The sequence below is a fragment of the Girardinichthys multiradiatus genome, chromosome 1 (assembly GCF_021462225.1).
Source record: "Girardinichthys multiradiatus isolate DD_20200921_A chromosome 1, DD_fGirMul_XY1, whole genome shotgun sequence".
In the NCBI taxonomy this organism is placed as follows: Eukaryota; Metazoa; Chordata; class Actinopteri; order Cyprinodontiformes; family Goodeidae; genus Girardinichthys; species Girardinichthys multiradiatus.
In genome coordinates this window covers 33,670,481-33,742,569 of record NC_061794.1, presented here as the reverse complement: position 1 = coordinate 33,742,569, position 72,089 = coordinate 33,670,481, and the positions used below count along the sequence as shown (strand labels likewise).

Genomic DNA, 72,089 nt, shown 5'->3' with positions numbered 1-72,089 from the left:
TATGATCCAGCAGCACAAAATGCGAATACTGGGAACTTATTTTCTACCATGCTTCATGTAAATAAGACTGATATCAATTTCAAAGACAGACTTATCCAAACATTCAACATGTAAGAGGCAGGGTACAATCTGCATTTCACCAGTCTCTATAGCACAATATGTATTTTCAAATCCACATTGAACAAGACATTTGAAAGCAAGGTGTTCAGTGCACTGTTGGTATGACCAGAAGAACGGTACCTTTTCCACATACAGTAGACCATCGTTTGTATCAGGATCAGTAACAATTCTGAAGTTGTTGCTTTTATCTCCTTGGATTTTATATTTTGCTTTCCAGGCCTTTGTACCTTTGGTGTCTTTGTCTATAACATGCAGACGTGAAATGAGAACGTCTTCCTGTCCTTCTTTCACACTTGCTTGGCTCTGTGGAGTTAAAAAAGTTATATATTGCATATTAAATGGTTTTAAATGTCACAGCTAAATTTATGTATCAAATTTGTACATCCTTACTTTTTCATTTGTGAACACTGGAAGGTGTCTGTTTCCGTCTTCTATATTGATTATCACAGTGGTGGAACTTGAAAGGGGTCTTGGTTGACCATGGTCTGTGGCTTTCACAATGAGGGTGTATTTCTGTGCTTTCTAAGGGTTGAACAGAACATTCAGTTTAAAGTACATCTGTGAAGATCATATGCTGATGCTTTAGGTTTATTTTCCTTCTAGCTTCATAAATTAGCTTTTATGTAAAAAAAAAAAAATTGCTCTTTACCTGAGCGTTGCGGGTGTTTGCCTTTTACTATTATTATATTTAAGGAAAACAGTTTCTACTGTACTGTATTGATTTTTAAATAAATAAATTTTTTTTTATTCACATTTCATTATGTGTTTGAGTTTATAGGCTGATTTGCCATCACCCTAATGTTTACCTCCCTCTATAAATTCTCTGCCAGGGCTAAACTCTTATTAATAAATATTAGTTGTCTTGGACACAAGTTGATTCGGTTGTACAAACTGATTCAAATCTGTTTGGAAACATTCTTTAGCCCAAATGCTCTGGTACGATTTTTTTTTATTTAAGAGCGGTGGGTTTAAAAAGGAAACTTATGAAAAAAACATTGAAGATTTTACTGTAAAAAAGAAATGTATTTATTTTGTATCGTTGTAACAGTCTGCTAACAATTTGCTTAAAGATCCATTTTAAATTTGTGTCCGTACAAATTGACTTTTGTGCATTATTTCCTGCTCAACCCTTTCTGTTTATCCCAGTCCAAAAATATTCTTTAAAAAGTGGTCAGGCAGAGAACAGCAAGTTAGTAGAAAAGCAGCCACAGTCACAAATATGATCAAATAACTTTAGCCCTAAAATGTGAAGCATTTATAATTAGCCACCAGCAAATCTTGTTGTATATCTGAGTGAAAGATTTGTTAGATTCATTTTTGTTACTAAGTCTAAGCCTAATGTTTTTAAGGAATACATTTTAATTTCGTTCTTGTCAGTGGTCAGACTTGGTTATTTGCTTTCATTTCTGAGGATAACCAAATCTCTACAATGTGCCAAAAACTACAGCAACTGTACATAATAATCAACTATCATCTGAACCAAAGATTAAGTGTTGTATTTTGAAATAAATTGATCAAATTATGATTGCTCTCACCTCATGGTCCAGACATCCTTTAAATGAGATGGTCCCCTTTCCAGAATCAGGCTCCTTATTTATAAATAATTGAAAGTTCTGTGGAGTCGGAGTGACTGACTCTATACTGAAGCTAAATTTGCTGTTCTCCTCAGTGCTGTCATGATCTATTGCTGTAACATTAATCAAAGCGGTACCTGCCAGATATCATAAAGTGAGATCTGTTATACTTTCACTTTTGGTAACTATGAAATAAATGTAATTTCTTTTCAGTAGCATAATAAAGTCCACAAACAGTAAATTGTTCCAAATTAGAATCTTACCTTGTAATGGTGTACTTTCTATGGTAACCTCATATGTCTGATTGCCAAATTTTGGTTCGTTGTCATTTGTGTCATCAATGACAATGACAATTGTCAATCGTGTATTTAATAGAACCTTTTCTTTATTATATGCCTGAAATATCAGCTGAAACACAAAATACAATAAATCATCAGATGTTGTTCTATAACCTAAGCACACAAAAACACACAAAAATATGCAGTTAAACTTTTAACAAGACATTGCTCCAATGTGTTGTTTTCTTCATCACCTTTAAAATGTTATATTCCTCACGGTCCACAGGGTACATGATCCACATCTTTGCTTTGTTGTCAATTTTGAATAAGTTCAGAGGTTCCTTGTCAACACCTGGACCATGTATTTCAAAAAGACTTATGTTTGGGTCGATGTTAATCTAGATTGCAAGAAACACCATTAGCAGTTTTCTTTCACAGTGATCCTCCTTTATCCTGACATAGATTTTTATCTCTAGCATTACTCACACTTCCCACATAATGTGGAAAAGGTCCATCAAAGCCTTCATCAATAGTAAAGGTTTCTATGATCCAGGCTCTTTTTTGCCGCCGCGATATATCTGATGTTAACCTCTGGATTCCAAGACACTGCGCATATTGCATAAGCTTATGTGACTTTTGTAAAACATTGCAATAACTTTCATACAAGTTAACAGAACCACAAAATACATTGAGAGAATTATATTACAGGAAAGCTAACTTAGAAATGAAGTAGATTTATATTAAATGTACTATTATGTTCAAATATTCATGAAATCTATCTTAGTTAGAAAAAGATAGCAATTATTAGCTCTTACCAAGGTAATGAGGAAGCAGAAGGTTTTTATATCCATATTAGAGCCAACCAATACATTGTCAGTCCTGCACACACCTGACTGTTCTTCAAATGTGTTTACTGAAAGTTCAGCTGCGTCCTAATGTGTGCTTTTATAGTGAGACACGTCGGGTGGGTGGATGTTGGATCATGACATTCTCACATAACAACAGGGATGAGTAGGAATTGCAAAAGAAAACTTTAAAACTGGGTGTGTTAGTTTGTTGATGTGAGTAATCTGATTAGAGATATAAACCTATGTTCCTTGGAAGATATGACACTAACTGTTTTAATGTGTGTAATGTATTTGATGTGTTGAAATGGAGGCAAACCCATCTTGAGTACACTTAGAATAAATTACTGTTGTGAAAATTATGACCCCAAGATGCTACTCTTTTGTACTGGTCTCTCATAGTGAACCTTGGGGATTTTCTAATCTCCTTTAGGTCATTAAGTCGTTTAACCCTCCTATTACCTTTGAGGGTCAATTTGACTTCATTCAATGTTTAACGTCTCTAAATAAATATTTGACATTATTTTGTTGGCATCACATTTAGAGACTTTTCCTAATTAAATGAGGACATGTATGGGTAAACATAAAATAAACAACACAATAATTTTTCAGTGCCCTGTACAAATGCTGTATGGATAAATGTTTTTGTCAATTTGACCCCGGGCTGTTTTGGATGTAGAAAACATAAGAAATGGTATTTTACACATAAATGTTTTTGATGATATTGAAATTTTCTAATCTTCAAAATCTTGAGGGCCCTAACCCTATGTAACCATAACTAAAGCAGTGCAAGAACCACAGATAGTTCACACGACAATGTATGATAAATGTTCGATTTTTCCCATTCTGTGGTGGCAGTAAAGTACAGTTTCTGTGATTTAGTCATACTTTACCCAACTTAAGGGTGGATCAAAGATATAAAAGCTTGCACAGCAGTGTTCTTCATTTCTGCTCAACTGAAAATGACTTCTAAGAAAAGGTTTTCTGTAACTGAGGTGTTGTCAAACTCTTTGACTATGAAGGTGACATAGAGGAGAACGAGTCTGAGACGAGTCTGAGGATAACACTAAGGAGGAGACTACTGCAAATTCCCTATAGAAGAGCAGGGGAGAGTCACAGGGGAACCACCCAGCAGCCATAGTGCAGAAACCCTAGGGAGCTGCAGCGATGAGACCATAGGCCCTGCCAGCAGCCATCTACGTTGGAGCAGATCCAGCCATGGACCCCGAGACCCGAGGGCACATCACTCCCCAAGCAGAGGCCCAACAGAGCCAGGGGGCCCAGGCCCCGGCAAGCAGCCACAGGAAGTGAGTCGGCACACACCAAAACAACCAGCTCCGGACACCCGGACACTGAAAACCACCAATAAACCAGCAGGCAGAGACCTCAGCCACTGCCAGGTCAGTGTGACATCAATTCAGCAGTCCAGTTTAGCTCAGGAATGAGGAGTTGACCAAAATAATGAGAATGTTATTGTAAACTATCACGTGGGCCAATCTGATTTTTTCCAGATGTTGGGCTGAAGTTGGATTCCCGGAACTCCAAAAAAGAAGCAATGTTGTTGTTGGAAAAATGTATAAAAATTATCATTGTTTAGTTTAAACAAGGTTTATGTTTAAGTTCTACTCTAGTGAAGATGATTCCTGTCATTGGTGATTTAGTGTGGGTAAAGGGTTTGTGGAAAGTTAAGGAATGTGGTCTGGAGTGGATCAATCCCTGGACATGACATGCTTATACCATATATGGGAATGACCACTCTTCTAAGTTGAAATCTCTGTAAGAATAGGCTGAACCAATTCCCGCTATTTACTTGAAGGAATGTGAGTTGTAAATAAAAGGTTGGTGCAAGGACTTCTCCCTTTGTGAGAAGGAAGTCACAGTTCTGCTGAGGACTGTCTCTCCCTTGCAAGTTAAACTTACTTGGTTCATTTGTGTCTTATTTTACACTGGTCTGTATTTATCAGCTTTCTAACTCTAACATTTCCTCGGCCCTTCGACCCGGAGCGCTAAAAATCTGCCGCCCGGGGCCCAGCGGTGCGTGTGGGGTTCCAGTCTGCGCAGCCTCCAGAACGTCTGGAGAACAAAAATCCTGCACAGTGAATTCTGTGTTGGTAACCGCCAAATCGGCCGAGGGGCACCGGGATGGTGGATCAACACGTTTCGACAGATAGTGTGAACGAACGTACAGGTGAGACAGAACCAACTAAGTATATTAAAAAATAAAAATAAATAGGAGTTTTTGAGTTTAGAGGTACTCGTAATTTCCCCTAAGGAGATTCAAAAGCAACCAACTCCATGTTAAAAAATCCTGAGTGTGTTTGTGCATGTGTGTGTGTGTGTGTGTGTGTGTGTGCAGAATCATACGGCACTCTCAGTGAGACAACCTGAAACCTTGCTGGTGTTAACATAAAGTTGTTGACAGCTGAGATCTGTCGTAAGGAATTCTGATTTGGATATTAGGTGCCATCAAGTCTCAGTCTAAAACCCCTGCACTCTCCGAGAGTAGCACTCAAAGCGGAAAACCGGATCAAACCTAGGTGTTTGATCTAGAAGCCTGTTTTCCGGGAGATGTTGGGGGCCCGTTGAGGAATTCTGTTTTGACAGAAAGACAAACTTAGAAACAAAGTTTGGGACAAATAACTGAAGAGGCACCACCATATTCACCATCAGTTTTTCCGACTTCACAAACTATGAGAGAGGGAGTCCCAAATTTAATAACCAGCTCCTCAGTGGCAAAAAATACTAGGCGGAGAAAACAGGCAATTAAACTGGATGGCCTCAATGACACTGCTGATCTGTTTCCTATGATAGACGTTCCAAATCCCAATGTTGCTGCCGGTGTACCTAGAACTATGTTAGTCTATAGAACCTGGACCCTAGAGGACATTAAAAAGGCAGTGGAGGGTATTCCTCACCAAAAGGGGATCCATAAGGGTTTATTAATGGAATGAAACTGTTGAGAGGAAGTTATCATCTAAATGGGGTGGAGATGCAACAAGTATTAATGACAAAATTAGGCATAGATTGGGGAAGAGTGCAGGGTGTCTGGAATCCGATGGAGGATAATAATCCAGGGCAGCCTCTGGCTCATGACAGCCAACATTTGACAGCACAACTTGCGGTGCTGTGGGAAAATGTCTGACGGGAGTTTAGACAGATTATACCATCATTAACTGGACTAAACAGAAAATACGGGAGCCAATCATTGAGTATAGATTGAGAATGGAAGAAGTGTTTAAAAGGAATTGTGGACTGCAACACGATCATGCTGATGACAGTCCTTTTCAACAGCAGTTCAAAAATGCCCTCCAGGCAAATGCTTTACCTGAGATTCATAACTGGGACATAAAACATAATATTGATCTACCCACCTGCTCGGTTAGCAGTTGGCAGAACTGGGCAATGCATGCTGAAAAGGTGGTCAGTGGAAAGAAAAAACAACACCCTACTGATAACTTCTAAGCTGAAGATGAAACATTTTATGCAGGACCAGTAAGTAGGGGGAGGGGTAGAATGAGAGGTATTTTCAGAGGAAATGGAGGCCTTAGAGGGGATGGACAGAGGCAAGTGAGAGAGAGAGAGATGATGGAAGAAATTATGTATGCTGGGTTTGTGGACAGCATGGTCATTGGGCTAGACACTGTCCAACTGCACAACCCAGTCAACAATGACTGGATAAGGGAGAACAGAATGTTGTTAAAGAAGGAAAAGAGGAAGTTGATGAGAACAAGGAAATGATAGACATTATAGCAGCATACATGGATAAGCTGAGATCTTCTCCAAGTACAAAAGTATATGTCAGTCTACATGAGATACTAATAACTACACCTACTGGAATGTTTAAGGATCTGATTGAATATGTGAAACAACTGACTAACATAATAATGAAGTTTTTCAACAGGTGATGATCATCCAGGAGGAATGCAGTGTTTCTGGGAAATGCAGTTAATTTATTAACAATACATTTTTCTTCAACAGGTGGAAGCTGGAGAAATAACATCACACTGTGTGAACGTTTTTGACTAATCATTGGTTGGATCCATGAGACATTATGTGCACAGGCCAAATTACTAAAAACGACCCAAGACCAAACGACCAAGGTTCTGACTTTTGAACCTTGCTGACAATGATAACCTGACACTTCTCCAGACTGAACGGACCCAAAAGACAACACTTTCAAGGTGGGCCCCACAAACACCACCTTATTGATCCTTGGTGGAAAAAAAAAGAATTGAAGCATTCAAAACAGACCTAGTGGAAACAAAAGGGGTTATGAGAAAACAATTAAAAAATATAAAAAGAAAATTATATGGGAATTTTCGTAAATGAAATTTCTCTGATAGAGAAGTAACTATGTAAATGTATTTGTACAGCACATTGCAGGCAGGGCAATTCAAAGTACTTTACATTATAAAAATACAAAATCCCAAAAATCATCAAGTGGATGTTCATGACAGCCATGGGGGGAAAAGTTGTCAATGTGTGAATGTGTGTGAATGGGAATGACTGATATCATTAAAGAGCTCCTTTGGGGGACCTTAAAAGCGCTAATAAAGGTCTGATGTTCTAATGATTATTGCCAAACTTTTACCTCAATAAGGTTTCCAGAATTTTTCAACAAAATAAAATCATAGAAAGATAGCAAAGGTTCTACCTGTATTGGAATACTAATAAACATAAGAAAGCTAATAGACCTGTCTTCAAGTTTTTTGAAATTCTTTTACAAACAGAGTAATTAAATTGTATGTGGCCAATATCTTTTCTTCTGTTTTTGTGAAATGTTTGTTTTATGTTATGTAAAAATTAGGGTATATGTGCATGATAATAATTAAAGCCTATAAATGCAAGTCTGATCTTCAACAGTACAATAATATTAGGTTAGTTCTTTATGGTAAAACAAAAGGATTTTAACAGATGTTTGGACTTTTTTCCAGTCAAGTTCAGAATGATCAAATTAGATTTAAAATTTAACAGTTGTAGATGCCAAAAAGTTTTACGTAAATGAGTATGATGATTTCAATTGGTCAAGAGGATCCCAATACAGACCAATGCTTTGTATCTGTATAAAAACCGCCCTTTAAGGACTGAAAAACAGGGGATACTTCTGGAATTCTTTGATGAAGATAATTCTGTGCGCTGTGAAAGAATAAAAAAGTTCCCCCCGTGAAGGCTTGGAAGAGAGATATTTCTGAGTTCTGTGTTAATTGTTCTAGCTCAGTGATAAGACTGCCCTCTTCCACAAATTGGTGACCCCGACGTGACTCAATCTACAGGGAGAGGTTTGCGGTCCCCCTCCGGAGAGCGGAGCCTGGGCGGCTGTGGTTCGGGGCCCACAACAACGGGAGGTGAGTTCTTGTCTCTTTTCTTGTTGAAAGAATTTCAGCTGCCCGGACCCTCAACTGGAGGGTGTAGATAGAGACTGCGGTCTCTCTCTTTTTCTCTCTTCTCACAGACTCCACGGTTTCCTGCATGCAGGAAGACTGCCACAAAATAAAAAGTTTAAATTGGCCAGATTTGGCGGTCTTAAAATGAGTATTGTGCACCCACGGCTTTTGTCGTGGTACCAAGACAGGAATAGTCTTATATGATAGAATGCTTGGTGTAATACTGATTTCTCTCTGAGAATTAAGCCCCCTTGCAGAGAGACAGCTATTTCATATATGAAAAAAAGCTGTTAGAAAAGGTACGTAGAGACCTTGAGATTAATTAGCCGGTGGATTTAAGTTGGGGCGAGCGAATGCCTCATTGTGATGCCTGGAGGGCAAAAAGCGCTGGAAAAGGCCACAGCTGTTGAAATTTTACATGTAAATGATTTGGAGGTTACAATGTTTATATGGCTGCAGTGTTTTCCTGTTTTTCGTTTGAGATCTCTATGGTGAGCATTGGTGATTGGTGTTCTGCAGAAGTAATAATTTGATCTTGTTAAAAAGACCAAAGTGAGTTAAGCAAACAATTAACTCATGAGCTTACACATAGTAAGAGAATTGATCAATTGGGACATCAACAGTACTATAAATTAGGTTGGAACTCCCTGGGGAAGAACATCAGTTGTGAGTATGAGAGTGTGAAAGACGTGTGAAGTTGGTGTGGTTTACGAATGGCTTTGATCAGCGCAGTGTGTCGACTGGTATTTTGTGTGTGATACATGTAAAGCATATGAAAATGTGCATGTGTTGGCCATACTGAATGTGTGCATTGCTTTCGGGGTTCCATTGTTCTGTTCAGAATGATAACTATGAGTGTCTAAATTAAGTGTGTCCCTCTTCTTTCGTCGCTCTGTTTGGTGATTTCTAGATGTTTCAGTTGCCAATTGTCCTATGCCGAATTTATGTGTTAACATCAGCCATCAGGACAAGATAAAACCTTTATAAAACAGTGAGACAGCTATCTAAAACAATGTCACGCAATTTTATTTCCTTCCACTTCTCAATAGAATGAAACACATTAACATTTGGAATCAGATCATATTTTGTTCCTCTTATTACTTTGGTTATATGTTGTAACCCTCTAAGCTATAAGCTTACAAAAGCTCTTAAGTTTTTGAGTAGAATTTGGGGGAGAGAGGCTGAGCATTGCGACAGCAGATGAAGAAAGAGAGCGAAAAACAGCAAAAGAACACATCAAAACAATTTTTCACTATTGCAAATTTACTTGATCGTATATTTGCCAATTTTGATTCAGATGGTAATATTTACCCTCTGGTGACGTGCACTCTTGAGGAATCTTTTTGTCAATGAAGAGGAATGCCTTTGAACAGTTGTTCAATATGAGGGGTCAAAGTAACAAAAACTATCTTGAAATGAGTTGAAGGTGTGAAGTACTTAACATGGTAAAATGCTGTAAAAACCAACGCATGATTAATATCACCTCTGTGAAAATTAGAATCCGTGAATTTGGAGGTCATTAAAATGATAACATGGTGAATATTAAAGTTATACATTTTAGGTTCTCAAATTTAACGTTGCCCATTTTCATTCACTGCATTGATTTTAGCGCCTCCCATTTTACCACTTCAGTTGTATCATTCATCGCGTTCACAGTGTAATTTTTGTTACTTCCGGTAGATCGGAATACGGTAGCAGCCCCGGTGCGACAGTGGAGTTTTGTAGTGCGTGACCCACAATTTCCCGTGATTCATTGTGGATCGAAGAGAACTGGTCGAGCTCGGGCAGCAATGGCGGACGATGGTGGCAAAAATTGTGAATAAAAATGTAAATAATACACTTTCTGTGATCCCAAATAAACTTTTAAGATGTCTTTAGACTAGAATGTAGGTTTGTTGAACTCAAATATCTACTCGGTTTATTAAGATTCCACTTAATTCAAAAAAAGAGGTTCTGCGTTTCTCGGCGCCAGCTCGCTTTGACAGCTTTCAGCCGACCGAGCAGTTTTCCCTACCTCTTCCCGAGAAGGCGCCTGATTCCAGTGTTGAATATACAGCTGATTTTAACCACTGGGTTGAACGGTGGAACCCACATTTGTCATTGTCTTTTTCCTTGAAATAAACCTTTGAAAAGTTATACTTTTGTTTGTATATTGACTCTTTTGAATAATAGTCTACTGCCTAATCCACAAACCCATGGTGCACATCAGTTATTATTTGAGTTAAGTCCTTAGTTTGGTTGATTTGTTTCTGTTAGGAATAACCTTTATTAATATGCTCACAGCTGTTTTTCCCATTTATACTATAGTGAAATAAAGTATAAGTTCTAATATTTCCCTTTTGTTACAATAGGATGAGAATGCTCATAAACATACAGTACAAGGATAAATGACCTGAGGCTGGGGCACTGGGGTTGATGGTGGAGCAGCCGGTATAACTGCGTTGATTAGAAAGCCACAGCACACTTAGATTAAGTATGGACACCCGCTACTACACAATCAAACAGATAGACACCACAATGGTGACACATAGTCTACTGATAATCATTGAGGGAGTGCATCCATTGCATTGGAGTGCCAGATATAAAAACTATATGTGACCTTCTATCGGGGCTCTTTGTCATCCTCTAACAGACGGCGACGGTCTGAGACGGGAGCCTCAGCGCTGATCTCTGTAAACATTCCTCTGCCTTAATTTAGATTAAGAGAGCTAAAAGTTAGAAACTGGTTGAGAGTCGTTCCTTTAAGAGTCTTTAGATAGTGTGTGATTGCTTCATGGGGACCAAGTACTGGAGGAGCACCGAGGCGTATGACCGCCAACAGGGTGCGGTAGCTCGGACATTTCCTTTGACAAAGAGTCACCACACATAGCCTGAAATTAATCCTACAGCATCCCACTCGTGTTGGCAATTTCTGAGAGTGCTGTATGCTGAGTTCCAGACCCTAAAGAACTTCTAGCAAGTCACTGCCGTACTATTGAAAATGCATGCGAATGGCTATGGACTACTCTGCTGTCGCACTGGGGCTGCTACCGTATTCCAATCTACTGGAAGTAACAAAAATTATGCTGTGAACGCGATGAATGATAAAACTGAAGTGATAAAAATAGAGGCGCTAAAATCAAGGCAGTGAATGAAAATGGGCAACGTTAAATTTGATTCCAAAAAATACTACCTCAACATCAACAGTAAAAACAAGATAATCAGAAAGTGTGTTTTTACAGTAGTGCAGTTCTTAGCATTGTTGCCTTGGAACAAGAAGGTTCTGGGGCCTGAAAGTTCCGTACTTACTTTTCAAGCAATTGAATCACTGAAGGGACATGTTTAACAAGATATTTATATATTTAATCTCTCCCTATACCGTTTACCACACCTAACAACAGATGAGTCAGTCAGCAGCAGCCCAAACTCTCCATACCAGCCTAACATCACCCTGTCCCAGTGAAGAAGGTGAGCAACACTCTGTTCAATGACCAGTTAGCATCACTGCAGGGAGTCTATGAGGATTTCTCTCTCTCTCTCTCTTGCCTTTTTTACTACACAATAAACCTGAAATATTTATTACTGACACAAATTGAAACAGTCATTATAAAAATAATAAAAACTACCTTCCTGTCTGGACCGGAGGCTGGACGTTCGGAAACGAGTATCCTACCTAATATGTAGCTGCTCAATCCATATTTATTTATTTAATGAATTCATATGTAAAGTTGATCTATTTTTTGGAGAACACTTTGCTTTTCTTAGGGATGACAGCTTGAAAAATCATTATCAAACTAAACATACAGTGAAATACAAGAAGAAATACAAGATTTTTGCTGTTATATAATATGAAGCTTTAGTAGTCAGTATGACAAGCTGCATAGTTGTAATGACTACTGTTCGCAGCAGCCAATAAAACTCATATTTTAAGTTAATTATCCAATATATTTTAAGAATCATTGAGTTTAGCTAATGACCCGAACTTTAATAACAATCATAGTAACTGATGTCACCCTCGTGGAAGAACAATTGCCCATCCCTGTTGTAGATGAAGTTGACAGTCCTCTTAATCCTCTAACCTCATTCTCAAAGATGAAATTCCTGGATGAGTATTTTGAAAGAGAGGGGATCTGGGAGGGATTTCTTTAAGCTGAAAAAACAAACATGAGCTCAGTTTAATAAAACAAGCTTCGTCCATCAGAGAATTTTAACAAAGACAAGGCCTTCCTCAAAATAAGTTTGAGGAAATCATCCATGCATTAATGAAAAGTATTACGTTATGTTAGGTATTATTTAGTCAACTCAGAGGTAAGAACGATACAGAGTCAGTTTTACTTGTGACAAGGGTAGCCCACTTTGCAGTGCAACTACAAAGTTTTGACACCCTATCTCTTTTTTATATGCTGTGGTCCAAACACAGTTCAACAGACAGTTCAGACAGGGTGTGTGTGTGTGAGAGACTGAAAGGAGGCTGATTCTCACGGGCCTCTGGTGTGTGTGTACAAATACAGGTCCTTCTAAAAAAATTAGCATATTGTGATAAAGTTCATTATTTTCCATAATGTCATAAGGAAAATTTAACATTCATATATTTTAGATTCATTGCACACTAACTGAAATATTTCAGGTCTTTTATTGTCTTAATACGGATGATTTTGGCATACAGCTCATGAAAACCCAAAATTCCTATCTCACAAAATTAGCATATCATTAAAAGGGTCTCTAAACAAGCTATGAACCTAATCATCTGAATCAACGAGTTAACTCTAAACACCTGCAAAAGATTCCTGAGGCCTTTAAAACTCCCAGCCTGGTTCATCACTCAAAACCCCAATCATGGGTAAGACTGCCGACCTGACTGCTGTCCAGAAGGCCACTATTGACACCCTCAAGCAAGAGGGTAAGACACAGAAAGAAATTTCTGAACGAATAGGCTGTTCCCAGAGTGCTGTATCAAGGCACCTCAGTGGGAAGTCTGTGGGAAGGAAAAAGTGTGGCAGAAAACGCTGCACAACGAGAAGAGGTGACCGGACCCTGAGGAAGATTTTGGAGAAGGGCTGATTCCAGACCTTGGGGGACCTGCGGAAGCAGTGGACTGAGTCTGGAGTAGAAACATCCAGAGCCACCGTGCACAGGCGTGTGCAGGAAATGGGCTACAGGTGCCGCATTCCCCAGACCTGGGCTACAGAGAAGCAGCACTGGACTGTTGCTCAGTGGTCCAAAGTCCTTTTTTCGGATGAAAGCAAATTCTGCATGTCATTCGGAAATCAAGGTGCCAGAGTCTGGAGGAAGACTGGGGAGAAGGAAATGCTAAAATGCCAGAAGTCCAGTGTCAAGTACCCACAGTCAGTGATGGTCTGGGGTGCCGTGTCAGCTGCTGGTGTTGGTACACTGTGTTTTATCAAGGGCAGGGTCAATGCAGCTAGCTATCAGGAGATTTTGGAGCACTTCATGCTTCCATCTGCTGAAAAGCTTTATGGAGATGAAGATTTCATTTTTCAGCACGACCTGGCACCTGCTCACAGTGCCAAAACCACTGGTAAATGGTTTACTGACCATGGTATCACTGTGCTCAATTGGCCTGCCAACTCTCCTGACCTGAACCCCATAAAGAATCTGTGGGATATTGTGAAGAGAACGTTGAGAGACTCAAGACCCAACACTCTGGATGAGCTAAAGGCCGCTATTGAAGCATCCTGGGCCTCCATAAGACCTCAGCAGTGCCACAGGCTGATTGCCTCCATGCCACGCCGCATTGAAGCAGTCATTTCTGCAAAAGGATTCCCGACCAAGTATTGAGTGCATAACTGTACATGATTATTTGAAGGTTGACGTTTTTTGTATTAAAAACACTTTTCTTTTATTGGTCGGATGAAATATGCTAATTTTGTGAGATAGGAATTTTGGGTTTTCATGAGCTGTATGCCAAAATCATCCGTATTAAGACAATAAAATACCTGAAATATTTCAGTTAGTGTGCAATGAATCGAAAATATATGAATATTAAATTTTAATCATTACATTATAGAAAATAATGAACTTTATCACAATATGCTAATTTTTTGAGAAGGACCTGTAGATAACGGAATCCCACACACCAGGAAGGACAGCACACAGAGAGCTGCATACCAGAGCATGATACAGAGCACAGTGCAGGTGCCTTACAGCACAAAGTTTTTACATGAGTGATAACAAGTCCTCGCACCCATCCAACACTCTACTACAACTATTGCAGTGTTTTGTGCTATGAGTTAAATCCCTTCATATCTGCATATGCTACAAAATGCAGCAGGTCATCTGTAGACAAGAAAGACACAGCTTGAGCAAATCACTCAATCACACGGCAGGCTATCTACACATGCTTCCTGTGATTTTTAGGATCCAATTTAAGTTTTTTTTTAAAAACAGGGAAACATACACATACAAATTATTAGTTACACGTTCATGCTCAGCAATGATGTTACCATATTAGCTTCAACTGGAAGCCCTAGTTTCAGAATTATAAAGTAGGGGTTGATTGAGAATTTTTAGTTACTGGTCCTGAATGCTCTGACTCTTCATATCAGAAGTGATTACATCTAGGTCAACTTTAATCTCTCCTTAAGGCGCACTTCTATGCACTGGCCTTTGAAAACCATAACTATTTTTACAGCTATTTATATTCCTTTTATTTGGACCTTTTATTCTAATTTTTATCCATACTAGCTTTACTTATTTTTGTGTATTTCCTTCATTTCAACTATTGTGTATGTGTATTTTTGCTCCTATGCGCAACATTCACCACAGCAAGAAGTTATTTGTAAATCTAAAAGTACTAAAGAGGAAACTGTGTATTTCTACAAGTAAGAATACATTGAGTAGCTTTGTGTTTTGTTTAAAAAACATTCTTCATATGAATAGCAAAGCTTAAATTAAATCCTGACAAAAAGAGAAAATGATTGGAATTCAATCAACAGATTATTTGCCGCAAAACCAGTTTCCTCTTTGTTTTTCTTTTTTTGATTATAGTTTTCTTAGCTAGGGTGTTGTCACGCGATCGTTTTTATGAGGAATTATTTCATCACAGCTGCTGATAACAGATTACAAAACACCGGAACACAGAGGGTAATGTCCCATGACGGTTGGTATTTTGGCTGTCTGGAGCAGCAACTGCAAGGACAGATGCAGTTAAATCCAAATTTTTACCTTTAACCCTTAATTGTATAAAAAACAAATCCCCTTTCCCAGGTTTAATAAATGCATTATTTACGAAACAAGAAACATAAAAACGTAGTCCTATGATCCTATAGAGATTTCTCAATTTAAAGGTCAAAAGTGTTAAATCGACAACCTATTTACTGAGACATGTATGCTAACTTTTGAACTATGAGGGGTCAAAGTAATAAAAATTAACTTGAAATTAATTGAAGGTGTGAAATACTGAACATGGTAAAATTGAGTACTGTAAAACACAACATGTGATTAACATCGCCTCTGTGAAAATTAGAATCCGTGAATTTGTAGGTCATTAACATAATAACATGGTAATTATTAATGTTATAAATTTTTAGGTTTACAAGCTTCTTGGTTTTAAAGTGTCTTCACTAACTATTGTTGAGGTAATAATAATTCTATCACTGATATCCTTGCAGCCTCAACCTCTCCCAGTCCGGATGTCGTGAGAAAGAACAGATGAAGAGCAGGAAATTAAGATTAACACAAGTTTAATTTGGAAGATAATAAGTCCAATGGTTTCTAATGCAAAATGAATAAATACAGAATAACACAAAGAAAGAAAATTTACATAAGGCATTATGGAGAGATCGTAGGTTTTCAGCAAAGCATGGCTGTCTTTACCCAGATGTCTCTGTCATTACAAGTTCCAGAACATCTTTATACCATTGACTTCAAAGCTTACTGACTGTGCCTTCCCCTTTTTGCAGTCAGGTGTTGTAAATCAGCCAAGCTCCCTTGTGTTATCTATACCATGCCCAAAAGTTGACATTTATTGCTTTATTGTCCCTACAGCCAGCTTTTACTGATTGCAGCTGCCGAGAACCTCCCAACTTCTGTTTCACCCCTGCTCCATCCTGACTCCTGCTGTGATCTGTGATTCCTCCTCAAGGCTCACTCATGTTAAATCTCAGTTTAATGTTCCCACATGCAAACTAAACTAATATCATGAAAGTACATGATTTTAATTCTCAACACTATCAACAGAGTAGAAGGTAATGAAATATTGCAAAAGCCATTGAATGACAACGGTTGATCTCTTGCGTACTCTTTAAACATTTGTTGGAGTTGTTCTTCTAAACTCCTGCGCGTTCGTTTATTTGGTCAAAGCATCTTAATTCTGTACGAGAAACTAGACTTGAATCTCTAAGAAAGAAAAACACGGACTAAGTAATAAAGTTGTTCACCCGGCCGGGGAGAGAGGTGCTGCATCTGCGTAGTCAGGAACACATCTGTTTTTCTCTCCCCTGCACCGTTCTTTTATTGAACACACACATACTACAGGAAATATACATTTTACATTTGTTGTGCAGCCCTTCTCAGTTTCTCACACATTCTTTTGCTGAAGTATACATTTTACATTTGTTGTGCAGCCCTTCTCAGTTTTCTCACACATTCTTTTGCTGAAGGTCAGTTTCTCACACATCTTCAGGAATCTTCAGGGAGAGGAGTACCATGCCTCCCTAATACACTGCCGACTTCTCACGATACAGACAGAAAACACCTGCAAGCTTTAACCTTGAATAATAAACACTCATTGTGTGACCACACTAGAAGCTACTGTTTAAGGATTTTTCTAACTCTCAAAAGCATAACTAAAAACTCCTAATAATAACCAATCTATAAGCAGCAAATCCCAAATATATCTTAGCTTTAGCTACTAATGATAAGGCATTTATATTTCCACAATTCCCCCTTTTGAAGTCTGTTAAGACTTCACTAAAAGAATACAAAAAGTAAACGTCTATACCAGAAGCCTAAGCACAGCGGACTTGAATAAAATTCTCAACACCCCTTCAGGCTCCTCGTTGTCATCAGGGATAGCCAACAAAGGCATCATATGAGGGGATGTGGTTGCCTTGCCTTCAATAGTTGCAGTAATAAAGCGCACAATCAAAGATCTAATACATGGTACACAACAACATCCACATGTCACCATAATAGCCACAAATACTGCTATGGAAATAAACAAAGACATGATTAAACCTGACCAATGTCCAAACATACCAGTCATCCAATCCTCAAATGGGTTATCAATACCTGAATGCTCATGCATGGTTGCGGATAGCGTTTTGAGGCCTGCTAAGGCTTTCGACACCGATCCGTCTGGTGCTGTATTGTTTAGAATAAAGGTGCGACACATATCACCAAACATTGCACATAAGCCCCCCTTTTCTGCTAGAAGCATATCCAGCGCCATTCTATTTTGTACTGTCATAAGGGAAGTAGGTCCTGTTTGATCAGCGAGTCCCTCAACTGCATCTCGAGTTAAGTTCGCGAGGCGTAGGATATTGTAATGAATATAATTGATGCGGTCGACATTCTTGTTAGGGGTCACAGGGAAAAGGGCAGCAATGATTGGTATATTCTCAAATCCTGCAGAAATTTGGTCAGCCAATTTATATTCATTTGGTACTCCCCTAGGGACACCTATAGCATCTATATAGGTGGGGGAGCCCTGACTTAAATCAAATCCAGCAGTGCTTCGTTTCATAATATGCCGTCGCCTTCTGCGGGTGAGAGCTGTTTGTTGGGCATGTTTAGTGGGTAGACGTTTAAGGTCCTTACCCAAAAGAATAAGGGGAGCCTGTAATCTCACCATTGCACACACCCCTATGGTATTCTTAGGTATGTTGGTAAGTAATCTATGTCCACCACAGTAATAATAGAGTCCAGATCTGGCCCAAGGACCAATAATGTTACCCGGTGTAGTAATATTACACCAATCTGATGGGATTTGCCCCACATTCACTTTGGGGGTGGATGATGTGAAGTTAAAGCAAGTATACGTGCTATTGGCTTTAGTAGGTGTGAATGGTCCTGTTTTAGTATTGTTAGGAATGGGAGGGAAAATGCTGGCCAAAGTTGTACAGTTAGCAGGAGACGCCTCGTTGGTCAGTTTAATCATGCAATTGTAACCCCAATTGTCCTCTGGGTACAGGGGAGCAGGGTCAGTAGTTAAATGTGGTCTTGCAGCCGCGCATGCCACACAATCTGATTTACTTTGTTCTTTGGCAGTCTGAGCTATCCATTGGAGCCAGAGGTTATCTTCAGTATATCCCGTGGCCATCTGGATAATTTCTATGGGTTTTAAGGTGTTGTAGTCTTTATCCTCCCCTTGTCTGACTCTGCCTGATTGGACTGGTTTCCGAAATTTATCTTGATGATGCCTTACGGATTCTGTGTTTTCCATCCTCGTCGAAGACCAAACATGAAATGGGCGTTGTGTGTTCCTAGGGGGTTGTGTGTCAAGGCTTTAAGGGTTAAAAGGAATGGCTGTTGCCCATTTGAGGCGGTATTCGGTAAACTACCGCGTATCAGGGATATGTCTAGCGCTTCAAGTTTAGGTGTCGGGTCAGGGTTAAAAATATTGGTATTCCATGGTCTGCTGTAATATATAGTATTTCCCTATCCCCTACCGCACAAAGGGGTGGGTGTGTCTGCACTTGTGGACTCACAGTGTGTGGAGAGTTCAACATTAGCGCATAGGTAATAGTGGAGCCTCATCAACCATGTGCTGCTTGAGATTTGGTAAGAGCTACAATTGATAACGTCGCAGAGATCTACTGTATCCAGTGAGACCCAAGAAGGAAAGCATGTCTTTCACAAAAACGGGTTTGGGATGGGAAAGAACAGCTGACTGATGAGTAGGGGACATCCCAGTGCCCGGTTGGGAGATAACTCTACCTAAAAAGTCAACCTGTTTTCTGCAGGTTTGCAGTTTGGATTTGCTGACCTTGTATCCGGCTTTAGCAAGGTGTGAGAGGACCATAGCCGTGGCCTCCAAACATTCTGAAACAGTTGGCTTTGCCAAAAGGATGTCATCCACATATTGAATCAATGTGGTGTGTGGTGGAAGGGGGCAGTCCCGTAGAGAGTCTTTAAGAACTTGGTTAAAGATTCCTGGAGACAGAGCAAAACCTTGTGGCAAACGAGTGTATCGATACCTATGTGATCTATAGGTAAAAGCAAAAACGTCCCTGCATTCCTCAGCTAAGGGCAGGCAAAAGAAAGCATTGGCCAGGTCAATGCATGTGAACCATGCATGTTCCGGATTAAGGTTAGTGAGAGCGACATAAGGATTTGGTACTGGGACAGTGGGAGTGGACAGCGCTGCATTAATAGCTCTCAAATCATGTGCCATCCTCCATTTTCCTGTCCCTTTTTTCTCTACTGGCAAGATAGGTGTATTCCACGAGGAGGAGTCAGCCGACTCCAACACACCTGCATTCAACAGCCCCTCTATTGTGCTCTCAATGCCCAGTTCAGCAGCGGGTTTATGAGGGTATTGAGATCTCCAGATTGGTTGATCAGAACTAAGCTGAAAGGTAATAGGAGTACAGTGTATGAGACCTACGTCCGTAGGACCTTCAGCCCAAAGTGTGGAGGCCATGCTCTGTACAATTGCAGCTGCCAGTGGGTGATCAGATTTTTCTCTGCCATGATGTCTGTCTAACTGTACATGTTCCAGGGTGCCTACATCTGTGGAATGATTAAGAATGCGATAAGTGTTCCCTGAAGGTGAATAGGAGAGGTTAGGAGTGGAAGAGAGATGCCAATCTTGTAGGGAGAGGGAGCGTTTTAACACACCCCCTAACTCACGTGCTTCATGTCCTGGATGGAGGGCTAAAGAAACGTGGGGAACGCCATCAGACCACATTTTAAACCACTCTTCCTGTTCTTTTGATAACTGTACAGAGGCGACAACACCTTCTGGGGCTACATAAATGTCAGTGGTGACAATGTCCCATGTCGTACCCTCCAGCTCTTCAGCAAAGCTTTCCTGGTAGCATTCACAGTTATTTCTGTCATAAAACAGTGTGGCATGTGGTGGGTCAGGGGTAGGAAAAAAGGGCGCCAGAGTGGAGATCCAGGATTTTCACCGAAGGAAGGAAGAGAGAACACCTCTGCATGCCGTGGTTTCTGGGTGTAGCAAGACCCATTAAATGTCAGCCTTAGGATCGGGCAAGGGCTGGATTAAATATTGTCCATGTGAACAAAATGTGTTGCTGCCACATGAGAGTTGGGTGCCATTAGGAAGATGCACCTGCAGTCTGTCTGAACCACACAGAATGGTTGCGCCCATTTTGATCAACATGTCTCTGCCCAGTAAATTTACTGGTGTGTCTGCAGACACTAAGTAGCTGTGGTTCAAAATTTGCCCTCCTATTTCAGTTCTTAGGGGCATGGTGTAAGGTAGGACCTGTTTAGCCCCAGAAAACCCCATGACAGTGGTAGTCCTTGTGGAGAGAGTGTTAGGAGGGGCTTGTTGGATGGTTGAGCATGTAGCCCCAGATTTCCGGGAGATATATGACCGGACAGAGGTCCGGAAGACACAGTAGAGAAAGATGCTGTGGGGGGTGGTTGTGGTGGTGGAGCTGAAGCTCCGCCTGCTGGAGAGTTTTGTTCAGGCAAACCAGTAATCCTCAGTCTGCCCCCAGAAATGTCCAATGTGGGGTAAAGGCCCAATGGAGTGGGAGAAGAAGATTCCTTAGTGGCGGATTTTGAGGAGGAAGACCATATGGTGGCGGTTTATCTCCAGTGTGTGTTGGTGGGTGTTGTGTGGGGTTTGTCAAACATAGCATGTTTACCTCCCTGCCATATCAGCACCATTTGCGACCAAAACGTCTCATTCTTTGCCGCTTTATCTCTTGTTTCTTTAAACTTCCCTTTAAACCATCCACTATTTTTGCATTTTTCCTCAGCCAACTCTCTTTCTTTCTTAGCCTTCTTCATATTCAGCCAAAACCACCTTCCCACGTTTTTTCTGCTCTTTTCATCAGTTCCATCTTTTTCGACCTCTTCCTGTATTTTCTGATTCATCTTCTTAATCAACTTTTCTGCCTGTTTTTCTTCCTGCGTCTACTGCACCAACTGCCTCACCACACACACCTGTTCCTTAAATGTTTTCCACACTGGTGCCTCTTCACCCCAACCTGAGTCATCTGTGTCCCGGTCAAATTCACCGTCCATCCTGCTAGCCTGTATAAATTATTCACCAAAAGTTGTAGCACCCTCAAACGTTTTCACACCTTCAAACGTATTCACACCCAAACAAGTATTAGCACTCTGAAAAGTATTGGCACTGTGAAAAGTATTCGCACTCAAAAAAGTATTAGCACTCTGAAAAGTATTCGCACTCAAAAAAGTATTAACACCCAAAAAAAGTATTAGCACTCTGAAAAGTATTCGTACTCAAAAAAGTATTAGCACTCAAAAAAGTATTAGCATCCTGAAAAGTATTCACACCTTTCTTCACTACACTCTGTTCATTCACTGGTCAACTGAGGCCGTCCAGAAAATATGGCACGCTGTGTCCCTGGTATCTGGACTATTTTGAGAGTGACATACACACGTATCAAGACACCTCAATTTTCCCCCAAACCAAGCAGCTTATCAGCACTCTGTCATTGTTGACACCAGTTAGGTTTCCATACAAGAATGCTGCATTCATTCACCTGCAATGAGAGTCCGGCGAACCGCTGTGCCTCTCTCCAGTCACACCGTATTTTTCACACACTCCTCCTAACAAGTCTGTCTCACAGATTATCCCTTCTGTGAACACCTCATCGATTTTATGTGTTTGTGTATTATGTACTTTTCTCTGGAGTCCACTAGATGTCCTCCAAGTCTAACTATTCTTGCTGAATTATCCTATTCCAGCTCATAGTTTTCTCATGCTGGTCTTGTTACAAATGTCATTTATAACTCACAGTCATGCACTCACTGTTACTGGTCTTACAGATTCATACAAACTGTTCACAGTAATTTATAGATGCACGGGACTTCAGACTATGTGTTTTATGAATTACCACATCTGTAATCTGGTTTTATTGAGACAGAACTCGAATAAAACACAGCATTCAAACCTTTGTGTTTTTGCCCGGTCTTAGCTTTCTGACTCCAGAATACAATGAACAACCTTCTTTCAAACCTCAAGAAAACTGTTTACACTACGGAGGTCCCCACCCTCCGGGACTTCAACCCAGCAAAATCATGATTTCTCATCAGAAAACATGTGAAGTTGCCAAACTCAGGAAACACACGGGCCTCGGACCCTTATTCAGAGGGACTCTAACCCTCAAACTCAGGAAACACACTTCTCACTTTACTTTACTTGACCTCTTTTATATTATCCTAACACACTGGTCTACACATTTTAAATTTAGCAGAACATTTCACTTACTCAGACATCTGACACCGAGAATTTAGGCCTATCGACAATGCCAAAAGTGCAGAGTTCGTTTTAAACAGGTTTCTGCTTAACTTGTAAGAAGTGTGGGGGTACCCCCTTGTCAGAGTCTTTTGGTGAAGTTCTGATTTAGCCGAAAGTCCTCGCTTTTCCCAAATCACGTCGGGGTCACCAAGTTGTTGGAGTTGTTCTTCTAAACTCCTGCGCGTTCCTTTATTTGGTCAAAGCATCTTAATTCTGTACGAGAAACTAGACTTGAATCTCTAAGAAAGAAAAACACGGACTAAGTAATAAAGTTGTTCACCCGGCCGGGGAGAGAGGTGCTGCATCTGCGTAGTCAGGGACACATCTCTTTTTCTCTCCCCTGCACCGTTCTTTTATTGAACACACACATACTACAGGAAATATACATTTTACATTTGTTGTGCAGCCCTTCTCAGTTTCTCACACATTCTTTTGCTGAAGGTCAGTTTCTCACACATCTTCAGGAATCTTCAGGGAGAGGAGTACCATGCCTCCCTAATACACTGCCGGCTTCTCACGATACAGACAGAAAACACCTGCAAGCTTTAACCTTGAATAATAAACACTCATTGTGTGACCACACTAGAAGCTACTGTTTAAGGATTTTTCTAACTCTCAAAAGCATAACTAAAAACTCCTAATAATAACCAATCTATAAGCAGCAAATCCCAAATATATCTTAGCTTTAGCTACTAATGATAAGGCATTTATATTTCCACACATTATAATGACTTTAAATACAGCATTCCAGATTTATGTACAGCTGTCTATAAAGCTGAGTATATTTAAGAATCTTATCTATAGACATGCTATAAAGTTTGTAATAAGTATGAACTGTTGTTTGTTGTTTCAGACACACTGTAATTTCCTTTTTTGGAGGTTCCACAATTACAGTATAATTTTGTTAAGCATCGATGTGGCTGAAAGCCACAAAACTACAAATAATGTACTCTCTGTTACAACACATCTCGGAGAGTTCAATCTAATCATTTTAATCAATATTTTTCCATATACCAGGAAAGGTATGAGTGCATTAACATTTTCTTTCATCTGTTCCCCCTAAAAGCAGCATTTATTGAATATTGAGAGAGCTCTCCCAAGGTCCCTATGAAAAGAATTATGTTTTACTTACACCGTAATGAGACATGTTTACAATGCACAGTGGATATATAGCATTGTAGAGTTTTTGAAAAATTTGTATTTTAGGTTTAACTTATTCTTCTGTTTCCTTTTATGTAAGTTGAAAAGTCAAAAATGGACAGGTAGGAAAAATGCTTCCTTCTGCTATCCATATTCTGAAAATACAGTGTTCAGCACCCTCCTATAGATTATAAATAGCAATGAGCCTCTACAAAAGTTGCTCAGATAAGAAGAAAGGTTAAATAACAGCCATAATAGCTCACATTGGATTGGCCATCATAGCTTCTGCAAGAGCTTCATAGGTGCTGAACAAAGTAAGCATTTTTGTATTTTGTATTTATTTTTTTAACACACAGTAAGTTTTATTGTGCTAAGTAAAAAGTGCAAACACCTAAACAGTTCAACATTTTTACACATGAATGGAAGTTGCATTATATCAAAAAAAAGTAACATTGTGCTAAGCATGCCCTAAGGTCAAATGCCACACAACAGTTATTTCCTTTGTTCTGTATACAATAATGTTCAGCAAAATAATCACATTCAAATTCTGGCCGATGAAGAGATAAACATGTAAACAAGAATATATTATAAAAAAGAGAGCCAAAAGTAGCCAGTCTATGCCCAGATAACTGGCTTAAGGGGAGTGGTGGCCTAGTGGTTAGAGCAGGAGGTTTGTGTTCTGGAGGGGGACACAAGGGGCTGGGTTCGTATCCCACAGATTGCCACTTTGGGTCCCTGAGCAAGACCCTTAGCCCCAGAATGCTCCCTGGGTGCTGCACAACAGCAGCCCACTGCTCCCTATAAGGGATGGATTAAATGCAGAGGGTCTAATTTCCCCTTGGGGATCAATAAAGTATCTATTATTATTATTAAGATGGCTAGTCAGAGGAGCTGTCTAAGTTTTTGTGCTTTGGGCAGACGTGTCAGGCAAACAGATTGAAGCCAGAGCTAAGAACCTGGAATCCAGTTCTAAGTCTGAGTCAATGGGAACTTCAGGGTTGGTAATGGTGTCAAGTTCAAAGCTGCGTTCCAAGTCTCCTTCCCAAACATACACGGTAGGTGCATAATCACCAAGTTCCTCGCCTGGCGCTTCAAGTCTGTCGAGCATTGTTGTCAGTGCTGTTACTAGTAGAGTTTCCTGAGCATGTTCCATCCAAACCTAAAAGATTTGAATGGACAAAATACTACACATAATTAATGAAAATATGGTTTGTATACAATTATGTATATTTGTATATAAAAAAGGCAATAATGTGAAATATGTTACAGTACCGCATCCTTTAAAGTTCCTTGCTTAGGTCTGATCCCAATGGCTGACGGAGAAATCTCACTGGACATTTTCCAGTGCTCATGGAAGGACTTGATAATTAAACATTTAAACTGTTAATACTTTCAAAGCTCACATTACAATAAAAAAGTTTTTTTTAGCAAAGAATATAAATATACACCAACACACATTATGTTAAAAAACTACTTTTTCTTTAACTCACTGTCTGATATTAAATCAGCAGAAACTTCCTGTTTTAGGTCAATTAAGATTATCACCTGTGGATATATTTTAAGGCAACACCTCAAACCCAGGGCTTTCTTGTGTGACATAGAAAAATAAAAATAAATCATGCAAGACATCAGGAAGACAATGGACCCTCAGGAGTCTGGTTCATTCTTGGGTTGAATTTCCAGATGCCTTAAGGTGTTAATCTGTTCAAACAATTCACACAAATATGAACACCATGAAACTGTTCAGCCATCATACCATCGAAGAACAAAATGGGCATTGCGTCCCAGAGATGAACATGTTTTAACCCACAAACGTCAAATGAACCTGGAAAGATGCTGGCTGAAGCTGGTTAGAATTGTCACTATTGACAGTGATATTGGCCCTGGACCTACATGGGCTGAAATGCCTCTTAGGAAAGATGAAGTACTCCAAAAGCGACATAAAAGTATGATTGCAGGATGCAAATGCACTCAGAGAGAAAAACCTCTATATTTGGAGAAATGTCTGCTACATCTAAAAATGTGTGTGCGAACAAAGCCTGACTTAGTTACATCAGGACTGTCAGATTGAAAAGGCAATGCCGACAAATACTAAAGGCATGTATGTCGTCGTCGTCTTCTGCTTTATCCGAAACCAGGTCAACAACTCTAAAAATGCCTTGTTCATTATTCTGGCCTTTAGTAAATGAAAATAATGTTGGTAATCCTACCAGACCTAAACCATGGAAAGCTTGGTCTGATGTTTTGTTAGACAGTGAAGAAAAAAAAGTATCTCAATATTGTTTTAAAGGCACTTCTCCAAACATGGCAAGAATACTTTAATAATAAAAAACTGTAAAAGAAGAAAGAAATAACAATTGTAGTAATAATTACCAGAACAGAAGATTTCCTCCCAGAGCTTCTGTCTTCATTGGAGTTGTTTCCACACGGGCTAGCTTGTACGTTTACAGCAGAATCAATGAATACCTAGGAAAAAGGTGGCAGGGGTTAATATTTAGACAAATATTCACCTGTCAATGAGCAACAAATACAAACATGGGCATAAGCAATGGAAAGATGGTGGAGTTATTGGACAATGGATGTTTTTTTAAAAAGATGCCAGGAAAAAAAGGAACACCACAGAGAAGTGTAGAGGATCTAGTGTTGTGTTTTTTAACCTTTTATGAGCCACAGCGCACATTAACACTGATAAAGTCCTCTAACCAAAAAGTTACAAAATGACAGTCTGTAGCTTAATACACTATATCCGTGTATAATGACTATATTGTTTCAGTTTATTGATACTCAGTGTGAAACCTGGAGCTGTTGAGATGAACAAGAAGCTAACATCCTGTAGTAATTAAAGAAAGAGTCTTTCTTACTCAACAGCTCCTAGTCTCTCTCTATTTATTCATATGTTTTGGAAAATGCGAGCAATATTGAAATAGCTTTTGTTGGCCAGAATGAGGAACTCCCTGGCAGCATTCAACCAAAAACTGTCTAAATGCCTTAGCTTTGGTTTGAGTTACGTTAGTTCCTCCTGCTCCTGTAAAGTCATGTCCTTTCCAACAACTAATGCTAAGCTATGTGGGTCCCTAACCCAGTCATATGAAGGTCAAAGTAACAAAAACTAACATGAAATGAATTGAAGGTGTGAAATACATGGTAAAATTGAGTGCCATAAAAACCAACATTTGATTAATTTCGCCTCTGTGAAAATTAGAATACATGAAATTGGAGATCATTAAAATGATAACATGGTAAATATTATTGCTATAAACATTAAGGTTATCAATTTTAACATTGTCTGTTTCATTCATGGCTGCACGGTGGCGCAGTTGGTAGCACTGTTGCTGTGCAGCAAGAAGGTCCTGGGTTCAATTCCCAGCCTGGGGTCTTTCTGCATGGAGTTTGCATGTTCTCCCCGTGCATGCGTGGGTTCTCACCGGGTACTCCGGCTTCCTCCCACAGTCCAAAGACATGCCTGTTAGGTTAATTGGTAACTCTAAATTTCCCTTAGGTGTATGAATGAGTGTGTGCGTGGTTGTTTGTGTGTTGCCCTGTGATGGACTGGCGACCTGTCCAGGGTGTACCCTGCCTCTCGCCCATAGACAGCTGGAGATAGGCACCAGCTCCCCCGTGACCCACTATGGAATAAGTGGTAGAAAATGACTGACTGACTGTTTCATTCATTGCCTTGATTTTAGCACCTTAATTTTTACCACTTCAGTTTTATCATTCACAGTGTAATTTTTGTTACTTCTGGTTGATCGGAATCTACCAGCAGTATCAGCAACCACGGCGCGGCAGATAATTAATTTCAGGGGGCCAGGCATTTGCTTGAGGGGGCATTGCCCCCTCTTGACCCTGCGTAAACCCGGCCTCGGTAGGTATCTTAGGGCATTTCAATAATGCATGTAAGAGCATTTCATTGGTGCAAGTAAGAGCATTTCAGTAGTGCGTGTTAGAGCATTTCAGTAGTGCATGTGAGAACATTTGAGTAGTGTTTAAGAGCATGTAGCACTTCAGTAGTGCGTGTAAGAGCATTTCAGTAGTTTTTGTGAGAGCATTTCAGAAGTGCGTGTGAGAGCATTTCAGTAGTGCATGTAAGAGCATTTCAGTAGTGCATATGAGAACATTTCAGTAGTATTTAAGATCATGTAGCATTTCAGTAGTTTGTGTGAGAGCATTTCAGTAGTTTGTGTGAGAGCATTTCAGTAGTGCGTGTAAGAGCATTTCAGTAGTGCATGTGAGAACATTTCAGTAGTGTTTAAGAGCATGTAGCATTTCAGTAGTGCGTGTAAGAGCATTTCAGAAGTGTGTGTAAGAGCATTTCAGTAGTTTGTGTGAGAGCATTCAGTAGTGCGTGAGAGCATTTCAGAAGTGCGTGTGAGAGCATTTCAGCAGTGCGTGTGAGAGCATTTCAGTTGTGCGTGTTAGAGCATTTCAGTAGTGCATGTGAGAGCATTTCAGCAGTGCGTGTTAGAGCATTTCAGTAGTTTGTGTGAGAGCATTTCAGAAGTGTGTGTAAGAGCATGTAGCATTTTAGTAGTATGTGTGGGAGTGTTTCAGTTGTGCGTGTGAAAGCGTTTCAGTAGTGCAAGTGAGAACATTTCAGTAGTATTTAAGAGCATGGAGCATTTCAGTAGTGCGTGTTTGAGCATTTCAGTAGTTTGTGTGAGAGCATTTCAGAAGTGCGTGTAAGAGCATTTCAGTAGTGCGTCTAGAGCATTTCAGTAGTTTGTGTGAGAGCATTTCAGTAGTGTGTAAGAGCATGTAGCATTTTAGTAGTGTGTGTGGGAGTGTTTCAGTTGTGCGTGTAAAAGCGTTTCAGTAGTGCAAGTGAGAACATTTCAGTAGTGTTTAAGAGCATGGAGCATTTCAGTCGTTTGTGTGAGAGCATTTCAGAAGTGCGTATCAGAGCATTTCAGTAGTGCGTCTAGAGCATTTCAGTAGTTTGTGTGAGAGCATTTCAGTAGTTTGTGTGAGAGCATTTCTGTAGTGCGTGTGAGAGCATTTCACAAGTGTGAGTAAGAGCATGTAGCATTTCAGTAGTTTATGTGAGAGCATTTCAGTTGTGCGTGTGAGAGCATGTCTGTGCCTGTCTCTTATCCTTTTGGCTTTGCTCTTTCTGTCATGTAAAAGCACTGAGATTTTACAACTATCTCCTATTAGAGGCCCAGGTTTTTCCTGGACATGCTCATTTCTGATAGAGTTACCACTGGGGCCCAGACTGTATCACAGAGAAGTGATTTGAAGGTCCTGATTAGGAGGAGATAGATTAGGAGGTGGTGGAGGTCTGCGGCATTTGGAAGATTGGTTTAGTAGCAGGGCCTCGGCCACGGAGGGTGTTGAATGGAGAAGATGTCAGAGCCATTTCTGTCCTGATTTTAAGAGCTCCTTTCATGTTATCAGAATCCAATAAAGCAAAAAGTGGGCTCAGTGAGGAGATGAGAGAGTTCTGTGCAGTCTGGGTCAGGGTCTGGGGTGAGGGGGGTTTACCGGGGGTGTCGGTCTGGGTCTGGGTTTGGTTGGATGGGGGTATAATGGGGGGGTCCACTTCTCCTGTGGATTTCGACGGGGAGACCTTTTGTGATGACCTCTCTATCATTGTTGTTGATACTCCATGTTCTCTGCTGAAGGTCGAAGCTGCTGGCGGATTATTTACTGAATAGAAGAGATTAGATGTGAAACGTCTGGCTCCTGGCTTGTTCAAACAGAAACCATCTCGCTTGAAGAGTTGTCTTTTTTCCCAAAAAAGTTGTATGTAGCATTTCAGTAGTGTGTGTGAGAGCATTTCAGTAATGCGTGTAAGAGCATGTAGCGTTTCAGTAATAAACAGTATAAACATTTCTACAATATAATATAAATATATGTGCACAGTTTTAAGTGAGTGAGAGTAAGTATAGAGCAGTATAAGATGCAAGAGCAATACAACAGTGCAGATGATCAGTGTGCAAGTATGGCAGTGCAAGTAAAGCAGGAGTCCTTTGTTAACAAGGCTGGTGGCAAATGGGAAAAAACTGTTCTTGTGGCGTGAGGATTTGGTCCGGATGGACCGCAGCCTCCTGCCAGAGGGGAGAGTTTCAAAGAGTCTGTGACCGGGGTGGGAGGGATCAGCCAGAATCTTCCCTGCCCGCTTCAGGGTCCTGGAGGTGTACCGTTCCTGGAGCGACAGTAGACTGCAGCCAATCACCTTCTCAGCAGACCGAAGGACACGCTGCAGCCTGCCCTTATCCTTGGCTGTAGCAGCGGCGTACCAGATGGTGATGGAGGAGGTGAGGATGGACTCAATGATGGCTGTGTAGAAGTGCACCATCATAGTCTTTGGCAGGTTGAATTTCTTCAGCTGCCGCAGGAAGAACATCCTCTGCTGGACTTTCTTGATGAGGGAGCTGATGTTTGGCTCCCACTTGAGATCCTGGGAGATGATGGTTCCCAGGAAGCGGAAAGATTCCACAGTGTCAATTGTGGAGTCACAGAGGGTGATGGGGGCAGGTGGGGCTGGGTTCTGCCTGAAGTCCACAACCATCTCCACTGTCTTTAGAACGTTGAGCTCAAGGTTGTTCTGGCTGTACCAGTCCAACAGATGGTCCACCTCCCATCTGTACGCGGACTCGTCACCATCAGAGATGAGTCCGATCAGGGTGGTGTCGTCTGCAAACTTCAGAAGCTTGACAGACTGGTGACTGGAGGTGCAGCTGTTGGTGTACAGGGAGAAGAGCAGAGGAGAGAGAACAAGGCCTGGGGGGGAACCGGTGCTGATGGTCAGGGAGTCAGAGACGTGCTTCCCCAGCCTCACACGCTGCTTCCTGTCAGACAGGAAGTCAGTTATCCACCTACAGGTGGAGTCGGGCACACTCAGCTGGGAGAGTTTCTCCTGGAGCAGAGCTGGGACGATGGTGTTGAAGGCAGAGCTGAAATCCACAAACAGGATCCTGGCATAGGTTCCTGTGGAGTCCAGGTGCCGGAGGATGAAGTGAAGGGCTAGGTTGACCGCATCATCTACAGACCTGTTGGCTCTGTAGGCAAACTGCAGGGGGTCCAGGAGGGGGTCGGTGATGTCTTTTAGGTGTGAGAGCACAAGGCGCTCAAAGGACTTCATCACCACAGAGGTCAGGGCGACGGGTCTGAAGTCATTAAGCCCTGTGGTCCTTGGCTTCTTGGGAACAGGGACGATGGTGGAGGACTTGAAGCAGGCTGGCATATGACATGTCTCCAGTGAGGTGTTAAAAATGTCTGTGAAGACTGGAGACAGCTGATCAGCGCAGTGCTTCAGGCTGGCTGGTGAGACAGAATCCGGACCAGCAGCTTTCCGGGGGTTCTGTCTCCTGAAGAGTTTGTTTATGTCCCTCTCCTGGATGGAAAAAGCCGTCCTCGGCGTGGGTAGGGGGCTGGTGGGGGGGAACTTCAGGGTGGGGGTTGGAGGTGCCAAGGCCCCTCTTGAGGTTGGGGAGGTGGGGGTGGTGGATTGTGGCTGCAGCTGTTGGGGGGTGTCGTGGGGGATGGTTGCAGGACTGTCCCTTTGTCTTTCAAAGCGGCAGTAGAACTTGTTCAGGTTGTTGGCGAGGCGTCGGTCGTTGATGGAGTGGGGGGCTTTCGGCTTGTAGTTGGTGATTTGCTTGAGCCCTTTGAAGACAGACGCAGAGTCGTTGGCTGAGAACTGGTTTTGGAGCTTCTCAGAGTAAAGTCGTTTGGCCTCTTTCACTGCCTTGCCAAACTTGTACTTTGCCTCTCTGTATATGTCTTCGTCCCCACTCCTGAAGGCCTTTTCCTTATCCAGTCTTAACCTTCTGAGTTTAGCTGTGAACCAGGGTTTGTCGTTGTTGTAACTCACCCTGGTGCATGATGGTACACAGCTGTCCTCACAGAAGCTGATGTAGGAAGTCACAGCCTCTGTGTACTCGTCCAGACTGTTGGTAGTAGTCCTGAACACATCCCAGTCTGTACAGCCTAAACACGCCTGGAGATTCTCCACAGCCTCACTGCTCCACTTCCTTGTCGTCCTCACAACAGGTTTGCAGAGCTTTAGTTTCTGCCTGTATGCAGGAATCAGGTGGACAAATGATGTGATCGGATTGGCCCAGTGCAGCACGTGGGACGGCGTGATAAGCGTCTCTGATGGTGGTGTAACAGTGATCCAGAATGTTGTCCTCTCTGGTCGGACATTTTATAAACTGTCTATATTTGGGGAGTTCGTGGGTCAGATTACCTTTGTTAAAGTCGCCAACGACGATTACTAAGGAGTCCGGGTTGGTCCGCTCCACACTCAGTATCTGGTCGGCGAGCATGCGCTGTGCGACCTGCACGTTAGCTTGCGGCGGGATGTAAACACCGACCAGGATGAACAAAGCGAACTCACGGGGGGAATAGAAAGGCTTACAGTTTATGATGAAGGCTTCCAGGTCTGGAGAACAGTGCTGCTGAATCACTGTCACGTCGTTGCACCAACCACTGTTGAGGTAAAAACAGATTCCTCCACCTTTCGCTTTGCCGGAGAGTTCCATGTCTCTGTCCGCTCTGTAGAGCTGGAATCCTGCCAGCTGCAGCGCAGAGTCCAGTATTAATCCACACAGCCAGGTCTCCGTGAAGCACAAAACTGCCGATGAATAAAAGTCCCTGTTTTTCCCCAACAGCAGTTGTAGTTCCTCAATTTTGTTGGGAAGTGAGCGCACGTTAGAGAGAAATATTCCAGGTAACGGTGTTCGTAGTCCACGCTGGCGAAGTCGTACCAGCACCCCAGCCCGTTTCCCTCTCTTCTGGCGTTTCACCGCGTGAACAAAGGTGAGCGGAACCTTTGACCAGAATGTCCAAAAATTCCAGAGCAGTAGGCAGAAAAGTTGGAAATAACTCCTCTGGTGTAGTAGCCCTGATGTTATGTATGAAATGTAATGAGAAACTACAGTTTTTACATTCACTTATCGTGGGCATTAATGAGCTTTTAAATAACTTAACATAGTTTTTTTTATGAATATAACATTGGTTCATATTTAGGACATTAGAATATAACAGTAGTTTATAAAAACAAGAATTGGCAGCACAAATTCTAATGTGTTGTGAATCCTGCCTTGGACCTGACAGTAAATAAATATTTAACAAGACTGTGGTCTGTGCTTAGAAACAACTGATTTAAATAAACTATTTAACACTGTTGGAAAAACATTTCAGGTGACTACCCCATTAAGCTTATCAAGAGAATACCAAGAGTGTGCAAAGCAGTAATCAAAGCAAAGGATTCTATTTTGATTTTGAAGAATCTAAAATTTTAAAGATGTTTTCAGTTATTTCACTAAGTCTTGTTTTCCACATAATTCTATATACTTGTGCTTCAGAGTTTTTATGTCTTCACTATGTATCTATAATATAGAAAGTAACAGAAATAAAGAAAAGCCATTGACTGGCAAGATGTGTTCAACATTTTGACTGGTAATGTATGTTAACCTCTGAACAGAACTGTAGTAGATTTGTGTGTCAAGATTGAACAAACACTTAAAATAAATTTTGCATAGTGTAGTTTAGTGACCCTAAGGTTTAGCTGTGTTTTAATATGTATTGATTTTCCAGTAGCAGGATGGTGTTTGTGGTCTAAGGGAAAGACAGTACAAGTGATAATTGTAATGAAACAATAAGGTTAACTTGGACGGCTCATTCTATTCAGGAAGCATATTAAAAAAATTATTATAAAATGATTTTCAGCTATTAAACTTAATAAGTAAAGAATGTACAGTACTCACCGGTGTTATCATCATCTTTGTGTCTTCAGATACTTGCATCTGTTGTTCTTTATGATTGCTGTTTAGTGAATTTAAGGGCACCTTAAACACATACATACATTTTCAGTTCTACAGTAAAATTTTAAAGATTTTTTAAGACTTATCTTTTCATTTTAAATGAAATCAATTCAAGACATGCAAAAAAAGATATGTAGATAAAATAGCTGTTTGTTTTGTTAAGTCTGTTTTGTTAAGGTGTGTGTGTCTGTTAAATAGCCATGGTGGCATTAATGTAAACGGCATACTTTGCAGTCAGTTCCTGGTGCTTCTGTGTTACTTGTCATTAAGTGTTGCAGAGGATCATCATCTGGGATTAGTACTCTCTCAGTTTTACACGATACCAAAAAGGTTAAAAATCCCAAACCTGGAGTGTGAAGACCAGACATAATATGACAAATACATGTTACATCACTAATGTTTTTGTTTATTATTTTTTGATTATGCTGTTAATAACATGATGAATTTAGATTTTGTCTTACCTATGAGCAAAAAAATGGAGAAGAATAATATTCCCAGAGTTTCTGCTGCTACTCTCCATCCAGTAGCTTTTTGCTGTCTGCAGTCTGGCCTTGTTGCATCAGAGCACTCACACACAATAACTGACAAGTTATGGAGAGCTTTCTTTCCTTCAAAATCTGACACTTCCAGCTCCAACTTGTAATACCCAGAATAAATATTATTTTCTTTTACAAGGTTGACTGAATACCCTGCAAATTCAAAACGAATAAATATTTGGTTATGTTATAGGATGAATGATGATCCCCTTTAGAGTATCTTACAACATAATAAATACCCCTTGCAATCTTTCACATTTTGCTTAAACCTCAGTTTATTTGTTTAGGATTTATGAAATAGAGCCTAAGAACATTTTGCCTAGTGTTTTTTTTTTCTTTTTTATCAAAACAGTTTAACTTGCTATGAATTGTGTTTGTTGTGGACCCGAACACAGAGACAACAATAATAGGTTTTCAGGAGCAAAAAAGACAAGAGCAACAGACTGAACTACAGAGGAACGGAGACTGGCTGACAAAAACAAGAACTATTTACTGTATGGAGGTTGATTACTGGGATGTGCCACAGATAATTAGCAGAATAAAAGTGGAGGGAGCGCAGAGAACTGAGGCGCTCTTATTCAGGGTAAACTAGAGAACACAGAATATAATTCCTAACAGAACAAAACACCAGAATAACCAGAAATGAAAACATAGAACATTAAAAACCAAACCACAAATGGAACAAAATAAATGAACTAATCTCTAAGTCGAACAGATCTAACGGAACTCAGATTAGATGGAGAGTATCTGTGACCTCCAGTTTTCATGTCATGACAGTTTAAGTCTGGACTTTTACTGGGCCATTGTGCCATTTGACTATGAGTAGGAATATTGGAAAAACACATTCAGTGGGAGGAAACGAGTTTCCACACTTCGTAAGCGGCTGAGATCCTTATCTGCTAACAGAGCTACTCAGCATATAGTCGTAAACCCCCCACGGCAGGAACTCAGTAAAACACAAAGGGCCATAAACTGTGAAACAATGGATACGAACATGAGGCTCAATTCGCAGCCTCAGTCTGTTTTAAAGTCCACTTTAACTACAAACTAGCTCAGCGCTCAGTTGATCAAAACACCAGCACCACAACACCGTACCAGCATTCAAACTTTGCTGAGGGCAGCCGCACTGCGCAGTCCAACAATAACCAAAAGCAATCAAAGTTCAAGATAAACCTTTCAAAACACATTTAATACCTTGGATTAACTAATGGTGATCCTAGATCATGTTAACTATGCCTCTGAATCCTCTGAAAAAGGGATGCTGGCATGTAGGCCTCCGTCAAGGAAGGGTTGAAGTTCTGAGTGGCAAGTGTTGCACGTTCGCAAACACTAAATTATCTCCTTCTCCTCTTTTATCCTAAACAGGGAAAATATGATGCACTGTTGCAATAGACTGAAACACAAGGAGAAAACTTGTGTCCTTGGGCAACCATCTGGGGCAGAGGTGTCAAACTGCAATCCTCGAGGGCCAGTGTCCTGCAACTTTTAGATGTGTCCCTGGTCCAAAACACCTCAAACAAATGGCTACATTTCCTACTCAGTATGCAGTCAAGTTCTCCAGAGTCCTGCTAATGACATAATTATTTGATTCAGATGTGTTGAAACAGAGAAACATCTAAAAGTTGCAGGTTACCGGCCCTGGAGGACTGGAGTTTGACACCTGTGCTCTGGGGTTTTCACCTTCGCCAGGGTATTGGCTGACGTTCTTCAGTCGGAATATGGAACTTCTGATCTTTTTATGTCAGACAGATTTCCAGCTTTTAAGCTCTTCTGGGGATGGCCAGTGTGGAGGAAAAGTAAACGCCTGCGAGCTTCTATTACTCAAGAAATCAGCTCCGAGCATATTATTGGCACGCTACGGCTGTAAATGGCAAAGGCAGAGCGTTTCTTGAGCCCTAAAAAAGCTCACCTCCAGGGACATCGGAGCTGCGACACCTGTTGAGCTGCGATTCTTGCTGGGAGGTGTGGTCTCCATTTCTGGTCAAAATGGACGATGACCCAACAGTCAAGTCTTTTGAACTTTATGACAGCTTTTCTTCCAGCTTTGCCCTTTTCTACCTCTACCCAATACTCTGATCTAGCCTCTCTGATCAATGTTCCCCTTGTCCAACCTGTCATGTTGGGTTAACAGACATGTTCCTATGATGAAATAAGCAGTGCTCTTTTAGATGTTAAAAGTTTGGGATTTTGTTTTATAACCAGGCCCTGCTTTAAACTTCTCCTCAACTTTACCCATGACCTGTGTGATGTCATATAGCTATATTTATACTAAGATACAATCTCACACAAAGGTGGACTTCATTTACAAATTAGCTAACTCTGATGGCAGTTGGTTCCTTTGGATTTTTAGAGGTATCAGAGTAAATGGGGCTGAAAATAAATGCAAATCACGGTTTTGAGAATTGTATATCCAAAAAAGTCAACATATACCCTTTTCCTGAAGCTTCACATCTATTTGTTCATCACACAAAGTCCCAATAAAACACATTGATGTTTGTTGTTGTACTGCAACAACATCTGGAGAAATTCAAGGGGTATGAATACTTTTAAATACCAGTATAAGCTTAATTTAAGTTCAGAATGTTTTTCACAGCAGTGACATTATTTTAATGAGGTAAGGAATTTAGGGACATATCTCACCTTGCTCAGGATCAACCCTCCACTTGTTCTTAACATCTCCAAGAAGTTTGAATATGAAAGGCCCACTGTATGGTTCTCCGTCTAGGTCCACAGCTGTGACATTGACCCATGAGGGTTTGTCACTTTGGCATATGTCAAAGGTGCTTACAATCAGAGATGGAGCATTGTCATTCTCATTAATAATATAGATGCTGAGAGTCGCTGTTCCTGTCATCGGAGGATTCCCTTGAGCAGACACATTGAACATGTTCAGTAATGACAAAGAATTACCTTATATGAAAATGTGTTTATGTAATCTATTTGACTATACCATTGTCAACAGCATGTATTGTGACGGCATAAAGTCCATCTTTACCAAGGGGTGACTCTCTGTCCAAAACCCCCGATGTTGTTATTTTTCCTGTCTTGTGGTCCACTGTAACCAAATTAGCTGGATCCTCTCCTTTTATGTATCTGAAACACACATCAGACATATATAGCTACCCTCAACATTGTAATGTAAGTTTTTTAGAAAGACTTATATGTGATAAAAGTGGCTCTCAAAAGTGTACATCCCGATGTTCAAATGCTGAATATTTGTAACGTGAAAAAAAGAGAACATGATAAATCATTTCAAAACTTTGCACCTATACTGTAACATTTATCCTGTAAAACGGCTTTCTTAGAATATTGATACTGCACACATTTGCTGAAGCACTGCTAATTATGCAGCGACCTCCTGGTACACCGTTTGTGATTATAAAACAAACTACATATACCTCAAAATAAATTACTTATGGTCATCCCCAAATTACATACACATACATATCTTGATTCTGAGCATTGTAATAAATGAATTACATTCCTTATGGACAGAGAAAAATATACACTATCTATGTAAAATGCTGCTCTTTCAAAATAGTTTGAAACAAGGTCTCAAAGTGTTTCATAAAATATGTTTATTAATTTCTTTTCTTTACAAATTTAAAAGCCCTATGAGTAAGAACAGTGTAATCCTTACATAATATCAGTTAAGATGCTCAAACATTTGAAGTTTAAGACCCTTTTAAAATAAGATGTTTCAATGTTACTTACATTTCTAAATACTTTCTAAAAGGATTTATACTTACTTAACTATATACTGTTCTTTATTTAGGCCAGAGGTGGGTGGAGTAGCCAAAGACTGTACTCAAGTAAGAGTAGTACTACTTCAATATATTTTTACACAAGTACAAGTAAAAAGTAGTAATCCAAAAAATTTTTTACTAAGTACTAAGAACTTGAGTAGTACCGTTTAATCAGATTTATTTCTTTGAAAATTATCAACATGTGCAGGTTCTGGTACTTTGGATAATAACATAAAAAATTTGTAATAAAACAATAAAAAAACTAAGTCAGAACACACATTTCCAATTTTCAGTTTTCCACAACGTATAACCTTTGAAGCCAATAGTTCCAATAGGTAATGAATACATTTTTGTAAGCATTAGTAAGAGTTACTTCATAATAATTTTACTTGATAAAAGTAAAAAGTCAGTGCAGTAAAATTATTTCTAAAAGTAAATTTTTCCTGAAAAAATTACTTAATTAAATATAACTAGTTACTGCACACTTCTAATTTAGGCTCAGGTTTCTGGAGGATGGTGATGGAAATACAGCATGTTCTTATGGTTTTTGGTGATTTTCTCCTTAGTGATGATACCTGTCTGTAAATCGTGATGTTGCTCACTTCTGTGTTGTGAACCAAATTTATAAATTCAGTTACATAATTACAATTACGGCTAACTGTTACAACACCTTTGTAAATCTAGGCTTTAAAAGTTGTCATTAATGAGACATAATACGGTAAATGTGGGCCTGGTAATGCTGGGTATCGTGGTGAAGCAGTTGTTTGTGTTAGCTAATTGGATTTTTAATCAAACTGGCTACATAAAGTCGGTCTAACATTTCACAAGAGTAATAAATTGATTAATTAGTGTGATTCAGAAAAAAAGATAAATCTCATTTATTCAACTCAGCTTGAACAGAAACACTGGATGGGGCTTCATGCTGCTGGAACACTTGACTACTCAGTTCTATAAAATGCTGTCGAAGAGTCCAAACTCTCATCCCCAACTCCAACCCCAACAAACCCCCTACCCTCCTCTCCCCTCCGAACTACCACACCCACCCCTTCATCTGACTAGCCTCCCCCAAAACTGTTTGGTTGTTGAACCTTGCAGGATATTTGTCATATTAAAGGTGGAAATTTGGTATAGTGGTTTTAGTTTTTTACATCACAAAAAACAGTTTTTTTAACATGTGCACACCTTTGAGTATACAATCATGACTTACCTAATTATGTTTGTACTGGTGACATCAGGGTCTCTAGCTGCACATGTTCCCACATAATGGCCCACCGCCACATTTTCAGGTACAGAAACCGGTTTTAGTGGGTCAAACACTGGAGGCTCATTGACATCCTCTACAGCCACTGTCATTTGATGTCTGGATAAAGTCCCTCCTCCACCAGTGCCACTTCCAATATTCGCTCCATTAAAAAGGCTACTACCAGTATCTGTTTCTATTTTCCAAAGACCAGCGGTGTTACGATCTGTCACTTTGCATGTGAAATAGGGAATCTCATTCTCCACAGTGATTGTGATGTTCTTCAAGGATTCATTCTCATAGTCGAGGTGCTGTTAGAGCATTAGAATTTAAAGGTTATTTTTTACCAAAAAATGTCATGTTCATTTGCATAATCTCATAATCCAGCTAGTTTTACTCAGTTAAGTTAACCGCTTTGTAATATGTTTATTAATATTATTTAGATATTGCATCATTTAATCTTTGTGTTTACTCTGTGCTTTTTCTGCCTTTTATTTTGTCATAGATGTTAAGATGAACAAGTATTTTACTTACATAATTTATCCTTTAAAACATTAGCCAGTTTCCCCTATAGTAGAGACAAATTACCTGTGCTTGCTGACATTAACGTTTTCCAAACCTCATCTGCCTTAAGATGAATTAATGTTTAGCTGCTTACATTTATGCTTTAAACTTGGAATGTGTTAGCAAAACCAAGCATTTCGAATTACACAAACTAGTGGCTTTTTTTTCCAAGACACAGTGTAATTTATGAGTTTTAATACATGTCGTGGTGTACTTTTGAAAAAGAGTAGTTCCATGGTATAACAAGAGAAAAGGTACCTTATCCACATAGAGTAGACCTTCATTTGTTTGGGGATCAGTAATGACTCTGAAGTTGTTGTTTTTGTCTCCATGGATTTCATATTTTGCCTTCCAGGCTTTGGTACCTCTGGTATCTTCATCCTTGACTTGGAGGTGGAAAAATGGAACATTTTCCAGTCCTTCTTTCACACTTGCCTCACCCTGGAGTACAGGAATTTTAAAGATTGGATATTTAATTAGTTTAAATGTAATAGCTATTGTCATGTGTTTATAGGAACAAGGTGCAGATCAGGAGGGTGACCAGATCTAAAAAAACAAACAAATGCGAGACAACAAGGATGCCAATGAGGGACATTGTGGGACACATTACCAACACTATGATGACGTCATATATTTTAATTTAACAAAGATCTCACATTACATTCATCAATCTCTCCCTGTTTTTGCAGAATAATGAATTAGTACAAGTTTTAAAAAATACTTTACAAGCTTTTAAAGTGTAACAGTGTTAATCTCTGTTGCTGTCACCTTGTCTGTCTTGCTGTCATCTCTGAGTTTGAGCAAAAATGAGTCCATAGATCAGCAGGCGGCTTTTTCAGCTGTGCATTTCTTGTGCGACTCACTTTTATAAAGTTGCTTCACATCGTGTGAAATTTAAAAATAACTTTGGCAAACTTAACAAAAAAATCCCTCTGATATCCCCTTTCACTGGCCTCATCCAGTTATATAGTTTCCTAGTCTTTGTTGTAGTTGCATTTTATTTACCGTCACATACTTTCCATTATATACTACTACTGATGTAGGCTATACAAGCATCATGGTGCACAGGTTGGTCATGACGTGAGACGCTGCTGCGTATTTTGATTGACAGCTGATGCGGCTCTGTGATGATGACTAGCTCTGCTTTCTTTACATTTCAGAAAAGCTCCAATCGAATAATTTTTTGACTTATTGGAATTTGACCTAGTCAAATACGGGACATTGATTCTGTTTACGGCAAGCCACAAGGGACAAATATCATCCTTTTATGAACGCGTTTTTCTAATTTGTAAATAACAGGATGCGCCGTTTTTTACGTGCAAACGCGTTGCGAATCAGAACGTGGCGTAAATAACGTGTGGTGGCATTTTATGCATATGTTATCATCAAGAAGCTGTCCTATTATTGCTCAGCCACTAGATTTTAAGGCATTTTACCCAATCAGATCACTGCAAGGGCAGACACAACCAGGAAATCCCAGTTCTTTGGGGAAAGACAGGAAGTACATGCACCTACCATTCTGCTCCTGTCTAGTTCAACAATAAAGTCTGATATAACATAAAACTCACTGTGCTTGTTCTCTTGGGGCAGACAATGAATGTCATCTTTAACAGGCAATTAATTATTAATTTATAAAGATAATAGCAAGTGATTAAACATACAAAACCTACAGAAAAACTCTGTTAAGTACACTGCTCTATTTTATTTGCCTTTTAATTTCTTTTTGACATGTTTATGTTTATGCTTTGATAGTTTCTTGTTTAAAATGACAATGTACCCTGGAAACTGTTTTTTCTTTGTTTATGTAATGATGTCTATTTGTCCAGATAAGATAAAATATTAATTAGGTAAGTACCTTAAAAATGTTTGGAGATGTAGGTACGGAATATGCAAGTTGAATAAATCTTGAAAAAAAGTGTCCATTAATGTCCTTCCTAAGAGACGAAGGTCTAACTAGTTTAATGTTAATTTGCATTTATTAATGTTTTTTTCATTACTTAGCTTGACACTATTGCTTGCAGTTTTTATAACACAAATTCCTATACCAAACCTCCAGTTTAACTGGTATGTTGTATGATTGAGAACAATCATGGATGCTCAATATGTTACATCTCTCAACATTTTGATGTTTGCCTGAAGCTTTATAAAGTATTTCCACTGTTTGAATAGCCATTGTGATCTGGTCTGATTTTTCTTTTACATTTCTGGCTGCTAGATGACTTATAATGATATTCTGACTGCAAACCAAGACTGGAGTTTCTGGCTTGCCAAGAGCTCAGTAACTGAGATGAACAGGGGAAGTGAAGCACTACATTTTTGCCTAATCCCTTTATTGTAAATCTGGGGCATCTAGTAAGGAAACACAATTGTGTCTGTATGAAGCACATTGATTATATCCATTTCTAACATTTCTAGCCAAAATATTTTAATGTTCTACCAAATCAAAATCTTTCTAATCAGTCTTTGAGTTTTTTGTTTTTGTCTTTTTATGATTTGAAGATCAGTATAATGATACCCTGCTTCATTGTTGTCTTTCCAGAAGAATGTATAAAAATGTTGAGTTATAGATCTGAGCCAGAAGCTCTATTATTCTTAACAGAATGTAGGTGCAAGATTTTCGCCTCAAGAAGGCAGTAATGCAACAAAGTGGAACAATCCGCCAGGAAATGCAGAAGAAGAAGAATAACTGCTTGAGATAAATAAATGCCAGGATTTGAAATGCTTATAAAGATTTAAAAAAATGTATATAGGATAATGTCCTCGACTGAGGACATTATTGGGCGGTGGAAGGAGTACTTCGAGGATCTCCTCAATCCTGCCATCACGCATTCCCTGGTGGAAACAGAGGCTGGGCACTCGGGGTTGGACTATTTCATCACCCAGGCTGAAGTCACTGAGGTGGTTTAAAAGCTCCGTGGTGGCAGGGCTTCGGGGTTGGATGAGATCCGCCCTGAGTACCTCAAATCTCTGGATGTTGTGGGGCTGTCATGGTTGACACGCCTCTTCAACGTGGCGAGGCGGTTGGGGACAGTGCCTCTGGACTGGCAGACTGGGGTGGTGGTCCCCCTTCATAAGAAGGGTGACCGGAGGGTGTGTTCCAACTACAGGCTGATCACTCTCCTCAGCCTCCCTGGTAAGGCCTACGCCAGGGTATTGGAGAGGAGAGTCCGGCCGTAGTCGGACCCCGGCTTCAGGAGGAGCAGTGTGGTTTTCGTCCTGGCCGTGGGACACTGGACCAGCTCTATACCCTCTACAGGGTACTCGAGAGTTCATGGGAGTTTGCCCAACCGGTCCACATGTGTTTTGTGGACCTGGAGAAAGCATTCGACTGTGTCCCTCGTGATGCCCTGTGGGGAGTGCTCCAGGAGAATGGAATCGGGGGCCCTTTATTAGGGGCCATCCAGTCCCTGTACAAGCGGAGCAGGAGTTTGGTCTGCATTGCCGGCACTAAGGCGGACCTGTTCCCGGTGCATGTGGGACTCCGGCAGGGCTGCCCTTTGTCACCGGTCCTGTTCATAACTTTTATGGACAGGATTTCTAGGCGCAGCCAAGGGCCGGAGGGGGTCTGGTTTGGGGACCAGTGGATTTCGTCTCTTCTTTTTGCAGATGACGTGGTCCTGCTGGCCCCCTCTACCCAAGACCTACAGCATGCGCTGGGGTGGTTCGCAGCCGAGTGTGACGTGGCTGTGATGAGGATCAGCTCCTCCAAGTCAGAGGCCATGGTTCTCGACTGGAAAAAGGTGGCTTGTCCTCTTCAGGTTGGAGGGGAGTTCCTGCCTCAAGTGGAGGAGTTCAAGTATCTCGGGGTCTTGTTCACGAGTGAGGAGAGAATGGAGCGGGAGATCGACAGACGGATCGGTGCGGCTGCCGCAGTAATGGGGGCGCTGTGCCGGTCCGTTGTGGTAAAGAGAGAGCTGAGCCAAAAAGCGAAGCTCTCGATTTACCAGTCGGTCTACGTTCCTACCCTCAACTATGGCCATGAACTTTGGGTCATGACCGAAAGAACGAGATCCCGGATACAAGCGGCTGAAATGAGCTTCCTCCGTAGGGTGGCCGGGCACTCCCTTAGAGATAGGGTGAGGAGATTGGCCATCCGGGAGGGGCTCGGAGGGCCTCCACATTGAGAGGAGGTAGTTGAGGTGGCTCGGGCATCTATACCAGATGCCTCCTGGACACCTTCCTCGGGAGGTGTTCCTGGCATGTCCACCGGGAGGAGGCCCAGGGGACGGCCCAGGACACGCTGGAAGGACTATGTCTCTCGGCTGGCCTGGGAACGCCTTGGGCTCCCCCTGGAGGAGTTGAAGGAGGTGTCTGGGGAGAGGGATGCCTGGGTGTCTCTGTTGAGTCTGCTGCCCCCGCGACCCGGTCCCGGATAAGCGGAAGATGACGAGTAAGAGTACGAGTACACAAATTTGTTGTTTGCAGTTCTTAATACAAAGTTGCTTTGCCTCTTTCTTTATTTTAAAACAAGAAAAAAGTTTTATACAGCAGTAAAACAATACATTTCACAGAATCAAATGAAAATAGTCCTCTCTAACTCTTCCTTAAAAGCATTAATATGATTTGCAGTAACTGCTAATTGAAAATTAAGAGACAAAAGAAGCTGGTCTCAAACTGGGTGCTTAAACATTCAAATTAATCTGAGCCAAATTCCCACAGTGGGAAAATTCAGGTGTGTCTGCAGCGAAGTGAAAGGCAAATAGAAGCATGCAAATACACACAAAAGTAAAAAAAAAGAAAAAATAGAACAAGACACTGTAGAGTTAGAAAAAAGTTTACAAAAAGTACAGTTACTGAAAATTGCATACTCGAATCTTTCATTGAAGGAAAAAGTCTGAAGAACAGCCTAACTAGTAAAACCAGCCTATATAATGTTTTACCTCTGGGTAAAACAACAGTCTTTGGCCTTTTAAACCAAAGACTAAAGTGACATATAATCGTCCAATGCAATGAAACAATTAGAAATATTCAGCAGCTGGAATAAGAACTAAAACAAGTGCAGATGTAACTGGATGACTGTCTTAAACCCTGACAGAAAAACCCACAAGTTGATATGTATTTAAAAAAAAAAAAGACCTATTAAGACGGATTTTTTTGTTAGACTGTTTATAAACGATAAGTTATGCATCACTTGTACTATGTGTTGTCATTTTATTTTATTTTATTGGGTAAAACATAATCAGTTTCATTCGGTCTTGCGCACACTTTCATTTGGTCTCGCTCACTGTTTCCTCTGATGAGTCATGCATATTTTCACTCAGCTGTTTGCACCTCATAGAAATCTGGAGCAGCTGGTGTGAGGGAGAACACAGAGCAACAGAAGGAGGGAGGCTAATTTACAAAGATGAGGAGGGAATCCAGGGAGGTAAAATCTAAACTACAATGATTAAACTAACAGCAACAAAACAGGGAAGAGAAGAGAAAACAGACAAGCAACTCAAACTCAAAGCCTAACAAAGGAGAAAAAGGAAACTAAAACTCATAACACAGGTAGATCATGACCGCTAAACAGGGAACTGAAATTTAGAAATGCTCACAGTTTGGTTCATAAACACTGGACGATGTCTATTCCCATGCTCAATGTTGATTGTTATGGTGGTGGAGCTGGAGAGTGGTTTTGGTTTTCCAAGGTCAGTGGCCTTCACAATAAGGATGTATTTGTCTGCTTTCTGTAAGGTAAATAGATCACACATTTTTTAAATATGTGTGTGACCATTCTAGTGTCAATTGCAATGCTTTTTAAATAAACTGAGATGATCACTTAGGTCGTTCAGAATGAAGTTTGTTATCAAAGAACCAAGAGGTTGCTTGAAGTGAAGAAGCTTGACAAGTTGCATAACAAACAGCACAAAGTAATATCCTTATTCTAAATCTGTACCAGTGTTGATTTAAATTAATGTTCAAAATAAGGGGGGGGGGGGGGGCGCAGGTGCCAAATTTGTTGTTTTTGTCTTAGAAAATAACTGAAATATTGACAAAGACTGTATTTCAAGTATATAATGAAAATAAAATATAATTGATCAAATTATGTGCATTCTCACCTTACGGTCCAGGCATCCTTTAAATGAAATGGTTCCATTATTAAAATTAGGCACCTCATTTATAAAGAATTCAAAGTCATCTGGTTTAGGAGTTACTGAGTCTATACTAAAGGTAAAATTCTTATTCTCCTCTTTGCTGTCATGGTCTGTTGCTGTAACATTGATCAATCCAGTACCTGTCAAATGTTGGAAAGAGATATTTTTTTATTTATATTAATGTGAAAACTTTGTTTCATAAAAACGATAGAAAAAACTAAAATCTTACCTTGTAATGTTGACTCATTTATGGTGGTCTCATACATTGTTTGGTTGAACATTGGCGGGTTATCATTTGCGTCAATAATTTCAAAATTAATGCCCACTTGTGTCAGGATCTGGTTGTTTTTACTTCGTGCCTTTATTATCAGCTGAAATACAAAAATTCGATACACAATAAAACAATGTTGGACAGTGAAAAAACTGTCAAACTTAGGACGACTTCATTGCTTAAATGTGTTTTCTTCCTCTTACCTTCAGAATCTGAAATTTTTCGTAGTCCACAGGACCCAGGACATAAACTCGTCCTGATTTTTTATTTATTTCTAGTAATTCTCGAGGTTCCTCATTTATACCTTGACCAGTAATTTCGAAAACATTTAGGTTTGGATCAATATCAACCTGGATGACAAGGAACAACATTAGCAGTTTTTGCAATTATTGTCCTTAATTTTTACATATTAATAATATATATATATAATGCAACATTAACTTGGTACTTTAATACTCACTCTGTCCAGATAATATGGAAACTTTCCACTATAACTTTCATTGATAGTGAAGGTTTGTATGATCCAGTTTCTTTTTTGCCGCAGCAAAAATTCTGCTGGTGACAATTGAACTCCCAGACTCTGCAAATTATTAAATCACCCCATATCGCTAAGCTCGCAACAGAATTGGATTGATTAGACATATTAATTATTAAATGTGCTATTCTTCTGGGTTTCTTTTTTTATATTTAGAGTGAAAGTGAAGACATGAGTAATCAGGAACTGATAAAAGACTGAAGAATGCACTCTCTTTGCAATGTTCTAAAATATGAACACCTGTTTTCAGAAAGATAATATTGAGGTAAGTTCTTACCAGTATCATGAAAAGACAGCGGGGGTTTATCTCCATATTTGATCCAAATGATGGATATTACAACTCAGGGTTCTTCATACCGGAAACTAAAATGAAAGTTTACCTGAGTATAAATGCGAGCTTCAGAAGCAGGACATGCTGAGTGGGAGGGGCTGTGGGTTATCTGATCTCTAAGTGTTAACGGAAACATTATTGAGCACATTATAACAAGGAGGTATCAGTTTATCAGCTTCTGAAACATGAGCATTATTTACAAATAGCTCTGTTTTGTCTTAAAAGGAGCAAATCAGGCTCCAACAAACCAAGAACACAAATATGTTCAGAAGTACAATTTTATCTTTACTTGTTTTCAAGAATTGTAGCAGGGTTCATTTATTTAGTGAAGTTAAAAAATTATATATTTTTTACTTTTTTAAACTAATGTAAGGAGAAACCAATTTGATGTGAAGGTAAAGACAAAAGTTGGGTGAACTTTTGTTACCCTGTTCAAAAGGTAAACTCAGAAAATGTTTTACAATTTTTTTGAATCTAATGTGACATTTCTGGTGATAGGAATTTTATTGAAACATCTAGCTTAAAAGTTAATTTTGGATGTTTTCATATAGTTTGTTGTAAGCAAAATATTATTTAGATGTTGTTTATGCACACTTACAAGAATCAAATGTTTTTAGTTTTATTTAGAAAAAAGTAAACAATTTTACTACAAATGTTTATATTTGGCAGCTGGCTCTTAAGTAAGACAGGCTTTATTTGATGATCACAGTAAAATCATTTCATAATAAAGGTGCATCTCCATAAATAAACTTACCTTACCTTACCTCACCTTAAAAGCAGAGTGATGTATTCCAAGTGTTTATTTCCAAGTGCTTGTCACGATTATGGCTTAAGCTAATAAAGACATACTAAAAACCCAGTTTCTCATTAAATCAAAATAATACATAAGAGCAATACAATGACCATTAAATTAATATCCATTCAAATCATGGTCAGTGCTTCTTTTGTATAAATTACTGGTCCACATGGTCCACGACATGGTAAATTATTAACAAATTAAACATACAGAATCAGTTGTAGCCCAGCCAAGACTGCAGCTATTTGACCAGCCAGAGCGTAAAACTCAAAGCACACAGTTAGGTCAAACGCTAAAACATGGCTGCCAATTTTGACTAGATGCAATTTTAACATTTTAATTTTTTATTTTAGTTTTTTGTGATGTTTGTAAACTCTGAAATGTTTGTATGAACTTATTTTAAAATGGAGTTTTGACGAAAATTCAATCTGGAAGACTCACCCCCTCCTATGCTCTGTCCAAAGACTTCCCCATTCATCCCCGCTCCAGCCAATCTTCAACCAATCACGGTCCAAGGCTCCGTTTTAAAAGATCTTCACTCACGGACTTCCTCGCTCTTCAAGCTGAGCTGCGACCCTCCTCCTCCCCATCTCCACCATCTGGCTTCACTAGCTCCTGCTGATTTCCCTACCTCCTCAGGCCTCCACTCCACCACCAGTCAGATCCCAAGGGGGAAGACATCTCTAATTCTATTCATAAGTTGTTCATTCAAGCTCACGTAATTCTCAACATTCGTGTCTTCCTCCGGGTCCGAACGCCAAACAAATATATGCTGTATTTATAAATAAACTTCTCTAATTGCCACCTATGTGTTTTTCTTTGTGAGTCTTACAGGATTGAAATGAAAGTGAAACTGTTGTGGGTGAAGTAAAACAATATAGCAAAAGTCACAAATATTTGGTTGAGATATTTTGTTCTTTACCGTAGAAAAAAGTCCTATATTAACTCAGAACCATGGATGAAGTCGATGTAATGTGGAGTCAGAGCACCATCACACTGGAATGAAATGTGTTATAAAGAAGATAATACTTTTTTCATCTAAACAAAATATTTGTACCGCAGTCTATAATACATGTGATTATTTTACAGTTCTCTGTGTTTTTTAGATGTAACAAAGTTGACACGCCATTTGGTTTTGGTTCCTTGCCTCAGCCAAAAATTTTATCTAATTATAAAAACATATTATTACATATAAGTAACATATTTCATTATCTTATTCAACATTAGTCATTAAAAAAAACTATTCTTTATGTTTACCCTTTATGTATACAGGTCCTTCTCAAAATATTAGCATATTGTGATAAAGTTCATTATTTTCCATAATGTCATGATGAAAATTTAACATTCTTATATTTTAGATTCATTGCACACTAACTGAAATATTTCAGGTCTTTTATTGTCTTAATACGGATGATTTTGGCATACAGCTCATGAAAACCCAAAATTCCTATCTCACAAAATTAGCATATCATTAAAAGGGTCTCTAAACGAGCTATGAACCTAATCATCTGAATCAACGAGTTAACTCTAAACACCTGCAAAAGATTCCTGAGGCCTTTAAAACTCCCAGCCTGGTTCATCACTCAAAACCCCAATCATGGGTAAGACTGCCGACCTGACTGCTGTCCAGAAGGCCACTATTGACACCCTCAAGCAAGAGGGTAAGACACAGAAAGAAATTTCTGAACAAATAGGTTGTTCCCAGAGTGCTGTATCAAGGCACCTCAGTGGGAAGTCTGTGGGAAGGAAAAAGTGTGGCAGAAAACGCTGCACAACGAGAAGAGGTGACCGGACCCTGAGGAAGATTGTGGAGAAGGGCCGATTCCAGACCGTGCACAGGCGTGTGGGATATTGTGAAGAGAACGTTGAGAGACTCAAGACCCAACACTCTGGATGAGCTAAAGGCCGCTATCGAAGCATCCTGGGCCTCCATAAGACCTCAGCAGTGCCACAGGCTGATTGCCTCCATGTCACGCCGCATTGAAGCAGTCATTTCTGCAAAAGGATTCCCGACCAAGTATTGAGTGCATAACTGTACATGATTATTTGAAGGTTGACGTTTTTTGTGTTAAAAACACTTTTCTTTTATTGGTCGGATGAAATATGCTAATTTTGTGAGATAGGAATTTTGGGTTTTCATGAGCTGTATTGCAAAATCATCCGTATTAAGACAATAAAAGACCTGAAATATTCCAGTTAGTGTGCAATGAATCTAAAATATATGAATGTTAAATTTTCATCATGACATTATGGAAAATAATGAACTTTATCACAATATGCTAATATTTTGAGAAGGACCTGTATTTACAGGTAAAGTCATAACAAAAATATATCAGTCAAGTCAGGGACAATTTAAAAGCTTCAGATCTGTCAGGGTGCCATTAGCTCAAGTGGGCAATCAAACTTTCCTTTGGCAGCTCCATCCTTCCATCAATTCTGAAAAAGAACTTAAAAAGTTGGATAAAGATAAAATTAATCAAGTTACATAAAGTTATTCTACTCCATTTCTAAATGTTGTAGATCTCATCATATGTCTGGTGAAAATTATAATCCTTAGATTCTTTTTATGATTTTTTCTTATTTTCTACTGCTGCCAGACTGGCACATCACTAAACTTTCTTTCTACATAAGAACTGATACAGTACAGACCAAAAGTTTGGACACACCTTCTCATTCAAAGAGTTTTCTTTATTTTCATGACTATGAATATTGTAGCTTCACACTGAAGGCATCAAAACTATGAATTAACGCATGTGGAATTATATACTGAACAAAAAAGTGTGAAAAAACTGAAAATATGTCTTATATTCTAGGTTCTTAAAAGTAGCCACCTTTTGCTTTGATTACTGCTCCGCACACTCTTGGCATTCTGTTGATGAGCTTCAAGAGGTAGTCACCTGAAATGGTTTTCCAACAGTCTTGAAGGAATTCCCAGAGATGCTTAGCACTTGTTGGTCCTTTTGCCTTCACTCTGCGGTCCATCTCACCCCAAACCATCTCGATTGGGTTCAGGTCCGGTGACTGTGGAGGCCAGGTCATCTGGCGCAGCACCCCATCACTCTCCTTCTTGGTCAAATAGCCCTTACACAGCCTGGAGGTGTGTTTGTGGTCATTGTCTTGTTGAAAAATAAATGATGGTCCAACTAAACGCAAACCGGATGGAATAGCATGCCGCTGCAAGATGCTGTGGTAGCCATGCTGGTTCAGTATACCTTCAACTTTGAATAAATCCCCAACAGTGTCACCTACAAAGCACCCCCACACCATCACACCTCCTCCTCCATGCTTCACGGTGGGAACCAGGCATGTAGAGTCCATCCGTTCACCTCTTTTGCGCCGCACAAAGAAAACGGTGGTTGGAACCAAAGATCTCAAACTTGGACTCATCAGACCAAAGCACAGATTTCCACTGATCTAATGTACATTCCTTCAATTCAATTCAATTCAATTCAGTTCAATTCAGTTCAATTCAATTCAGTTTATTTATATAGCGCCAATTCGCAACACATATCGTCTCAAGGCACTTCACAAAGGTCAGGTACATACATTCCAATTAATCCTAACCATTGAATGGTGCAGTCAGAGTTCGTTATTTATTCAAATTGGATAAAAAGTTTTTCTGTCTAAGGAAACCCAGCAGATTGCATCTAGTCAGTGACTTGTAGCATTCCCTCCTCCCGGATGAGCATGTAGAGACAGTGGACAGTCACTGGCGTTGACTTTGCAGTAATCCCTCATATTGAGCATGCATGTAGCGACAGTGGAGAGGAAAAACTCCCTTTTAACAGGAAGAAAACTCCAGCAGAACCAGGCTCAGTGTGAGCGACCATCTGCCACGACCGACTGGGTTTTGAGAGAACAGAGCAGAGACACAAAGACAACAAAGAAGCACTGATCCAGGAGTCCTATCTATGGGAAGGAAAAGTAAATGTTAGTGGATGTAGCTCCTTCAGTTGTTTCACCTAGAAAGAACAGATCAACTCTGAGCCAGTTTTCAAGGTTAGAGTCTGAAAGAGAGCACATAGAGTTAGTTACTGTTGAGAATTAAAATCATGTACTTTCATGCTATTAGTTTAGTTTGCATGTGGGAACATTAAACTGAGATTTAACATGAGTGAGCCTTGAGGAGGAATCACAGATCACAGCAGGAGTCTGGATGGAACAAGGGTGAAACAGAGGTTAGGAAGTTCTCAAAAACTGATAGCAGTAAATGCTGGCCCTCATACAACTACCTTTCAAATTAGTGGTTACTCATTCACAGTTTCCAACATGATTTGTGGTAATTGTCTCTTAAACTGCAATAAATCTAACATGGTGTGGTTCTGGCAGTGATACATTTGTGTTTTGTAACAGTTAGACTCAGTGTTTATGATTACAATTCACATTATTGTTATATTATTGTGCAGAGTGGTCAGATTCATAATTATTTTTCCAAAGAGCTTAATTAGCTTTAAACTCTTTTCTTTTCTTTTTTTGTGCAGTGCTGTACAAAAGTATTCCACCCCCTTAAGGCTTTTTCACATTTTGTCACTTTACAGCAACAAACGTTTGAATATTTTGTTAAGATTTTATGTGCCTTGGGAACACAAAGTGGCACACCAAAATTTCATCCATCCATCCATACATTTTCTAAACCAACATTTCCGTACACAGGGGAGCTGGTGCCTATCTCCAGCGGTCTACAGGTGAGAGGCAGGGTACACCCTGGACAGGTCCCCAGTCCATTGCAGGACAACACAGAGACACGCAGGACAAACAACCATGCACACACAAATACACACTTAAGAGCAATTTAGAGTCTTTGGTTTTGGACTGTCGGAGGAAGCCGGAGTACCCGGAGAGAACCCACGCATTAATGGGGAGAACAGGCAAACTCCATGCCAAAAGACCACAGGCTGGCAGTTGAACACAGGACTTGCTTATTGTAAGGCAACAAAATGTTGTTGGAACTAAATCTTTTCTTGTCAAGTCATTCTTTTACCTGAGCTGTGGATCTATATAGCTCCTCCAGAGTTGTCATGGGTCTTTGGACTGTTTCTCTAATAGTGCTCTGTTTTCCTACCCTTTCAGTTGAGGTGGACAGCATTGTCGTCATAAGGTAACACTTGTTTCTTTCCATTTCAGATAATGCATTGGGGCATGCTCAGTGAGATGATTAAAGCTTCGGATGTTGTTTTAAATCCTATGTTTGCATTAATCTTCACCACAATTTTATGTATGACCTGTCTGTTGCAATGTTTTTTGTTCACTAATATTCTCTAACAAATCTATGAGACCTTCAGAGAATAGCTGTATTAATACTGAGATTAAATTAAACTCAAATGGACTCCATTTACTAATTACATGATATATTTCTTAAAGTTTTGTTGAAAACCTTCTATCCTTTTATGCCTAAGTCTATAGCATAAAAATCAAATAGATTAGTATAAAAAGCGGCAGATGTGAATGAAACTTCTTTGATTAGTAGTGATTACTGCTAAATAAACATTTGGTGCCATCCTCACTTTGCAAGACGTTGGTGTCACATGTAAGGTAATTGCTTCTAAAAGTACTGTGCCTGAAAGAATTTCCTGTTCATGAAAGCTTCTGTTTTTCATGACTGCACTTGTTTTACTAGCTGCTGTAGCATTACCAGTATAAATAGGCTTTTTCATGACTCTGTCTGTTAACACATGCCAAAACTCACAAAACCATGGCATTTTCATTCTAAAATGACCTTTGATACCCATTACCCATAGCCTTGATGAAATCAATTCTAAAGAGAAAAGGATTGCGTGTGTACCCAGACAGGACCTGCATAGGAAAAGTGTGAGTCAGAAAAAGACAAACAGCTAAGTTTACAAAACACCAAACTGGTTTGGAAGGAAACAGAGAGTGCTCATGTAATACTTTTGGAAACTGGATCCATAGACTACATGGTTAGTGATGTACAATACATATTTCTCTGCTCTATAATTTTTTTTTTTTTCTTTCTTATCATTATTGTTTAAAAATAACTTTGCTCTTCTTACAATGATTACCCTCTCTGAAGTCAAAAGTATATATGTTAGCTTGCTTTTTGATGTGGTTCTCTTACTGTGTTTATCTCTTGTTTCTGCCATAGGTTGAGGTGTCTTTAAAAAATCAAACCTTTATATATTCTATGCTTCATGTTTTGTATTTTAATGGAGAGAAGCCAGAAAAATATGCCATGTTGCTTCATAAAACAGAGGTTTGGATTTGCATATTACTCTCTTCACCACACCATAACTCCCACCTGCATGGCATCTGCTTGCTAAAAGCAGGACTTTTCACTGTAGTTTGCCTTTTTATTGTCCAATATATTTTAGCTAGATCACAATCATTACGCAGTTTATCTCCACATCAGATAAACGTAAACGTGTAAAAAGTTAATACCTGCTTTTATTATATCGTAACCTGACTCCACTATTTGCTGGACCTGGAGGAGAAACAAGACACCCACCTCCTCTGAAATAATAGTTAGGTTTTGCAGCTTTTTAACAGTTTTTCTTTACTTGACAGAATTTGTTTAATGCTAGTGTAAAAATATTTAATGAGATTACTTAAATTATTAAGTTATATCACTTAAGTTATTAAATTAGATTAAATTATAACTCATAAACCCGATTTTCCGTGCTCCTCCACCCCATTCAGTGGGTGAGGCAGGGAGCCTGCAGACAAATTCTGTTGAAAAACTATCTGAACAATAACAGGAAGATAGCAGATCACATTACTTAATCAAAACATAAGAAACTTGGCGGTTTGCAAATTCCATCAGACAAGTCTGAACTTGGCATACTCTGTGTTTTGAGATGATAGTAGATTACAGGCTTTGTCAGTTCAAACTGGAAGTAAACAAACTCCCAATGACAGCTGGTGCACTGTGGTGATTCAACACTTACAAAACTTAACATGAGAGGCCACCAGGGAAGAAGCTGTTCATTTTTTACAAGCTGAGTAGAATTACTTTTGTAATTCATAATATATGCTTCTAACCTGTTTTTCTGGATGTATTAAAGATCAACCTTTTGTTGACTTTAATGGCAATTTGCATCTTCTACTCTGTAGCATCCTTGTGGTAGCAGAACAGACCAAGGAGGAGTATGAAGCAAATGACCTTAGAGGAAAGATTTTCCAAAATATCCAGAAGAGCTGTAAAATAAACTGCATCCAGTTCAGTTTTGCTTCTATCATAGACCTGCCTCCTGCTTTATTTATCATGACTACTGAAATCTTACCATGTCTTCTATCTAAATAAAATTTACTGATTGAAATAACTCCCTTTTTTACTTAAAAAAATTTATTGTTTTTTTTTTTTTTTAGAAATACAAATCCAGAACTACAAACTTTATTGTCAGTTTTCCATATTAGACACCAATGAAAAACATCAAAGTAGAAAATGCAAAGGACTGTATACAGGCAAATTGTTTATGGTTTCTATTAAAACAACAAGACTTACTACTAGAGTGAAATGTCAACCTAATTTATCAAAATAAAGCTGCTTTGAACAGAATACCATGAATGCCTGGTTAGAGCAATAGCTTGTGAAGGATGTAAGCACAACTCTAAATGTACAAAAAAAATCCAAAAACAGTTAAGCCCATTTCTAAGTAAGTTCTGTATTGATAAATTTACTAAAGCAGCCACATTTTGACCTAAGGAAATAAAAGAATACTTCTTCTTTTTATGCATTGTGTGCCATTATTTATGTTCCCATTTTTTATGTTTACCTCTATCTACCCTCTATTACCTACCCTCTATTGCATTCTTGGTAGCATTACTGTGGATCGCCAAAGTGCTCAAAATTAAATGAATAAATGAAACATTATGAAATAAGTATCTACATCAATAAATAATAGATAAACATGTAGTGTGATAATGAAATTGTGAAATAAATGAATGCATATTAAATTTTTAGCTCATTATTATATCTGTCATGTTCCATTAAGAATCAGCTTTATAATATAAAATAATTTTTATATAGAATTTTTACCTAAGAATTGAAATTATTGTTGAGCCTATTTTTAGTTTTTTTTATATAATTCTAGCCAGTTCTTTTTTGGTTTTTTTTTCTTCAAAATTACATTTTTTAAAAGTCAGCCCTATTTGAATTGCACCTTCAGCCCTAACTTGATACTTGGTGTGGGATTGTGTCTATCTTGGTAAAGGAGTAGCCCAATCAAAAAACTGGTTCCGCCCTGTTTCCCCTGATTGACAGGCCAAATCATTCAGTTAAAAATTGACATTATGAAATAAATAGGCCATGGGGAGAAATGACCCTTTACATTTTTGTTAAAACTGTCGTGTCCTGACATACTGTAATACAATGTGAGACAGATTTGAAAAAATCAAACTCCTCTGGTTCCTCCCAGCGGTCCTACTTACTGGCATTTGTAGAAATGCAGTGCTCCCAGTCAGAAACAACCAATCAGAGCCCAGAGGAATCTCTTAGCACTGTCAGTCACGCTTGTGTGCTCCCTGCTCACAACCCTCCCCCGGTGTCGGTGAGCTGCAGCTGTGCTAATGGCGCTGTGCTAATAATTTGAGGACCTAGTTTGTAGTCAAAGTATGGGCAGGCCATAGTCAATGTAAAGCATATTGTTGATGTTTTGTCCCTACCAGTGAATGTGCCATAGCTGTTTATTCGCTGTCATCGGTTGCCCTGCTTACTACCCTGCTCGTTCACACCAGGCTCTGCTGTGGAGGGATGGCTGTAACACAGCAGACAGCAAGGGGAGGTGTGCTTGTTCAAACTTTCAGGCTACACCATTTCCTCAGAACTCTCTGCAGCTTTAATGAGCCAATAACACAAAACGACCCATTTTAAATGCTCTTTTAGATCATATGGTAACTGACACAAAAGGGTAATACTTTCACATTGACTTGTTGTGAACATATTTCTTAGTAATGTTAATTATAAATTCCTTTAATACAACTATATTAATATTTTTATTAAAAAAAAAAATCAGGCAAGGATTGTAAAAATGCTTATATAACAAAAGTAGCAATAAAGGATTTTTTGTCAAATCTTTAGCATGCGTTCCCCACCAGAGCCTCAATATTGCATGAACAAGTTTACAGTTTAATGACTTTACAAAGTATTTGTGTTGATGCTCATAAAGGGCTATTTACAAAAAGATAATATACTATAAAAGTTATTTTCAAAAAAATCCCAGTTTCCACAAGTGTAATTGTTAGGTGTCTAAAATTACATCCAAAACACCACAACTAATAAGGGCTCCTAAATAAAACTAACTCTCCTCACTTTAGACCAGTAATAAACAAACAAGAATCAAATTTCTAACGAAACTCAACTTTTCATGATCAACAGAGCCTGACCTGTTGCATATGGCAGCGAGCAAACTGCAGCTGCTACCTCACAATGCCTGTGTCATGGACAAATTCATGTACACAGCATCTGAATTTAAAGATATGATGTGTACATTATGTACAAAATCCAGCTATTCTGTTGATACACTTCTCAGAAAGTCCATTGGCATCAGTCTTTAACAGCAAACTAAAAGGTATGAGTGACCAATTTGGGATCAATGTTTCATTCCAGTGTTTTTTTAAAGCTTAGATCTCTTTACTTGATCTAAGTGCGTACTACACGTCTTTCCCAAGGTGTTGAATTGTGGCTTCAGATAGTCCAGAAAGCTAAAATCCTCATCGCTGTCAAATGAAAGATCATCCAATGATTGACAACTGCCGATCTCCCCCTCATCTTCATAAACCACGATACGGTTATCTTGCTCACTCTCCATTTCAATAAACTTTGTAATTCGCTGTGTGATTTAAAACAGAAAGAAATGTCACATTTACATTAATCTAAAACCCTTCCAAACTAAATTTAAACTGTTGTATTCTTGGCACTTAGCTATGTTTTTTATGGCTCCATCAGGAATTCAGTAATCGTGCTTATTGTGATCATAGACTGAAATAAATGTAATTGTAATGTGTAATCACATGCCCTACTGTTTGATTTAACTCTGTAAATCTGTGGCCAGTAAACTTTATTTGATCTGACCATCACTGAAGTGCCTTATAAGTTATTGGAGAACATACAAAGTGGTCATCTGTATGATGTGTGAGATAAAGCACTCTTACCGAATCAAGGTATTCAACATTAGCATCTGACCAGCAATCCATAGAATGGCTGCGGTATGAGTCGTTCTGCCAAAAGAAAATGTACACAAATTATTATACTATATACAATGTATTCAAGACCTTTAACTCTCTGGTGTGTTTGTTGGTCTTCATGATGCTACTAATTCACTAATGTAAACAAGGCCTTAACAAAAAAGTTCAATTTGTACTAAGGTTAGGTTAATTACACACAAGCAGATCCTATTTACTAATAGGGACTACTGAATGTAATTGGGTATACAGGATTTTATCTAGGGGTATAATACTAAATAGTGCTAAAAACAATTCTATAGATGTTTTTTCTACATTTTGAAAACCATGTATCTTTTACCTTTTATTTAGCTTGTATATACCGCTTGGTGTTGGTTTATTATAAACATCCTAACAAAATTAATCGAGGTTTGTTGTTTTAATGAGGTAAAATGTGTTTAATGAGATAAAATGCAAGTGGTCCGCTTACGTGAAATGTGCTCCTCCTGCTGGTTGAAATTGTGGAGGTCTGAGTTAAGAAAACAAAAACACCCTTTAGTTAAATCTTTTAACTTTTTATACCATTTAGTCACTGAAATCACAAAATAAGCACATCTGCACCCACACTGACAGATTTTCTTTTTTTTTTTTTTGATGCAGGATTTTTTTTTTTGTATCCTAATTTTTCTCACCAAGCACAATACGATTACATTTTAAATATAAAATTGTTTTTTTTTTACTGCAGTTAAAAAAAGTTAGTAATCAAATACTTTAAAACCATTATCAGGTAATTGTACAGTAGAGAGCAGCAGAAATGTAGAAATATGCAAAATTGGTTAAGTATCCCTTTATGAAACTTGATTATTTGTAGGATTTTTTTTATTAGCAAATGCTAACTTTGTGTACATATACGTTATAACTCTGTCATATTGAGTCTGGAACAAAAATAAAAACTTCCAATTGGCACTGTTTCAAACTGCACCATCTTGTGGATCAAAGCTTGCAGTGTGCAACTCAACATTCACAAACAGTAGCAGTGACACAGCACCATACATTTCACACAGTCACTGAGAAAAACCAGATGAGAGCCATAATCACTCACTGTGGAACGCCGATTATAGCTCAAACTTCTCAACTGCTGAGACTCCTTTGTGTTCAGGTTTGAGTATATCTGTGGACATATATTATGGTAAAGTTAAATTACTGTCCAAAGGCATAGCATATATAAAGAGCTGCATGTACCAATAGAAGATAAAATTTAATTTACTCAAGCTTTGATCCAAAGGAGAATATTTAGGCTTTGGTTACTTACATCGGATATCCTTGGGCTGTACATATCCATATTATACATGCTTTCGGAGGCTGTCTCTGAGTTCTAGTTGAAGACAGCAAATAAATAAAGCAGGTACTCACATGTAGAATTAGGAAAAGCACTTTAGCAAATTTGAAAGATGAAAATATGCAATAGGATTTATTACTTTAAATAATGTATAAAAGGTTTCCTGAATTACACTCAATACTTAATTTCATTTAAAAAGTTATTGTCACATGAAATAAACTTAATTACTTTAGTATTTCTATTAACAATCACATTTATAATGCCAAACGTCTCATATATGAAAAGCGTATTCTGAGACCTCTAACTGTTTAAAAAGGTTTTTACTTTCTAAAAAGCTGCTGGATTGAATGCTATACTTTTCTTATGTCCTCTGGTGGATAGTGTAGGTACTACCGTTAAGCAGAGACTGGAGTACAAATCCTTTTGTTACAAATGGGCAGGAAACAAAATGTAAAATATGTGGATTTCGTGTTTATTGATTTTTTTTTTTTTTTAAGTCGTGAGGCAATGAAAATGTAAAATATTAAATTAATATTTTAAAATCTTTGAAAATTCTGTGTGAATTTTGGTATTTTAGGAATAGATATTTTATGTTTTAACTGTATGTGTTATGTGTATTTTTGTGAAGGGATTCTTGTAAATCCCTTTACAAAAAAAGCTTTATTCAGATTTAGGTATGTTTGAGGAAATTTATTTTGAATGGAATTGGATATTTATGTCAATATTGGAAATTGTCCGTATAATTTATTAATGTAATGTAGCAATGTTGATACTTATAGAGATATTCTGTCAAAATTATTTAATCACCAGGTTATTTTTAAAAGCATAGAATGTTTTAAAATGATGTGCCTGCAATTTTCATTGTATTACACATGACAACGCTTAGTTTTGAACCCATAATCCTTTGAAAACTATGCTTTTTTTTGGAAACAACTATCTAAATACCAGAGCCTTCAAAACATTCCTGTGATCTAGCTGAAAAATATAACGCAACTTTATTACAGCTGTCATTCAGACAAATGGTAATCACAAACATTTGTGATAAATTTAAGGCTTAAACAAGAATGAACAACTAAAGCTGGTGGCAAGTACCTGCATGTTGCCCTGCTGGAGGCTATCTGTGACACTCTTAAAACTCATTGGTATATAGATGTTGGGCATATCCTGGCAAAAAAAAGAGCAGGGTGAAAGAGTTATGTGTTTGCTGTAGAAGTGCATCATAATCACTGGGTCAGACTCTCCATTCAGTTTAAGTTATTTATATAACACCAATTCACAACAAATGTCAACTGAAGGCATTTTACAAAAACAACTGGTCCAATTCATTTCCAATAATTCAGAAATACACAATAAATGAAATTCATATCATTCCACTCTAATTGTATGCACTGTCGCGTTCTGAGGTTTAGAGTGGCCAAAGTGCAAACAAGAGCTTAGCAGCAGCATGTTGTAGAAAAGCTTAAGCTTTAATTCCAAAGTTCTTCAAAAAGTGAAGCAAAGAACACCGGAGGTGCAAACATAGTCGAAATCCAAAACGTAACAAAAGGTAGACTCTGCAGGTACATGGAAAACTCTGAACATAGTCGAGAGTAGTGAACGGAAGGAACCAGCGAGGAACAAACAAGAACAGAGAGCTTATGAACAGAGGGAAGTGGAGTATGGACCAATGAGAATGAGAGATAGAAAATCAGGGGAGATGAAATTCAGGTGTCGACCAGGCTGTAGAGAACTGAGGGAATGTGAATAGTTGCTAAGGTGACAAGGCTAGAAACAAAACGAAACACGCGAGCTAAACCTAAACATAAATCCAGAGGGGAAAACATAAGGGAAGCCAGACAGTAACATAACCAAAGGAACCTGACTGCAAAAACAAAACTAAATAACAAAACTCAGAGAAAACAGATCAAAGCAAAACTATGGACGAAGATAATAAACCAAAAGAAACATAAGAACCTAGAATAATCATTAACTAAAGCAAACTGAGAAACTAAAGGAAATAGAAGAAATACCAAAACCTAATAATTAACAAAGAACCCATAAAGAAACCCTGACTGTAAATAATCAAAACCTAAACCACAGAAAGGGAACCAGGACGAGGAGGAACAGAGAAAATAAACTAGTAAACAAAGAGCGCAGGTGAACAAATACCTAAACATAAATAAACACAGATATACTAAATGGGAAACTAAACTAGAAACTACAAGGAAGACAAGGGAACTAGAAAAACAACAAACATAATAATAGTCATAATCATAAGAAAACCATAACAAGTAATAGAAAAGAGACCGCTAAAGGAACTAGGAATGAAGGGAGAGAAAACAACAAACACTAGGAGGCAGGAAATAAACAAACAATGATGACTACAAAACCAAACTAAAGCCAGAACATAAAACCACAACAAAGTCCAAAGATGTTGCCTCACAACATACACAGATTAGAGTGAATGACACAAAGATATGAGCCTAAATGTTTAACCTTTTTTGATGAAAAAAGGTTAAAAGGGAACTGTTTAAGTAGGACTAGTCACATTTTTAGCAACCCCTTCTCCTGAAATAGGGTACAGTTTCTCTTTAGTCAGACCAGTCACTTCACAACTTACCTTGCATTCAGCGCCCCCTCCTTCTTGGTTGTAACTCACAAGTGTCTGATGGCCTTCATCATTGTCCATATAATTTGGGATTCTTACTGTTTCCCATGTGAAATGGAAGAGTAATACTATGGAGACATTAAAATACTTTGAGAACAGAGTTTACAAATTCAATTTTCCTTTAAAGGTGATTTTGGACTAAATTATATATCCCATAGGTTAAATTTGTGTTAACATAAAGTTAAATGGATGTAAATGTATGAATAAGAACGCATCTAATTTATTTCGGCAGGTACGATATACGTATATACAGCAGCATAGCATTTCTTTTGGTTTTGTAGGAGAAGAGAGAAGTAGGGAGAGCAGCGGTTGTACAAGAGAAGCTGGCCAGGACTGCTGATGTCAATGAGCCATTTATGTTTACATCCAAATTTAAAACTAATTACAAAGAATTTGTGATAGAATGTGTAGAGAAACAGAACTTATGCATGTTTTCAGTTGAATCAGTAAAATAGTTCTAAAGTAAATGTTCACTAAGACATTTTAAGTGCTTTTAATCATATATACATTTTCTCTCTAATAGATGATAGATAGATAGATAGATAGATAGATAGATAGATAGATAGATAGATAGATAGATAGATAGATAGATAGATAGATAGATAGATAGATAGATAGATAGATAGATAGATAGATAGATAGATAGATAGATAGATAGATAGATAGATAGATAGATAGATAGATAGATAGATAGATAGATAGATAGATAGATAGATAGATAGATAGATAGATAGATAGATAGATAGATAGATAGATAGATAGATAGATAGATAGATAGATAGATAGATAGATAGATAGATAGATAGATAGATAGATAGATAGATAGATAGATAGATAGATAGATAGATAGATAGATAGATAGATAGATAGATAGATAGATAGATAGATAGATAGATAGATAGATAGATAGATAGATAGATAGATAGATAGATAGATAGATAGATAGATAGATAGATAGATAGATAGATAGATAGATAGATAGATAGATAGATAGATAGATAGATAGATAGATAGATAGATAGATAGATAGATAGATAGATAGATAGATAGATAGATTGATTGATTGATTGGATATCATCTAATACTCACTCAGAAACAGAAGCAGTCCTGCAAATATTAGTCCTATGGCAGCTCCACCAAGGCCAATTGACACAGGCTTCCGGGGGCGGCAAACATTGCCTTTATTACACTCACACACCTCCACATGAACAGTCTCCGCTGCAAGCTCATTCTGCTGGTCCTGAATCACCAGTGGCACAGAGTAGTTGCCATAGGGAAGAGTCTTCAGACTAACAAGAGCAACCTCTTCACCTGTTGATTACAAAAAAATTAAATTAAATTAATATTTTTAACCCAGCTACAAGTATATTGTGGTTTTAGTGGTAAGGATTAAAAGGTGAACCAACCATAGGCAGGATCTACTTTCCAGAGCTTGCTCGCAGTTTTATCATCTCCCAAGAAGAAGATGAAGGGCCCACTGTATGGGTCAGCATCAGCATCCTGAGCACGCACCAAGATCTTGTCAACTTTATTTACACACATAATAATAGTCTTGTTGACCAGTGTAGGAGTGTTATCATTGATATCCCCGAGGTGGACCTTGATGGTGCATGTACTTGTGGCTGGAGGAGAACCTGGAAAACGACAGCAAAAAAAAATTTTCAGTTCAGTTTATTTATTAATCAATGACGCCTTTTAATTGTAGTTGAAAAATTTCAGAAGTGCCTTATCATACCATCATCAATGGCAGCAATAACAATTCTGTAAATATTGTTCTCATCAACAAAGGGTGACTCTCTATCCATCTTCTCGATTGTTGTGATTTTTCCAGTTTTTTCATCAACAGTCACCCAATTAGCAGGGTCTTCTATCAGTTTGAACCTGGTCACAGTTGGGAAAATCAGGCAGTAGGTGATTTTGATTTTCGGAAGAAAAATAGTCCAAGCAAAGTCGAATGAAACAAACCCTTAAGGCTGCATGAATATTCAACCATACAAGCTTATTAGTAAAAGAGAATTAAGTGTAGCATTGTCTCACTCCTATTGATATAGTTATAAGACCAGCAAACTGAACCAACACACTGTAGTCAGACCAGCCCAGAGAGGTGTTGGGGAGTTGGACCTGGTAGAGGGGCCTGGTGTTATAACATGTATACCTTAAATCAGGTACAGTACTGAAATATTAATGTTTGTATTCTTGTTAAAATCTTTCTCTCTTCCTAAAACTTGAATTACCACATTTTGCAAGTTTGGTTAGTTTTAGTTTTTTGTTTTTTGTTTTGCATATTTCTTACTTAGGTGCTTATCAGATATAAGCTAGTAGTGTTGCAATCAGTACTTGCCTTTATGAGTGCTTTTACTGCTAAACAGACAAATTAGCCCAAAATGCTGAACAGAAATGCAGTTTCGTAGAGACCTTACCTGAATTTAGAGGAGTCAATATCATGAACGTTAGGATTATACAGCACTTGTCCTGGCTCTGATTCCTCCGTATGGTACACATCATCTGTATATTTTTCGAACACTGGGGCATCATTAGTGTCAATCATTTTCACTGTGATGTTAACAGAATCTTGGGGTGGAACCTTCTTTGAATCTGTTATTAATTTTCCATCTTTACAGACAGATATTGGTTCAACGTTCTCAACTCCGATTCGCAGATTTACCAAAGTGTGTATTTCAAAATTCTTCTCCTGAAGAAGACACAGGTTTAGGTGCTCAGTTAGTTTTTATAAAACTTATGGTTAAAGATTAGTGGACCTATAGTTTAGTCTACTTTGAATGAACATTGTCAGAAAGGTGTGGTGAAACAGTTACCTTGACAATACCGATAACCCCCTCGTTTGTTTTGGGGTCAGTGGTAACTTTGTAAAGTCCATCTTCATTGCCGCTGATAAAGAAGTACTTGGCTCGCCAGCCATCAGTGTTGGGAGTATCCTTGTCCTCTACTGCAACTCTTAAAATGGTTTCATTGATGGTCATTTCCACAGCCTCAGTTTTGTACTAAAAAGATTAAGAAATTACAAATTTAGCTGAATTCACAAATTATAAAACTAAATAAAAAATGATATCATGAGTAATTCTTGCCTGTCTCTGCTTAAAAATAGGTTGATGGCTGTTTGAGTCAATAACATTGAGTTTAATAGTAGCAGTGCTGGAAAGCGGTGGGTTTCCTTTATCAGATGCTTTAATGAGAATTGAATAAGTCTTTACTTTCTGAAAAACACGATAACACATATTTTAGCTTTACAGAAAAAATTGCATTAAGTGTGAATTTCCAACAACTGTACACTACTTTAAAAAAAAAAAAGTCCTACATCATAGTCAAAACATCCATCAAATATCAGTCGGTGTAGTCTGCCAGAAATGTTTACTATTCCAATCTTTGGTTCAGAAGGGATTTGTTTATCCACGGTGATCACGACTGTTGAGTTGACTGTTCCTTCCTGATCGTCGTCTACGGCCTCCAATGATGCTGCCAGGTACTCACCTTAAAATGAACAAAGGATATCAGGAAAGTAACTGACAAATGTTCAATCTTTGTTCCTCTCATTTCTGTGAAAATGTATTTTCAAATCCTGAAATTCACTTCATAAAAACAAAATTCAAAATTAAAGCAAAGGTATACACAGCTTATGTGCCAATACTCATTTTAATAGTAATAAAAATGTTATCCTCAACCTTAACTAAAGGTATTTAGGAAATTAATAAAACTTACTTTTTGCTGAGTTTTAAAACCAAAGTAGTCAACGATTTTATTTTATTTTCAAATCATCTAACAGAGTGTTTATTATTTTTGTTCCATGTATTTATGAAAGTTTCACTTTACAGAAAATCTGCACACTTTTAAACAACGTGTATGTTTCTAAACTTACCGGATGGCGTATTTTCCTTCACATCGGCTTCTTTCGTAATCGCAATGAACCTTGGTGCGTTGTCGTTTATGTCTTTTATGTCTACATCAAAAGCTAGTTCTCTGTCAATTCTTTCATTGGTTGATTTATAGAAGACATCAAATGTGATCTGTTAATTAAAGTACTCAGATAAGAGTTTTCAATGACTGCAAATCAATGCGACATTAATAGTGATGGATTGTTCCTTACATGATAGCTGGCTTTCTTCTCTCGGTCAACAGGTGCATGTACAAAGACTTTTCCCGTTACTTCATCAATGCTGAACAGTTTATCATCTGTACCTTCTACACGTATTGCAAACTTATATTCTTTCCCTTGAGTCTTGTCATTGAACATCTAAAAGAGACACACATATAATCAAGCTGTTAGTGGCAGGTTATTGCAGTGATAGCCCTGATTTAATTTGGAGCTGTGATACTGACAGAATTTTCTGTTTACCACATATACAAGAAGTAGATTTTTTTACCTGGGAAATTTTGAATGGGTAATCCACCTTCATTTCCTCTTCTAGTTCTATTGTAGACAGGACCCATCTTCTTTTAGAACGTGACAAGAATTCCTAAAGAAGCCCACATGCAGATCAAGCAAACAATTACAGAAGTTCCTGTTTAGAGAAAATGTTGTTGGAATTTGCTTCCAGATTTTCAATAATTTACCCGTTTAGCTCGACTGTGGTGCTTGCCAACCTCTTCACTCTCTCCCAGGGCTGCTAATGCAACCTACATGGAATGAGAATACAGAAAAGTGATGTGACTAACTTATCAAGGTTAATTCACTGCTCATATACTCAGATTTTCCATTTGCAAGACAAATTCTTAGGTTATGGTGCACAACCTTTGCCTTTAAGATAGCTTATGATAGTTTAAAGTTAAAAGCCTCATCTTTACCTTCTTTTCAAACAACATGAGATAATTTTTAACTAGAATATAAGACTGAGATACTGACGTTTTAGGTTGCCATCTAAATTAGAATTGCACCGGTCAACAAAAATTGTTTTTGTATCCATTTTTCTGTCTGTAAAATCCAAATGTGCCAGGTCAGGAGAGAAAGAATCAGAGTAAAAAAATCCAGCAGCTGTAGGAAAATAAACAGCCTCATTCTGGGGACTGGTGTTTCTCAACACATGGCAACCTGTAAAACTGAGACGTTAGATGGAAGAAAAAGAATAAAAAGCACAGCAGGGATGCAAATGTATCATTTTTAATTCACTGCTCCTTTTAATTGTGTATGCATTTTCTGTAGTGTTTTTAAAGCTAAAATTTTAGTCTTTCAGCTATTACTTTTTAAAAACAAGGAAATAGTGACAGTACTTTTACCAAACTGGTTAACTGCTTTTTACAAAAGTTTTTTCTTGCTTTGTTTATGTGTTTTGGATTTTAATACTGTAACTCTGTGTGTGAGATTAGGTTATGAACTTGTTTTAGCTATGTGCTCTGTGCATTTCAAGACTTATTTTTATGTCATTTTCTTGCTAAATGCTGAAGGAAAATTTCACTTTTATGCTTATTTAATGAACTATATCTTTTTCATAGAGGTATATGCAATTTTGAGAATTACTGCATAAGAAAATCATCCACTAATACGTAAAACTAAGAAAGCTAAATTAGATTCACAACAGTCAACCAAAGCATTCGATTATAGCATTATATTCATTGAATTGTAGAATGCTTGAGTCCTGACAAGTGTAAGTGAAGGTTTAATAAACCTTTAATTGTAAAATTCATTTATGTATTATACTATACTATAACTATACATATTGCTGGCACAGTTCATACACCGCTGATAACGCAAAGCTGAGATGCTTCTGTGAAGGAGTAAAGTCAACTTAAAAGCAGAGTCTTTGTTGCTTTAGATTTCTGTATGAGACAAGCTACCTTTGTCAATCTTTGACAGAAAGCCAGAGTTAAAAATATAGTATTCAAAGCATTGAAACCAGACATATCAGACAGCGACACCCGTTTATTTCTGCTCGAGGGTGATCTGAGGTCCAGCATCTGGGTGTGCACTCAGAAATACCTTTACAATTAAGGTTTTCTATGCACAATAAAAACAGTTTCCTTTAGGAGTAAAGTGAAACATCTACAAACAGAAGAACTATAGGAACATCAGAGGGAGCTGGATCTGAGAAGTGATGTTTTGATCTACAACGATGATGAAAATTATCAAGATTTGAGATTTTAAAGTTTCAGCTAAGTTCGTAACAGAAAGATATGTACATTATTTCTATAGCCATAGAAAATGTACGATTTGAAAAAGCATTCCACAGGCAACAAAGTTTATATACATCCAAAGTACAAACACGCTAAATCTGTTAATCTGGTTTTTAATGTTTAAATGATGAGTTCTTTCCTTTGTGCAAAAAATATATTTAAATCTAATCTAAAGTCTGCAAAACCTCACCTCGCATTTTCATACCAGTCAATGTTTATTACCCTAGCAAAGACACATAAGTAAGTGAAACTTTATTTATATAGTACCTGTCAATATAAAATCACGAAGTGCTTCGACAAAAAGGTAATACACAACATAAAATTAAACAAAAGCAGATTTAAGCATATTTAGATTTGAATTTTAGCCTGACTATATAGACTATGTAATGCTATTTCCTGGTTTATGAGCTAAACAAAGCTCCCTATTTAAAAACCCTTTGGGTTATTTTAATAAATGTTATTAAGGACATTCTTTTCATACAGAGTGGAAATAAAAAAAATAAAAAAGTAATGCTTACAAGTAGAAGCAGGGAAAGGCTCCTCATCATGGTTTTGACTGGTTCCTATCCTGTCCAGGAACATTCTGTCGAAGCTGACACAACCTGACTTAGAGCTCAGGGAGGCCAAGCCCACATTGCTTGCAGGCATCAAATTGACTGCCTGTGTAATAAACAAAGCCCTGTTTGTTCAAGTAGAATGTGCCCTTTTGAATGCTAATATTTGCACATACATGTTTTTATCCAAGAAAAGTTAATAAAGTGCTTTAAAATGTTATGTATTTGTAAACGTAGTTCATAAGAGCGAACATTTGGACATTATGTAAGCTTATAAATATGGCTCTGCTCAGGTGTATGCCCTTTGGGTATGCAGCTCAGGTAACTATCTGTTATGCCTTGGTCCGCTCACACATGAAACTCAAACTCAGGGTTTTTACAGAAGTGTTGACAGCCATTGCTGAGAGAGATCTTGATTTCTTTTTTATATCTAAAGGACAAGTTACTCCTCAAAGGAATTATCCAATTAGATTGCATCTACTAAATATTATGGTTGTACCTGTCTCACCAAAAGCAGTGAATAAAGATCTTTTTTAAAAGAACTAAGGATGGCTAATGCTGCATCCAGAATACATTTATTGACAGAACGAACCAACATTTTGCATGCAGGATACACAGATTACCCACAATGTTCTCCTGCCACTGCAGTGACTCAATGAGAAACTACAAAAGGCACTTAAGTTGGCACAAAACATTTCCAGTCGGCACAAAAGGCTGGGGTTTCTTCCTGTTACAATATATGGTTTGGCTATTTAATACCCTGTTATCTAAAATCTTATCTACACTTTCTCAATTGTTCAGTTTTGGTTCCAAAGCGCTGTTAATGTAATGTACTTCCTTATTTATTGTCTGTGTTTACAAAACAATGCTTCTCAGTTCCCGTACTAATACATGGCATTTATGAATTACAATTCATGATGTTCTTAAGCAGTAATCACTAACAGATGGTACTTAAATGTCAAAATTCTGAGAAGTTGTAAAACTTGAAAGAAAGACGTTATTTTTTTTCTGTTTAAATCTTGTTGAGGTTGAGTTTTATTTCAAATAGCTGTCATAAAACAACTGAAAGCAATTCTTTGGCAAGGACATGGGCTACAGTACACCTCACTCTCAGTTTAGCCTCAGGTAAGTTTAAGGTAATGCATTTTCTCACGTCATATTGTTGCAGACTGGATCTGTTTGAAGTGTATATAAACGCCTTTACCTTTTGGCAATAGTTCAGCCAGAGAATTAAGCACGCATTCATGCTCCTGGGACTTTGTGAGATTTTTGGTTATGATATATCTCATACTGATCATCATTAACAGGCTGTTATGGTTCTGTGTTGGAGCCTTTTTTGTTATATGTTTTATATTAATGAGACTTTTTTTTTGGAAGACCAGAAAACTCTAAACTCTAATTTGTTAATGAACAAGCTTTCCAAAAGGTTTATTTCTTTCTCCAAAATGTATTTTATGTTTGCCACTGTATGTTTCTCCTCTCAGTTTTAGTCTCCATTTGTGTTGTGCTCAGGCAGTTTACTGGTCCTTTTGCCCATTGATTATGTTTCTTCTCTTTTTTGGTCCAAAGACTTTACCTTCATTAAGGTCCTCTAGTACAAAGAATGTTTGTAAGACATTTTACTTTTAAATTATTTTAATCCCAAATTGACCAGGTGCAATCCAGACACACAATTAAAAAAAATCATGCAAAAACACAAATATTGTTTGCGTTTAGAATCACAGCACATCTCAGTTTACAAACCTTTAGACAACACTTTCACTGTTCTCCTGTCATTTAAAACAACACGGAACAAAGGCTTATTCTTGCAGTTGCATATCTTTTTGAAACATTTCAACACATTGTTTAGCATGTTGCTCAACATTTTGTTACCACCCATTGCCACTTCACAGAAGGCTTGAGGCCCACAGGCATCAGGTCTTCTGCTACCCTAAACAAAGTCAGGTTAGTGTACAATGCAAAACAAACAATTATTGGTCAGGGTTACTCTGTTGGGTCCAGTTTCTAACTTGGATGGAAGCGTTTTCTGGGGTTCTGTCCCATAGTTAAACCATGAAGCAGACCGACCTGAGGGGAAGCCAATTACAATAAAAGGAGAGTTATGAGATGTAATGCAGCCAGTCAGCTAAAGCAAGAACTGACTTGAACATTTACACAGTTTTTCAATTTTGTTCCCCAAATTTGTGACTCTATCTAAGAAATATCTTTTTTACCTTATGCATTCAAGGCATTTCATTGAATAAAAGAAGTTTCTCATTGACATGCATGATTTTCAAACAAAGTTACATTTAATACTACAGCTAATGACTAATTCTGTGCTATTTTCATTAAAAAGTCATAATTTTCACCATTAGAACTATAATCAATGATTCTTTCCCAGTGATTACCAGGGGTGTGACGAGATAACTTTGCATTCTGTATGTTGCTAATCAAAAGGCCAAAAATGTGAATTTCACAAATCATCCATAACCTTCCTTGGCTACGTTTTTGAGGGTGAACAGGTGAAGACATATCCTGAAATGATCAGAGCAGTTCAAGATTGGCCAGCTCCTAACGCTGGAAAGCAGAACTTCCTGGGAATTGCTAATTTTCACCTGATGCTTCAGCAGCGATTTCAGACTGCTGCTCCACTCACATCTTTCACATGTACTAAAAAGCTTTTTTCATGGTCTGAAGCAGAAAGCACCTTTTGTTAATTAAAGAAAAGATTCACTGCAGCTCCCATTCTTATCCATCCAGATCCTGCCTCCCATTTCATCCTCAAAGTAGATGCATCTTATTGTGGGGTTGGTACCATCCTATCCCAAAAGGTCTTCCTCTGATGGAAAATGGCCTGCACTTGTATAGTGCTTTATCAAGTCCGAAGACTCAAGAGCACTTTACACTACAATCATCAGTCACCAGTCATCCACTCATTCATGCACACTGACAGTGGTAAGTAAGCTGTGAGAGGTTTTCCTCTGATGGTAAGCATCACCCATTTGCATTCTTCTCAAAACGTTTTTCACATGCAAAGAAGAATTATGACATAAGTACCCGACAGTTGCAAACTTGCAGCAAATGCATCTTAAAAAAACATTAAGGAAAAACTTTCTTCTCTCAAACTTTCTTCTGGGCATCCAGCCAATGTCTTTACTGAGGGTCTGGTCCCATATAACTTGGTGGTTGACTCCTAGTGATCTGGTGCATTTCCGTTTTGTGGAGCGAGTTTGGGAGACATTAAATAGAAGGCATGGTAGCAGCCTATTATTGTGTGGACAGATATTAAGTACCTCTTGTACTTCAAATTTGCTAAGCGCCTGAACACCCTACACCTTTCTGGTGGCCATCCCTTAATAAGGATTTGCTGGACCAGATCTCTGTTTGTACCATCTGTGCTAGAAATAAAAGCTCCAAGAAAAGCTCTCCATCAGGTTTCATTCAACCTCTCTTCAGATGGTAAAAGAAAAAGAATGACAAGGCCTTGCATAAAGTTTATGCAAATCTATGATTCTCCTTGATTAGAAGAATTTCTCCCTGTGGCTGATCTTTAATAGACATGAGACTACTCAATTTTATTTGAGTCAGACTAGTATAGTAAAATATCTAAAGCGCTGTTCTCTGTATCTTTACAAACACTGCTGATACCTTAGTTACAAATTGACCTATCTGAAAGGACAAAAAACATGCTTAAATTTGGATCTGCCTGAAGCCAAA

The 72,089-nt window shown here is 38.6% G+C and overlaps 3 protein-coding genes across 3 annotated transcripts in view; all 3 read right to left on the bottom strand.

Moving 5' to 3' along the window:
- LOC124875205 (cadherin-like protein 26) overlaps positions 1–2,860 on the bottom strand; it is a 10,724-nt gene extending 7,864 nt beyond the window's left edge. The window contains exons 1-7 of the mRNA XM_047377205.1: positions 2,788–2,860; positions 2,459–2,578; positions 2,227–2,370; positions 1,958–2,102; positions 1,656–1,831; positions 511–642; positions 241–423 (exon numbers count right to left, since the gene is read on the bottom strand). Coding sequence (XP_047233161.1) covers positions 241–423; positions 511–642; positions 1,656–1,831; positions 1,958–2,102; positions 2,227–2,370; positions 2,459–2,578; positions 2,788–2,823 — 936 coding nt within the window. The 5' untranslated portion in view covers positions 2,824–2,860. The remainder of the gene's footprint in view (positions 1–240; positions 424–510; positions 643–1,655; positions 1,832–1,957; positions 2,103–2,226; positions 2,371–2,458; positions 2,579–2,787) is intronic.
- Positions 2,861–23,208: 20,348 nt separating this feature from the next.
- On the bottom strand, positions 23,209–48,313 carry LOC124861624 (cadherin-13-like). Its single transcript, XM_047355532.1, has 14 exons — positions 46,156–48,313; positions 45,911–46,052; positions 45,646–45,821; positions 45,142–45,273; positions 39,863–40,045; positions 39,008–39,351; positions 37,005–37,147; positions 36,695–36,919; positions 33,980–34,207; positions 33,746–33,864; positions 33,462–33,542; positions 26,122–26,214; positions 25,021–25,107; positions 23,209–24,907 (listed from the first exon to the last, which is right to left on the bottom strand). Exons 1-14 carry the CDS (start codon positions 46,321–46,323, stop codon positions 24,644–24,646), a joined length of 2,385 nt encoding a protein of 794 aa, XP_047211488.1. The 5' UTR covers positions 46,324–48,313; the 3' UTR covers positions 23,209–24,643.
- Positions 48,314–54,946: 6,633 nt separating this feature from the next.
- On the bottom strand, positions 54,947–68,450 carry cdh26.1 (cadherin 26, tandem duplicate 1). The gene is made up of 19 exons (XM_047389369.1): positions 68,358–68,450; positions 66,286–66,348; positions 66,096–66,188; positions 65,819–65,965; positions 65,591–65,738; positions 65,033–65,205; positions 64,803–64,931; positions 64,533–64,718; positions 64,137–64,408; positions 63,452–63,597; positions 63,123–63,350; positions 62,806–63,027; positions 61,669–61,784; positions 60,162–60,233; positions 59,043–59,105; positions 58,833–58,901; positions 58,221–58,259; positions 57,722–57,787; positions 54,947–57,399 (listed from the first exon to the last, which is right to left on the bottom strand). Exons 1-19 carry the CDS (start codon positions 68,385–68,387, stop codon positions 57,184–57,186), a joined length of 2,478 nt encoding a protein of 825 aa, XP_047245325.1. The 5' UTR covers positions 68,388–68,450; the 3' UTR covers positions 54,947–57,183.
- Positions 68,451–72,089: the final 3,639 nt, after the last annotated feature.

What these genes read in the sequence shown, in the direction of transcription:
- LOC124861624 (XM_047355532.1), bottom strand. Translation starts at nt 46,323, where the DNA reads ATGTTGTTCCTTGTCATCCAGGTTGATATTGATCCAAACCTAAATGTT. An exon ending in AAAAATTTCAGATTCTGAAG is followed by an intron (nt 46,053 to 46,155) that starts GTAAGAGGAAGA and finishes TTTGTATTTCAG; the next exon opens with CTGATAATAAAGGCACGAAG. An exon ending in ACCAGTACAAACATAATTAG is followed by an intron (nt 37,148 to 39,007) that starts GTAAGTCATGAT and finishes TGTGTGTTTCAG; the next exon opens with ATACATAAAAGGAGAGGATC.
- cdh26.1 (XM_047389369.1), bottom strand. Translation starts at nt 68,387, where the DNA reads ATGATGAGGAGCCTTTCCCTGCTTCTACTT. An exon ending in GCCTTTCCCTGCTTCTACTT is followed by an intron (nt 66,349 to 68,357) that starts GTAAGCATTACT and finishes CATTCCATGTAG; the next exon opens with GTTGCATTAGCAGCCCTGGG. An exon ending in ATGGATGTTTTGACTATGAT is followed by an intron (nt 64,932 to 65,032) that starts GTAGGACTTTTT and finishes CGTGTTTTTCAG; the next exon opens with AAAGTAAAGACTTATTCAAT.